Here is a 59330-nt window from a genome sequence, read left to right on the forward strand (position 1 = left end):
TGTGGTTTGTAATGTAAAATATATGCAGTTTTCTTTTAAAAATGTCTCATATAGAGGTCAATACCTCGCAATGAAATCATACGTTATCTAACTCGTTCTTAGGGTTAAGGACGGGTTATGACAGACTACTTCCCATCCTTGGTCTTGTGGAACATAACCGTTATGGCCGTTGATAAGACAGCGTGTTATAACGTCGTCAAAGGGACGAGGGTTACGTAATGTCCAACAGTCTCGTAACAATCTAAAAACCTCATTTCTTACCCCAATTACCGACTCCGTCACTTGTGGGAAAGTTTTTTTTAATAGTTGTAGGCCGATGTTCTTGTTCTCACTTTGGTGAGAAGCGAACATTACTAATCCGTAAGCATAACATGCTTCTTTATGTTGCATGTTAGCCGCTTTTTCTAAATCACGAAGTCCAATATTCGGATATATTGAGTCAAAATAATTTCTTAACCCATTGCATAAAATAGCATTTGGGTTCCCCGCAATATATGCGTCAAAGTAAACACATCGTAACTTATGGATTTCCCAATGTGATATCCCCCATCTTTCGAACGAAAGCCTTTTATAAACCAAGGCATTCTTGGAACGTTCTTCGAATGTCTTACAAACTGATCTCGCCTTAAATAGTTGTGCTGAAGAATTCTGACCGACTCTAGACAAGATTTCATCAATCATGTCTCCGGGTAGGTCTCTTAAAATATTGGGTTGTCTATCCATTTTGTGTTTTTATACTGTAAAATAGACAAGAGTTAGATTCATAAAAAAATACTTATTAATACAAGCAATTTTTACATATATCATAAAGCATAAGCACACTATATTAAATATATTACACCACACAAATACAACTATCTTATTCCGACTTGCTCGTTTCTTCTTGTTCGGTTTTGGTTCGTTTTGCCAAGTTTCTAGGGATATATGATGTTCCCCTAATACGAGCCGTCGTTGTCCACATTGGTTTAGAAAAACCTGGTGGTTTAGAGGTTCCTGGGTCATTGTTACAACTTAAGGACTTCGGGGGTTGACGATACATATAAAGTTCATCGGGGTTGGAATTAGATTTCTCTATTTTTATGCCCTTTCCCTTATTATTTTCTTTTGCCTTTTTAAATTCAGTTGGGGTAATTTCTATAACATCATCGGAATTCTCGTCGGAATCCGATTCATCGGAGAATTGGTAATCCTCCCAATATTTTGCTTCCTTGGCGGAAACACCATTGACCATAATTAACCTTGGTCGGTTGGTTGAGGATTCTCTTTTACTTAACCGTTTTATTATTTCCCCCACCGGTTCTATTTCTTCTTCCGGTTCCGTTTCTTCTTCCGGTTCCGATTCTTCTTCCGGTTCCGACTCTTCTTCCGGTTCCTCTTCGGGAACTTGTGAATCAGTCCACGAATCATTCCAATTTACATTTGACTCTTCATTATTATTAGGTGAGTCAATGGGACTTGTTCTAGAGGTAGACATCTATCACATAATATCAAACACGTTAAGAGATTAATATATCACATAATATTCATATGTTAAAAATATATAGTTTCCAACAAAAATGTTAAGCAATCATTTTTAAAGAAAACACGGTCAAAGTCCAGACTCACTAATGCATCCTAACAAACTCGATAAGACACACTAATTCAAATTTTCTGGTTCTCTAAGACCAACGCTCGGATACCAACTGAAATGTCCCGTTCTTATTGATTAAAAACGTTCCATATTAATTGATTTCGTTGCGAGGTTTTGACCTCTATATGAGACATTTTTCAAAGACTGCATTCATTTTTAAAACAAACCATAACCTTTATTTCATAAATAAAGGTTTAAAAAGCTTTACGTAGATTATCAAATAATGATAATCTAAAATATCCTGTTTACACACGACCATTACATAATGGTTTACAATAAAAATATGTTACATCGAAATCAGTTTCTTGAATGCAGTTTTTACACAGTATCATACAAACATGGACTCCAAATCTTGTCCTTATTTTAGTATGCAACAGCGTAAGCTCTTAGTATTCACCTGAGAATAAACATGCTTTAAACGTCAACAAAAATGTTGGTGAGTTATAGGTTTAACCTATATATATCAAATTGTAACAATAGACCACAAGATTTCATATTTCAATATACATCCCATACATAGAGATAACAATCATTCATATGGTGAACACCTGGTAACCGACATTAACAAGATGCATATATAAGAATATCCCCATCATTCCGGGACACCCTTCGGATATGATATAAATTTCGAAGTACTAAAGCATCCGATACTTTAGATGGGGTTTGTTAGGCCCAATAGATCTATCTTTAGGATTCGCGTCAATTAGGGTGTCTGTTCCCTAATTCTTAGATTACCAGACTTAATAAAAAGGGGCATATTCGATTTCGATAATTCAACCATAGAATGTAGTTTCACGTACTTGTGTCTATTTTGTAAATCATTTATAAAACCTGCATGTATTCTCATCCCAAAAATATTAGATTTTAAAAGTGGGACTATAACTCACTTTCACAGATTTTTACTTCGTCGGGAAGTAGGACTTGGCCACTGGTTGATTGATAATGCTAAAAACGAACATATATTTCATAGCATTATTCCTCAAGAAAGACAAGCTTTTAGTTGCAATTGTTCTATTTACAAGTGATATTCGTTTAAATAATAAAAGGTGAAGACAAAAGACAGATTCGACGAATTGAAGACGCAAACGACCAAAAAGCTCAAAAGTACAAAAGACAATCAAAAAGGTTCCAATTATTGATAAGAAACGTCTCGAAATCACAAGAGTACAAGATTCAAAACGCAAAGTACAAGATATTAAATTGTACGCGAGGACGTTCGAAAATCCGGAACCGGGACTAGAGTCAATTCTTAACGCTCGACGCAACGGACTAAAAATTACAAGTTAACTATATATATAAATATAATATAATATATAATTAATTATATTAATTATATATATATTATATATATATATTTAAAACCGTCGGCAGCAGGAAACTCCAAGGGTGTAAACTGTAAATACCTCTCCGCGACTCGCGGAGTTTTAAGGGTATTTGGCCGCGAGTCGCGGAGCCCCAAAAATCAAGTCTGGCTATAAATCAACCCGAATTCTGATCAAAATCATCATCATTTTTTCTTCTCATTCATACGAAGTAATATATATTTATATTTATAATTTATATTTTAATTTTAATTATAATTCTAATAATAAGGGTATGTTAGCGAATGTTGTAAGGGTGTAAGTCGAAATTCTGCCCGTGTAACGCTACGCTATTTTTAATCATTGTAAGTTATGTTCAACCTTTTTATATTAATGTCTCGTAGCTAAGTTATTATTATGCTTGTTTAAAACGAAGTAATCATGATGTTAGGCTAATTATTAAAATTGGGTAATTGGGCTTTGTACCATAATTGGGGTTTGGACAAAAGAACGACACTTGTGGAAACTAGACTATGGGCTATTAATGGGCTTTATATTTGTTTAACTAAATGAAAGTTTGTTAATGTTAATATAAAGATTTACAATTGGGCGTCCCTATAAATTACCATATACACTCGATCGGACACGATGGGCGGGGTATTTATATGTACGAATAATCGTTCATTTAACCGGACACGGGAATGGATTAATAGCCACTAGAATAATTAAAACAGGGGTGAAATTACATTCAAGGGTAATTGGTGTAATTGTTAACAAAGTAGTAAAACCTTGGTTTACACGCAGTCGATAACCTGGTGTATTCATTAAACAAAGTATTAAAACCTTGTTACAATTCGAATCCCCAATTAGTTGGAATATTTATCTTCGGGTATAATAATAATTTGACAAGGACACTTGCAATTTATATTTATGACTGATGGACTGTTATGGACAAAAACCAGACGGACATATTGAATAATCCAGGACAAAGGACAATTAACCCAAGGGCATAAAACTAAAATCAACACGTCAAACATCATGATTACGGAAGTTTAAATAAGCATAATTCTTTTATTTCATATTTAATTTCCTTTATTTTATATTTAATTGCACTTCTAATTATCGCACTTTTATTTATTGTTATTTTATTTTATCGCACTTTTAATTATCGTACTTTTTAATTATCGCAATTTAATTTTATCGCATTTTTATTATTCGCAATTTCATTATCGTTATTTACTTTACGCTTTAATTTAAAGTCTTGTATTTATTTAATATTTTACATTAGGTTTTAACTGCGACTAAAGTTTTAAAATCGACAAACCGGTCATTAAACGGTAAAAAACCCCCCTTTATAATAATAATATTACTTATATATATATTTGTATTTTTATAAAAGTAAACTAATATAGCGTTGAGCTTTGTTTAAAGATTTCCCTGTGGAACGAACCGGACTTACTAAAAACTACACTACTGTACGATTAGGTACACTGCCTATAAGTGTTGTAGCAAGGTTTAAGTATATCCATTCTATAAATAAATAAATATCTTGTGTAAAATTGTATCGTATTTAATAGTATTTCCTAGTAAAATATAAACTATTTTATATACACCTCGTTCGACATCAAGTATTTTTGGCGCCGCTGCCGGGGAACATCTTAAAAGCCGGAAGCGCAACGCTAATATATAAAAAAAAAAACAAGATTTTTAGTTACTTTTATTAAAAATTTGCTTTTGTAGAAATACGTTTTAATTATTCAAAAATATAAAAAACAAAAATATAAGCATTTTTAAGATTTTGTTAAATATTTAAGTTTTATAAGTTTCTTTATTTTTATTTTAGTTTATAAAAATATAAGTTTTAATTTTAATATCTTTTATTTAAAAAAAAAAAACAGAAAACAAAATAAAAAGAAAAAAAAATAAAAAGAAAAACGCGTAAAAAGACAAAGCTGTCAACTGAATTCCTGAACCCCGCGACTTGCGGGGTTTTCCTCTTTATTTGCCGCGACTCGCGGAGACCCTCTGACACTCGGACAAAAACCCTAATCACGGGTTATTTTTAATTATTATTATTATTAAAACCTAAATATTATTATTATTATTAATTTTAGTTTTATTTTTACTTTTTACTTTATATTTATGTATTTAGTATTAATTAAGTTTTTATTAAATTGTAAAATTAATAGTTTAGTAAAATAAATAATATAAAAATAATATTTTTATAAAAATTGTACTTTTTACAATTTTTTGTATATTTTTATATTTTGTACCTTTTTAATCGTTGTAGCGTAAAATTTGTATTTTTTTTAGCTCATAATTAATTTTAAACTTAGTTTTTGCTATAGTTATTTTTACTCCTATATTTTTAGGCTTTGCCGTAGAATTCCTTAAGTGCTTTTTCTTTAGACTAAGATTTAGGTGCTTTAGAATTTTGCGACGCCTTTTTAAGTTTTAGTTTCTTTTTAAGTTATTTTCTTTCGGGATTTAGTTTTTTCTTGTAAGCTTTAATATTTTTAGACCTTTTACTATGTATCAATTATCATTCCAATTAGTAATTTCAATTTGCGATTATAATTTTAAGTTAGTTGTAGTAATAAGGTTAAATTAATTAAGTATTTTTAAGTTTTTATAAGTTTCTTTTATTTTTCCGTCACCTTTTATTTTTCAACCATTTTTTTCTTTTTCGACCTTTTGCGACGAACTCTTTTTCTCTCTTATTTCTCGCTATTCTAGTTTTAGGACTTAGAATTTTATTCTACTTCTTATCTAAATTTCTAAAAATTACGAAAAATTTATTTTAAGTGGTTAAATTAATAGACATCAAAATTTTCTGGTTCGTAGTAATAGTTGGATTTGTACGTGGACCGGGTTATTGGAGCCAAACAGTCCTCAATTATATTGAGACCAAACGAATCCTGCCCCTCTGCTGCATCTTTTGGCTATTCGAAACGTGGGCAAAATCAGAAAAGTCTATTAATTGGATAACTTATTATAATTTTTCTTTCCTTTTAAAAACTAATAGGATATTCAGTGAATGCACCGAGCAAGACGTTCATCACCTTTTGTACGTTCACCACCTGTAACTCGATCAAGACATCGTTTAACAAATATAACCGCCGTTGATTTTTCTTTAGAATCGTCATCCAGTCGACCAAGTACTTCAGTTCAAAATACCGATAATCCATTTTTTGAACCCGACCTCACAATTGAGAATCCAGAAAATATTCAGGAACGGTTCATAGATCCTGAACCATTAAACTTTCCTCCGGAACCACCAATCATTCAAACAGAGATTGTTGAGGAACGAACTATTAAATCAGAATCATCTAGTGATACCGATTCAACAAATTCAATTATGGAGAATCTGGAACCTTTAAGTATGGAAGACCGAATGAGAGCTAAACGCACTGGCCAAGGTCATGCAATTACTCATCCAGACATTAATGCGCCAGATTATGAAATCAAAGGACAAATTCTACACATGGTGACTAATCAATGCCAATTTAGTGGTGCGCCGAAGGAAGATCCAAATGAACATCTACGTACCTTTAATAGGATCTGCACACTATTTAAAATCCGAGAAGTGGAGGATGAACAGATATATCTCATGTTATTTCCCTGGACTTTAAAGGGAGAAGCCAAAGATTGGTTGGAATCGTTACCTGAAGGGGCGATCGATACATGGGACGTTTTAATTGATAAATTTCTTAAACAATTCTTTCCTGCATCTAAAGCCGTAAGACTTCAAGCAGAAATTGTTACGTTCACACAAAAGCCAAATGAAACTCTATATGAGGCGTGGACAAGATATGGGAAGTTATTAAGAGGATGTCCGCAACATGGTTTAGACACCTGTCAAATAGTACAAATATTCTACCAAGGATGCGACATCACTACAAGAAAAGACATAGATATAGCAGCTGGTGGTTCGATTATGAAGAAAACCGAAACTGATGCTTACAAAATTATTGATAACACTGCTTCCCACTCACATGAGTGGCACCAAGAAAAAGATATCATTAGATCATCTAAAGCAGCTAGAGCCGATTCTAGCCATGACTTAGATTCCATTTCGGCAAAGATAGATGCTTTCGAGAGACGAATGGAAAAGATGACTAAAGATATTCATGCTATACGAATTAGTTGTGAGCAGTGTGGAGGACCACATTTGACAAAAGATTGTCTCAGCATTGAATTAACAATGGAACAAAGAGAGAATATTTCATACATAAACCAAAGGCCTGGAAATAATTATCAGAATAATTATCAACCGCCAAGACCGATTTACAATCAAAACCAGAATTATAACCGAAATATTCCATACAATAACCAACAAGGTCCTAGCAATCAACAAGTATCCAATAATACTTATAATCAGCAAAGACCTAATTTTCAAAACAAACCACCACAACAAACCGATGATAAAAAGCCAAATTTAGAAGATATGATGACGAAGCTAGTTGAAACTCAAACGCAGTTTTTCACATCTCAAAAACAAACAAATGAACAAAATGCTCAAGCATTTAGAAATCAACAAGCTTCTATTCAAAATCTGGAACAAGAAGTAAGTAACCTAGCAAGGTTAATAGGTGAAAGAAAACCGGGAAGTCTACCGAGCGATACAAACGCTAACCCCCGGAATGAAACAGCTAAAGCTATTACCACAAGAAGTGGTACAACACTTAAACCACCTGAAATACCTGTAACTTCTGATGAAACTATTCCTACTCCACAAGAACCACAACCTGATCAAGATAAGGAAAAAGAACCGGTAGTTGAGAAGGTTAATGAAGATAACACAGTTAAGGATAAACCTTATGTTAAACCATACCAACCACCACTTCCTTATCCGAGTAAAATGAAGAAGGAAAAACTTGAAGCCGAGCAATCCAAATTCTTGGATATGTTTAAACAGATAAATGTAAATCTTCCTTTCATTGACGTAATTTCAGGAATGCCAAGGTATGCTAAATTCTTGAAAGATCTAATCACGAATAGAAAGAAAATGGAAGAACTCTCGGCTGTTACTATGAATGCTAATTGTTCAGCAGTGCTGTTGAATAAGATACCAGAAAAACTATCTGATCCAGGAAGTTTTACAATTCCATGTTTTCTGGGTAGTCTTAGTTCAATAGAAGCATTGGCAGACTTAGGTGCTAGTATAAATCTAATGCCGTATTCACTATACGCTAAACTAGACCTTGGAGAATTGAAACCAACCAGAATAAGCATACAACTAGCCGATAGATCAATAAAATATCCTAGAGGGATAATGGAGAACATGCTAGTTAAAGTTGGTACTTTAGTATTTCCAGTAGATTTTGTTGTTTTAGACATGGAAGAAGATTCTCAAGTTCCTCTCATATTAGGAAGACCATTCTTAAACACGGCTAAAGCAATGATAGACGTGTTCGGTAAGAAACTGACCCTAAGTATAGAGGATGAGAGTGTTACCTTTTCAGTTGATAGAGCAATGCAACAACCACAATCTGCAGATGATACATGTTATTATATTCAAACTATAGATGCACATGCAGAATTATTAGAAGAATTTCCAGAATTACAAGGAACAGGAGAATGTTCTTTAGGAGAAGGTAATGAACCAATTGATGAAGCTGAAATGTTAGCTACACTTATAGCTAATGGATATGAACCAACAACAGAAGAAATTTAAATGCTAAAATAAGAAGACAGATATCGATATAAATCATCGATAGAAGAACCTCCGAAATTAGAGTTAAAGCCACTTCCAAACCATTTGGAATACGCTTATTTACATGGTGAATCTGAATTACCTGTAATAATATCGTCTTCTCTTACTGAAAATGAGAAATCACAACTCATTTCTGTGTTGAAAGCTCATAAACCAGCCATTGCATGGAAGATTCATGATATTAAAGGAATAAGTCCTTCGTATTGCACACATAAAATCCTTATGGAAGAAGGTCATAAAACGTATGTGCAACGCCAACGAAGACTAAATCCTAATATGCAAGATGTAGTTAAGAAAGAGATTATTAAGCTGCTAGATGCAGGTTTGATATATCCAATTTCTGATAGTCCATGGGTAAGCCCAGTTCAATGCGTACCTAAGAAGGGTGGTATGACTGTCATTACAAATGAGAAAAATGAGCTTATTCCTACTAGGACTGTAACAGGATGGCGTGTGTGTATTGATTATAGAAAATTAAATGACGCCACCAGAAAAGATCACTTTCCCTTACCTTTCATAGATCAAATGTTGGAAAGATTAGCCGGAAATAGTTACTATTGTTTTCTAGATGGATTTTCCGGATATTTTCAAATTCCAATAGCACCCGAGGACCAAGAGAAAACCACATTCACGTGCCCTTATGGTACTTTTGCTTACAAACGCATGCCATTTGGACTTTGTAACGCCCCTGCAACCTTTCAAAGGTGTATGATGGCGATTTTTCATGACATGATAGAAGAATGCATGGAAGTATTCATGGATGACTTTTCAGTCTTCGGTGATACATTTAAATCATGTCTAGTAAATCTGGAACGAATGCTAATTAGATGCAAAAAATCAAATCTAGTACTTAATTGGGAGAAATGCCATTTCATGGTTAAAGAAGGCATCGTTCTTGGACATAAAATTTCAAAAGAAGGAATCGAAGTGGATAGAGCTAAAGTAGATGTAATTGCTAAACTTCCACATCCCACCAATGTTAGAGGAGTTAGGAGTTTTCTAGGGCATGCCGGTTTTTACCGACGTTTCATAAAAGATTTTTCTAAAATTGCCACTCCTATGAATAAACTCCTAGAAAAGGATGCGCCATTCATCTTTTCAGATGAGTGTATCAAATCTTTTAATATTCTTAAAGAAAAACTCACTAATGCACCAATCATGATAACACCAAATTGGAATCTACCATTTGAACTAATGTGCGATGCAAGTGATTTTGCAATGGGAGCCGTTTTAGGACAAAGGATTGAAAAACGATTTCAACCTATATATTATGCTAGTAAGACATTACAAGGAGCACAAACGAACTATACAACTACTGAAAAAGAACTCCTTGCTATTGTCTTTGCTTTTGACAAATTTCGATCATATCTAGTTCTAGCAAAAACGGTGGTCTATACCGACCATTCTGCTCTTAGATACCTATTTTCAAAACAAGATGCTAAACCAAGATTAATCCGTTAGATCTTACTCTTACAAGAGTTTGATATTGAAATCCGAGATAAAAAAGGAGCAGAAAATCTCGCCGCTAATCATCTTTCTCGTCTTGAAAATCCCGAATTAGAAGTTCTGAATGAATCGGCCATACAAGACAACTTTCCTGATGAATATCTATTGAAGATAGATTATAAAGAAATCCCATGGTTTGCAGACTATGCAAACTACTTAGTTTGTGGATTCCTTGAAAAGGGATTATCATACCAAAGACGAAAGAAATTCTTCAGTGATATAAAACACTATTTTTGGGAAGATCCACATCTGTTTAAAAGTTGTCCCGATGGAATAATACGCCGATGTGTATTTGGAGATGAAGCTAGTAAAATTTTAAACCATTGTCACACAGGACCAACAGGAGGGCATTATGGGCCTCAACTAACAGCAAGAAAAGTTTATGAAGCTGGATTCTATTGGCCTACAATTTACAAAGACGCACACCTTCTTTGCAAATCCTGTGATGCATGTCAAAGGGCCGGAAAAATAAGTCAACGTGATGAAATGCCACAAAATGTCATCCAAGTATGTGAAGTATTTGACATTTGGGGTATTGACTTTATGGGTCCATTTCCAAAATCTCATAACAATCTATATATACTCGTAGCCATTGATTATGTATCTAAATGGGCGGAAGCACAAGCTCTCCCAACTAACGATGCACGAGTTGTAGTCAACTTTTTAAAACGTCTTTTTGCAAGGTTTGGAACACCGAAAGCTTTAATAAGTGATCGGGGTACTCATTTCTGTAATAATCAACTTGAGAAAGTTCTTAAAAGATATGGAGTAACTCATAAAATCTCCACCGCATATCATCCACAAACAAGTGGACAAGTTGAAAATACAAACCGAGCTTTAAAACGTATTCTAGAGAAAACCGTAGGATCAAATCCGAAGGAATGGTCCATTAAATTGGAGGATGCACTCTGGGCTTTTAGAACAGCCTACAAAACTCCAATTGGAACCACACCTTTTAGACTTGTGTATGGAAAAGCATGTCATCTTCCAGTAGAAATTGAACACAAAGCATTTTGGGCTTTGAAGACATGTAACCTTGATTTACATGAAGCTGGACGTCTACGATTAAGTCAACTAAACGAATTAGAAGAATTAAGACATGAAGCATACGAAAATTCGTTAATCTATAAAGAAAGAACGAAGAAATGGCATGATAAAAGAATCAGAAATTCAAAAGAATTTAAAGAAGGAGACAGAGTTCTTCTTTTCAATTCACGATTCAAGCTATTTCCTGGAAAATTGAAATCAAGATGGTCTGGACCATTCATAGTCAAAAGAGTTTTCCCATACGGAACGATAGAATTAATAAATTCAAATGGGATTGAATTTAAAGTTAATGGTCACAGAGTTAAACATTACATACATGGTCCGATGGAAGTCGACAACGAAGTTAATCACAATTTCGACACCACAGCTAACTGAGTGTGGGGAGAATCAAGTCTTTAAAGGATAATATGTATTTCTGTTAGAGTTAGATTGTCTGTTTTCGTGTAGTTCTCGAAAATGGAACACGTATGGTCTTTCCCTAGCAGACCCTAAAGAACTAGTCTTCTCCCCCCATTCTGAATTTTTATTTTTTTTTAGGTTTTTACAAAATGAAGACTGCCTGTGAACTAAACCATGGTCTAATGCTACACGCTTTGATCACTAAACGTAATAATGACATACTCCCGAGTGAATTAGTATCAGTAATCAGAGAAAGAATGGACGGAGTTAGAAAAGGATCCAGATGCGAAGATAATAAGTTACAATTTGGTAAAGGAAAATCAAAATCCGCAGCGAAAAGAAGAGCACGACACCTAGAAAAATGTCACAAATGCGGAAAATGGTCACATGGAGGTAAATGTTCAAATAATCAAACTTATTCAAATACCGAATTTGTTACTTTATGCAGAGACGGACCGTTCATATGTTTAGAAGAAAAGACAATGAATGCTAGAGGTTACGCCTATGCAGCCATGGAAGACCAATTAAACCGACTATCTTATGAATATAATAGATCATATAACTAAGAAATCCATTTCACAGGTATGTCTGTACAGTTTTTATTTTTTTATATTTATTTTTAACCTTTTGATAATAAACGCTAATTTGTTCGCTAAAAAGTATTAAATTGGTATTAAATAAAATTAGGTTTGGCGACCGAAATTATTGATATCATTCAAAAATTTATTACATCACTGCGAAATTTAACGTTTATTCTTAAGGTATAAATATCTTTAATCAATCAACCCAAAATATTTCAAAAATTCGTCATGAGTTAAATTAGGTCTTGGAACCGAAATTACTTTACCGAAAAGAGGGGCGAATATTTTTGATAATATTTGATTGATTAAAGTGGGATAAAAAGACAAAAAGATTTTTAATTTATTTTTTTACCATGTTTTTTAAAATTAATATTTAAATCTTAAATTAATATTGTAAACTTTGTAAAAATAATATATTTAAAATTGTAAATATTTGAAAAATTAATATAAGTGTGGTATGAATTTATGAATTTTTAAATTAAGTTTGGTGTGAATTTTTAATTTTTAAAATATGAAATTTAAATTTTATGCATTTCAAATTTTAAGTTTGGTGTGAATTTTTAATTTTTAATTTTGAATTTTATATTTAAGTTGTGTGAATTTAAAAACAAAAATTTACTTTATCTCATTAAGTTAAAAATATGATTTTTAAAATTCGTCGTAAGTTGAAGACTAGGTCTTTGAACCGAAATTGCTTTACCCGAGGGAGGGACGAGAACTTTTATTATCATTATTTTTAATCTTATTGATTTAAAGTATGCCAAAAACATTAAAAAACCCAAAAATCTTAGCTTTTAAAACAATCGCTACAAAAAGACAAATTTTAAAATTTTGTCGAGGGACGGACTAGGACATCGATCCGAAACGACCTCGTCCTAAATAACAAGGGAAACAAAATTTTAAAATTAATTTCTTAATTGTTTTATAAGTTAAAGATTATAAAAAAAAAAAAAAAAAAAAAAAAAAAAAGGTAAACTCCGCGACTCGCGGAGTTTGCAGTGAAAAACCTCCGCGACTCGCGGAGGGACCAAATTACAAAAAAAAAAATAAAACAGCTGCACACGATCAGTTCACTCCCACCAACACATAAACACCCAAAATACTGCGAAAAAGAACTCGAAAAAACCCGAAAATCACCCCCAAAAATCTCAATTTTTAACCGTTAATCACCAAATTTTTTACTAAAATCATGTTGAGAAGGATGATATCTAGGAACTACTCAAGAAAAACGGTAAATTTCTACACCTAAACACCATTTAATTCGAATTTTAGTGTTCTTGAGCTATTTTTCCCCAATTTGATTTTGATGCTTTTTAGTGTAATTAGACTTAAATTGTTTATGTATTATGCTTGTATAACCTAGATTGATGCTGTTTAACATGATTAGAAGCCTTAAACTTCAAATTTTGAATAATCTAGGGTTTGTGTTCTTGAGCAATTTGGGGCTTTTTGATATAAACAGGTTATGGCCGATTTTTGTCATGAATTGTTGCTAAATTAAGTAGTATAACATGTCTAGGTAGTTAAATGATCCAAACTTTGAGCCTAAACATGATTTTGAGAATTAAAGTGGACTTTTTCAAGTCCAAAATTCATGAACTTGATTTTTGAAAGATAATGCCATTTGAGACTTGTTTATTTGCTAGTAATGATTATTTTGACATGTTATTTGAGTTGAATGCTTATGAACTTGGCGAAAATTTTCGTATATGCTTATTTGAAAAAGTGTAGATTTGATAAAAATGTGAAAATAAGCTTAAGTTTGATATAAATTGATAATGTCATTGTAATTATTTTGATTGATGATTTTGCTGACACTAATGCATATTTGGATGCACAAAATTTGTGTTTGATGTGTTTTGCAGAATGAAAGGGGTGAATCTTCATCCCAAGCCCGCCATGCTCCTGCTGAGAACTTGGAACAACAGGAGGTAGATAACTACTACAAGCAGGATGTACCTCATCCAGTCATGACCTTTTCAGATATGCACTTGGAACAGTTGCACCCGAACCTGAGATTTGACAGACTTTGGATAGATTATCCAAAATATCAACGGGGTTTGCATACTCTTCACTCTAAGGTTGTTGAGGTACCAAGGGTCATAGAATGGGGACCCTTGGAAGCTGTAGAATTGGCCGGGCCAATTAGGGAATTACTGGTACAGAGGTATGGTAATTCTTATTTTAATGACTGGATATGTTTATTCACCATACGCAGACCTGTATATAAAGTATGGTGTGAAGAGTTGTTATGTAGTATAGAGTTGAATGATCGGGTAGCTAGTTTAACCGATCGTTCTTTTATTAGATTTTTGTTAGGCGGTTCGATGCGCCACATGTCTTTACTGGACATGGCTCAGGCTTTACGTATATATACGCCTGAGGAATTAGCGTCTGCCGATTGTAGAGGATTGATACTAAACGGTAGGAAAATAGATGAGAATTTTGATACACACGGTGTGTGGAGTCAAATGACAAGCCACCACCGTTTCAAAGGGGGAAACTACTCTTATTTGGATATAGATAGAGCCGAATTAAGAGTAATACATAGGTTTTTAGCTAATTCGATTACACAAAGGGGTAAAAACAAAGAAAAGGTAAATGAACAAGATTTGTTTTACCATATGTGTATTCGAGACCCACACAGCGCTGTAAGTATACCATATTGTGTGGGTTATTATTTATCAGCTATGGTTCGAGGGATGCGTCCACATAGCATAATAGGAGGTGGTATTTTTATTACTTTGATTGGTGAATATCTCGGTGTGGATATAAGTCGAGGGGGATTATTAGTAGAAGAGCCGGAACCCCGCGACACTATAGGTTTAAATGTATACCATGGTGCGAAAGTGTTGAAGCGGCGAAATAACGCCGCAGTACGATACAATGGTAGACATCCACAGGTAGAGAGAAACCAGGAACAAGGTAATGTAGGAGGGGGGAATGAGATGCAAGAAATGCATAGGTTTATAGCTTCTCAGGAATACGAAAATGCTAGACAGAGAGCATTTGAAGATTGACAAGTTCATCAGAACCAGATCATAGCGCATTGCCAACATATAGGTAGAAACTATATTCCTACTCCGAAACCCGTCTTCCCTCCTTGGTCGATAGAGATGCAGCCACCATATCCTACGTATGACCCTGCCGAAGCATTCTATAGCACTTATGGTTATGCGTGGAACCCCTATTGGTACCAATATCATCCTTAGTTTACTTATTTTGTTTTATTATTTTGTAATTTGTAATTATTGATATGTTTAATACTTTTGTTAATATTGTAATCATTTTTATAATTTCTAACTTTTATTCTTAGATTTTAAAAATTTTTGAATGTGGGGTAATAAACCAAACTTCAAAAATATGTATATATGTTTGCAGTTTATCTTATGTATACAACAGGGTAAAACAACGCATTTTCAAATATTGGCATTAAGTTCAGCAAAAGCAAGTAATTTTGACGACAATGATGCAAAATATATGTGAAATAACAACAAGACGGAATGAACAAATGACGTGCACCATTTATCATTCAGCAAACAAACGCCAATATATTTGGAAACTTTGGTAAAAATTTAATCATTTTCACACAAATCACCCTCAATAATTTAAATTGTTACTGATTTCTTGCAAATGAGGGCATTGCAAGATCTTAAGTGTGGGAAGGGGTTAAATTCTTTCGGATTTTAAAAATTTTTATTAAACACTTGGTTACCATTAAAATACTAGTAAAGCAGTAGTTGTATTAGAATCTAGTGCTCTCTGATAAAAAAGAACAACACTAGTCTTATATACTGACTACCCAATTCTAGTAAAATTTTTCAATTAAATGAATTCAAATCATGTTTATACATATTTATGAACGATAAAACTAGGTTTTAACACCAAAATTATTGTTACCTCGGAAAGGACATAAATTGAGAAACAAACTAAAATGTTAAAATTCATTTAAAATGGAATAGAGGACGATAAAAAGAAAAATAAAAAGCCAAGTGTGGGAAAATTTACCAAGTTATTTTAAACATATGTCACATATATTTGTAACAAATAACTGAAAATACTTTTGCTTTGAACTAAACTAAACTGTTTTACCCGATGAAAGAAAAGAAGAGATGGATCTACACGATGAATCAATTCCATCATTAAAAGGAAGTAAAGTCTTCCGAAAAAGACACGCGCTTCTTGATTTAGGTCATGAAGTTGTCGTTCAGACCAGCTGTAGGTTGACGAAAAATCTAGAAAAGTCATCACTAAAATCAGCAGGAAATCCACGGACCTCAGCATTAAACAGGGTCGCCAAGTGGTCAGATTTATCCTAACCATGAGAAGGATTTATCTCGTACAATGGGGAGGCACCGTGCAAATTAGCTGGATAAGACTAATGAATCAGATCCCCAGAAAGGATAATCTCCTTAAAGATTAAAAATCAGCTTTTAAGACTGATATTACTCAATCCTAGAGATTGACCTTAAAGATTGAGAATTCAAACTCATGGAATTCGATGATATCTAAACTCGAGCTTAAACGAGAAAATATTTTGATCAAAATTATAAACCGATTTGTTTTCTGAAAACCCTATTTTCAATGCGTTCATTACCTTTGAACGTAAAATCCTAGGAATTCACCTGGAATTCATTAGGTCACCTGAACCAAATCGGGTGTCAACCGTAAGAACGGTGGTTGCATAGCATGGTCAAAGACAGGACCTTGTGCCAGACCGACAAATTATAAGGGTGAGCTTTACTATTGCTCCTACCAAGGATAGTAATTGCGTCCGACACGTTATAGACCATAATCAAAAGCATGTCACGGGACATTGCCTTAACAGTTGCTTGTTCAACGCTTTCCTTTACAACCGGATGGTAGTTTGCCGAAAGGTAATATACGGAACAAGTAAACTGGACGTGTTGCTTTCCAAATACAAGGTTAGCAAGTGGGTGACACAAAACCGCAAGTTTTGAGCTAAAATTTTCAAATCTGAAACCCACCAAACCCACAAAAATATTTTGCAAACACCGGTAAAGGGTTATTCCGGAAAACTTATCTAGGGTAAAAACTAGATTTAATTTTCAAAAGATCAAATGTTTTCATAAAGATCCAATTTCCTTAATGGATCTAAATTTTTATAGTCATGTGGGACTGTAAACCATATCGTTACTACCATTGTTTATACCGCCATATAGAAATCACTGATGTACAAAGTGTGAAGAATAAAGAAGTGATTCTAGTATTTCAAGACAATATTGCTTGAGGACAAGCAACGCTCAAGTGTGGGAATATTTGATAATGCTAAAAACGAACATATATTTCATAGCATTATTCCTCAAGAAAGACAAGCTTTTAGTTGCAATTGTTCTATTTACAAGTGATATTCGTTTAAATAATAAAAGGTGAAGACAAAAGACAGATTCGACGAATTGAAGACGCAAACGACCAAAAAGCTCAAAAGTACAAAAGACAATCAAAAAGGTTCCAATTATTGATAAGAAACGTCTCGAAATCACAAGAGTACAAGATTCAAAACGCAAAGTACAAGATATTAAATTGTACGCGAGGACGTTCGAAAATCCGGAACCGGGACTAGAGTCAATTCTTAACGCTCGACGCAACGGACTAAAAATTACAAGTTAACTATATATATAAATATAATATAATATATAATTAATTATATTAATTATATATATATTATATATATATATTTAAAACCGTCGGCAGCAGGAAACTCCAAGGGTGTAAACTGTAAATACCTCTCCGCGACTCGCGGAGTTTTAAGGGTATTTGGCCGCGAGTCGCGGAGCCCCAAAAATCAAGTCTGGCTATAAATCAACCCGAATTCTGATCAAAATCATCATCATTTTTTCTTCTCATTCATACGAAGTAATATATATTTATATTTATAATTTATATTTTAATTTTAATTATAATTCTAATAATAAGGGTATGTTAGCGAATGTTGTAAGGGTGTAAGTCGAAATTCTGCCCGTGTAACGCTACGCTATTTTTAATCATTGTAAGTTATGTTCAACCTTTTTATATTAATGTCTCGTAGCTAAGTTATTATTATGCTTGTTTAAAACGAAGTAATCATGATGTTAGGCTAATTATTAAAATTGGGTAATTGGGCTTTGTACCATAATTGGGGTTTGGACAAAAGAACGACACTTGTGGAAACTAGACTATGGGCTATTAATGGGCTTTATATTTGTTTAACTAAATGAAAGTTTGTTAATGTTAATATAAAGATTTACAATTGGGCGTCCCTATAAATTACCATATACACTCGATCGGACACGATGGGCGGGGTATTTATATGTACGAATAATCGTTCATTTAACCGGACACGGGAATGGATTAATAGCCACTAGAATAATTAAAACAGGGGTGAAATTACATTCAAGGGTAATTGGTGTAATTGTTAACAAAGTAGTAAAACCTTGGTTTACACGCAGTCGATAACCTGGTGTATTCATTAAACAAAGTATTAAAACCTTGTTACAATTCGAATCCCCAATTAGTTGGAATATTTATCTTCGGGTATAATAATAATTTGACAAGGACACTTGCAATTTATATTTATGACTGATGGACTGTTATGGACAAAAACCAGACGGACATATTGAATAATCCAGGACAAAGGACAATTAACCCAAGGGCATAAAACTAAAATCAACACGTCAAACATCATGATTACGGAAGTTTAAATAAGCATAATTCTTTTATTTCATATTTAATTTCCTTTATTTTATATTTAATTGCACTTCTAATTATCGCACTTTTATTTATTGTTATTTTATTTTATCGCACTTTTAATTATCGTACTTTTTAATTATCGCAATTTAATTTTATCGCATTTTTATTATTCGCAATTTCATTATCGTTATTTACTTTACGCTTTAATTTAAAGTCTTGTATTTATTTAATATTTTACATTAGGTTTTAACTGCGACTAAAGTTTTAAAATCGACAAACCGGTCATTAAACGGTAAAAAACCCCCCTTTATAATAATAATATTACTTATATATATATTTGTATTTTTATAAAAGTAAACTAATATAGCGTTGAGCTTTGTTTAAAGATTTCCCTGTGGAACGAACCGGACTTACTAAAAACTACACTACTGTACGATTAGGTACACTGCCTATAAGTGTTGTAGCAAGGTTTAAGTATATCCATTCTATAAATAAATAAATATCTTGTGTAAAATTGTATCGTATTTAATAGTATTTCCTAGTAAAATATAAACTATTTTATATACACCTCGTTCGACATCATTGATTCACGAACCTATAACAATATATACATATATATCAAAGTATGTTTAAAATATATTTACAACACTTTTAATATATTTTGATGTTTTAAGTTTATTAAGTCAGCTGTCCTCGTTAGTAACCTACAACTAGTTGTCCACAGTTAGATGTACAGAAATAAATCGATAAATATTATCTTGAATCAATCCACGACCCAGTGTATACGTATCTCAGTATTGATCACAACTCAAACTATATATATTTTGGAATCAACCTCAACCTTGTATAGCTAACTCCAACATTCACATATAGAGTGTCTATGGTTGTTCCGAAATATATATAGATGTGTCGACATGATAGGTCGAAACATTGTATACGTGTCTATGGTATCTCAAGATTACATAATATACAATACAAGTTGATTAAGTTATGGTTGGAATAGATTTGTTACCAATTTTCACGTAGCTAAAATGAGAAAAATTATCCAATCTTGTTTTACCCATAACTTCTTCATTTTAAATCCGTTTTGAGTGAATCAAATTGCTATGGTTTCATATTGAACTCTATTTTATGAATCTAAACAGAAAAAGTATAGGTTTATGGTCGGAAAAATAAGTTACAAGTCGTTTTTGTAAAGGTAGTCATTTCAGTCGAAAGAACGACGTCTAGATGACCATTTTAGAAAACATACTTCCACTTTGAGTTTAACCATAATTTTTGGATATAGTTTCATGTTCATAATAAAAATCATTTTCTCAGAATAACAACTTTTAAATCAAAGTTTATCATAGTTTTTAATTAACTAACCCAAAACAGCCCGCGGTGTTACTACGACGGCGTAAATCCGGTTTTACGGTGTTTTTCGTGTTTCCAGGTTTTAAATCATTAAGTTAGCATATCATATAGATATAGAACATGTGTGTAGTTAATTTTAAAAGTCAAGTTAGAAGGATTAACTTTTGTTTGCGAACAAGTTAAGAATTAACTAAACTATGTTCTAGTGATTACGAGTTTAAACCTTCGAATAAGATAGTTTTATATATATGAATCGAATGATGTTATGGACATCATTACTACCTCAAGTTTAGTAGGTAAACCTACTGGAAGTGACAAGAAATGATCTAGCTTCAAAGGATCTTGGATGGCTTGAAAGTTCTTGAAGTAGGATCATGACACAAAAACAAGTTCAAGTAAGATTTTTACTCGAATTAAGATAGTTTATAGTTATAGAAATTGAATCAAAGTTTGAATATGAATATTACCTTGAATAAAAAAGATAACCTAATGTATAAAACAAAGGTTTCTTGATCTTAGATGATTACTTGGAATGGATTAGAAAGCTTGGAAGTAAATTAGTAAACTTGAAGGGATTTTTGAAGTGTTCTTGAAGTGTTCTTCCTATGATGATTATAGCTTGATTCTTGAAGTGATTTTTGATGAAGATGATGATTAACTACTGGAAAAATACATTCATAATAGTGTGTGTGTGTTGAGAGAGAATTAGAAAGAGAATTGGAAGTGAAATGGAGTGAATGATGAGTGGTAATTGGTGAGTGGTGAGTGGGGTTAAAAGGAGTTCTAGTTAGTTGACTAGCTCATGGTAGAAGTTAAAATTGATTAGTCATACATGACATAATCAAGAGTGGAATCCCATGCTAGTTCCTATTGGTATATACTCATAGTAAGTACGTTTTGAAGCTGTGTATAATACGGGTAAGAATACTACTAGAATTCTTGATGAAAGAAAATAATGCAAAAGTAACTGTAACCATTTTCGTTAAGTATGAGTGTTTTGATATATGTCTTGAAGTCTTCCAAAAGTATTTTAATACATCTAAATACACTACATGTATATACATTTTAACTGAGTCGTTAAGTCATCGTTAGTCTTTACATGTAAGTGTTGTTTTGAAACCTTTAAGTTAACGATCTCAATTAATGTTGTTAACCCATTATTTATTATATCTAATGAGATGTTAAATTATTATATTATCATGATATTATGATATATTAATATATCTTAATATGATATATATACATTTAAATGTCGTTACAACGATAATCGTTACATATATGTCTCGTTTCGAAATCCTTAAGTTAGTAGTCTTGTTTATATGTATCTAACTCATTGTTAATATACTTATGGAGATACTTACTTATCATAATCTCATGTTAACCATATGTATATCCATATATATATCGTCATGTCATTTTTACAAGTTTTAACGTTCGTGAATCGCCGGTCAACTTGGGTGGTCAGTTGTCTATATGAAACATATTTCAATTAATCAAGTCTTAACAAGTTTGATGCTTAACATGTTGGAAACATTTAATCATGTAAATATCAATCTCAATTAATATATATAAACATGGAAAAGTTCGGGTCACTACAGGGAACACCTTTTCCTGCCATAACTGGAGCAGTAATTGTAGCAATGATGATTGTGTGTTCTTGTTCTAGGTTTTAATATATCGTTTAAAGAAAATCAAAAAAAAATTATATCTTTAACCGCTCTGATACCAGTTGTTGGTCCACGATCAATAACCTAGAATGTTTATATAAGATCAATTGAACAGAATAACAAATAAGTTATAAAGTACGGAATCAATTGAACTTTACAATTGATTTTGACACAGAAAGAATGAAACAATAGAGAAGATAATTGTTATTGAATTGGCGAATTGGAATTAATTACAAGTTCCCTATTTATAGATTTGAGAAACATGCTTCTCAAATCTTATCAAATCTATTCCAAAACAAACGTAGCTAAATAAAAGGAAACTAAATAATTCATATCTCTTCAATGATCTTCTCCTAGAAATCAGAGATATTCGTTTAGATAATATCTCTTTATTCGTATCTTCAATTATTTTACGTGTGTTTGATTTGATATTTATCTCTTTTCAGCACCAGTAGAATCTGTATTTCTTGTTGAGCAGAGTCTGTGTTCTTCAATCTTCCAGACTCTAAATATTATAGACTCTAAATACACAGACTCAAATAATACATACTCAAAATACTTTTCAGCTTAGACTTCTTTGATTCATCAGATTTACAAAATTCCTAACATTTCTCCGATCAAAGAGTATGGTTTTTGAATTGGAACAAATCTTTGTTTAACAGATACAAGAGTTTTGGAAAATCCGCAACATTTTCTTTCCCACATACCTTTCGATTGAATTTCGCAACAGTAATTAGTATTGGCTGAATTTGAATCAACGACATATTGCTCTCCCAAATCTTGAGTCATATCCCAAATCTCTAATAAATTCCTCCCAATTTAGATAGCATTGGCTGAATTTGAATCAACGACATCAAGAGACAAAATGGGCCCCATATTTACTTTTAATCTAAATGTGTCAATTAAGAAGTCGGCTAATAAATATATCATCAAACTTGATAAAGGATCGTATGTTAGAGGTATATTCGGCATTTTCCATTTGGTTAGCTTCCAGACAGCTTGTATGTCCTATCGTAAACAGGCCAAATGTTTTTGATCTCTTGTTTATGTTGTTTGCTTATAATCATTATAGTTTAAGTCTTCTTAACTTAATCTTCTTAATTACTAAATGCAACTTAGTTTAATCAAAATCAATTCCTGAAAATTTCTTGCTTTTGACCACAATCTCTCGTGAAACGAACCTTTCTTACCCTAACTAGTTTAAGGTATTAAGGCTATCTTTGGTCGGTACTTTGACGCCCATCAACAATAGCAATCAGACAAAGAAACTCGGAATATCAAAACAGAACACAAGAATTCCGAATCTTCTTCATAAGCTAATTTTGAAGACCAGATGATATAATGCATCTGGATGTAGAACAAAGGAAAACTTTTTTACTGTGTAATAACCAATTCAATTCTAAAAAATAAAATAGTTAATTAAACGCGTCGACACTCAAATAAAAGGCACGTGGCCCACAAAGTCTTTTAACTCACTAACGAGTTAAACTAAAACTTCAGTCCAATAAAACTTTTATTAACATAAAACGACATCATATAAACGAGAACTGCAAGATCAAAACGACATTAAAACCTCCAAAATTAGCACGGGAAACGACAAAACAACCTTGGTTTGTTATATATTTGTATTTGTATAATGGGCTACATATCCTTTTGGTTTCACTTTTGACTTAAGAAATAGTGTTGGGCCACATGGGTTCTTAAGTCAGGTTTAGAAATTAAAAGTCGGTGGGCTGGGCCTGAGGCTGGCTACCCTTTTTATAGGTGTAATTTATATGGAATAAAAAAGTTGCCCTAAAGAATAGAATCGAAAACGATTAATTGCATCATACGGCTCAATCAATCCTGGGATTGCTCTGCACACGTTGATTGCATCATACAGTTCGACCACTCACTCCTCTTCTTCTACAGTCGATTGCATCATTCACGGTATGTATGTTCAATTTTATAGTTAATGTATAATGATACCATATGGTAATTGTAGAGGCTGCTAATTAAACTGCAAGTTATCTATTGTAGATTTAACATTAGTATTAAATTACTTTCAAGTTAATAAAGTTCAAACAAATTATGAAGAAACGACGGCTATTAAGTTATTTTAAGTGGAGAATAATTAACACTTTTAATGTACTATGTTTGTTTGTCGAATTACATGATAGTCACTTTGTTGAATGGGTGAAGGTTGTAGATGCTTGAATTTTTAGTTTTTATGTAGATTAATTAGACATTTAGCAGAACACATCATTTTGTTGTTGATTTTTTTATTTAGAATTTTCGATGTGGAAAATAATTAACACTTTTAATGTACTATGTCTAGGTATTTAATTTTGGAGAGTTTGGTTTGAAAAATTGATGTATATTTGTGTATGTATTTTTGGGATTAAATAGTTTTATGCATCATCCTTTTCCTTTTTAATTTCAATGTCAGAAACAAACAAAAAGATGAAAATTAAGTTCGGAAGGTTTAAAGAGACAGAAAAATTCTGTCAAATAGAATTACCGCCACCGCCTCGTTTTCCCGTCCCTCCTCCCCGCGGGGGATATAAATGGTTAATCGATCTTCGTGAAAACAATCCGGAGCAGTTCATATTGGAGATGGCTAAAATTAAAGAGGAATTGGCTGAGTTGAACAACAAAAATTGGGATAAGAATTACGAGACCCTAAAAAAGAATGGTTGTAAGTACTCTTATTTTTCAAATCTTCGATTTTATTTATGTTGTAACGGAAATGGAGTCACGAATTATTAAACTCTACATAAGATTATAGCTAATTATTAATTCAAAATATGTGGATTTGCGTATTGTAATTTCATTACATTTAGCAATCCGAAAACCTTTTTTTAACAATTTTTATTTTGCTCAGAAGAGAGATTCTAACATACATACAATACCTACCATATTAAAACTCTTTTTTTTTTTTAATCAACAAACCATAAGACAGATTGACACCTTTATACATCATTTTACTTTTGGATTGTTAGTAAATAATTATTACTATGTAATAAATTATTTTTATTTATTCATGCATCACTACTTCTAGTATTTACTTGTTTTGTTTATTTAATAAGAATAGGGGTGGCAGATCAACGTGACTCAGGTGTAACTGCTGCTATGGCAATTTCAACTTCTGGTAAATATTTCAATCCATTCTTGTATAGAGATTAATTGGTTTTCATAATTACTCCTTTGTTTTATACATATTACATTTGGCTTATTATTATTATTATTATGGTATGTATTGTATTAATATATTATAATTAATATTTCCTTTTTATTTATTAGATGAAGATGCCGTGCAAAGAACGCCAGTGCTCAAGTGACGCCGGACTGAGAAAACAAGCAAATCAAGTGAGTTTTATCGGGGTTGGTTTAACTTTTTAAAGTAATTAATAATTCGTCTAGATGTTAGGAACTTTTTTCAATCAGTTATACTCGATGTTTATCTTTAAATTGAATTTGTAAACCGTATGGGAACATCGGTAATGAAAATATTGTTAAACAAGCAAGTCTGGTAAATGACAGAACAGTTTTGATTAGTGATTTTCTAAAATCTGATAATCAGTCAAAGTCGGTCAATAGGTTGAAATTGGGTTTAGTTGGTCAATTGAATTTAATCGGTCAAAATAGGTCAAAGTCAATATTGGTCAACATTTTAATATGACTCTAAATTAGAGTTATGGAGTTTGTTGTACAAACTGAAATCGAATCTCCTACTTTGTTATAGTATGAATGTTTAATTCATAGGTTGTACTTATTCATGATTATAGTTTTTGAATTATGATCTAGTTCCTGAGAAAATGCAATTTGCATTGATATTTTTGTGCAGAGATGATTGATTTTATGGTAGATGATTTAAGAGAAGATTTGATTGATGATTATGAAGTTTTTGATGTAGTTTTATAGTTCACTTTTTTTATTTTACCACTTTATTTTACTTCACATTAATTTATCTTTTGATTTGGATATAAAGTATTTCTGTTTTAAGTTTATTGATTCCTGATTGATTATATGGTAGTAGATGGTTAAAGAGAAGGTTTGATTGATGATTATGAAGTTTGTGATGTGGTTTTTAAAGTTTATATTTGTTTTACCACTTGATTTTACATCACACTAATCTGTATATAAAGTATATTTTGATTCAAGTGTATTGATTCCCGATGCTATTAATGATGAATTTACCATTTAAAGTGCGTATGTTGCTCTTAAATGCGGAGTATATTATATATTAAATGAAGTTACTATCGAGTGACATTTTTCTCGGTCGGGCCTGAGTAGAACAAAGTGACTTCACGATTTTGCTTTCTTTACATAGCGATTGGTAAGCTCCAAGATGGAATCGTATCAGGTTTAGTTTATATGCAGCTTCTAATGTATACAAAGTGCATATGAAGCTTTTTGATCAAAGAACGATTCGTGCCAGAGTAGAACAAAAGCTATGAGCTTATAGAGATTAATGTCGTACATGTGTTGAAGCCTTAAAGTCAAAGGACTCGAGGTGTGATTTAATCTTGATATAAACTCGTCCTAACAACTCAGATAGTTTCTTTAGCGGGCCCAGATGGACGTGTTTTAGGTGGAGGACTTGCTGGCATACTCTTAGACTTACAAAAAATTACAAAAACATTTAGCAATTTCATAGGAGAAATTCAAATATGTAAATGTTTGAGTCATTTAAATATTATTATTGCCCTAGTTCAAACGAGATATACTCTTAGACTGGTTACAGTCTGATGAAATTGTTGCAACTATCACGGTTAATGGTCTAAGGAATGAAAACACTTTTAAGTACATGAGGTTGGGTCGGGTCGGATCTACCAAGATATAATGTAACTCGTTTCGATGTAAAACTAAATATTCTACAAAGATCTACTCATTTTGTTGTAAAAACAGACTTTTGGTTATATCTATTTTACCCTTTTCGTGTCAATTTGTTTTAGTGGCGTGTTTTAAATTAAATGACAAGGCACGCTACCATGTTTTCTTTTAAATAGGTCAGTATTGCCACCTCTAGAGTAACAATCAGATGAATTATCGCAATTTTGTTGGTCAAATATATATAGTCTTCCTGTTCCTTAAAAAACAAACAGGAATCTTGTTAGAATTGTCCCATTTATTATGAGACAATGTTGAATTGTCCCATTTATTATGAGAAAGTGATAGAACAAACTTCTAACTTAATATTTTTTAATATTCTAATAAATTCTTGAGATTTATAATTACCACATGAGATTAAAAAATTTCTTTACATATATAATTAAGTTGTGATTGACACTTTTGTTCTTGATAATCAACATGAGCAGCAGAAACCCAAAAAGCCAAGATTCGAAAGCATATCATCAGCCATCTGCACTCCTATGTCTCCACAACCAATCGATAAAGAAGATGTCGATGAACCGTATGTAAACTATACTCCATTATCGTCTATGCACGAAGTTAGAAATGTGGATAGCTGATAAGGATCAGGCTATGCTACCCTTCTTATCCATTTATCATTCTCTGTTCTTCATATTAGTATTTCTTTATTCACCATTCATCATCAGTTTATCACCTAGTTTACAGTTAAAATTAGTTTCTGCTGCTATTTTGGTGCTATTATCAATACCGAACTTAACGTATCTTTGCATGGGTTAGTATTTATAGAGTCCCGCTCATCATATAGTCAGGTTTCGAGTTGATCATGTATCATGTATTTCATTCCGGCCTTTCTTATTCATTATTGGTTTTTGATTTGTCGACTGTAGTAAAACAACTAGCTTATTTGCTGTAAATAGAAAGATAAGAAACAATATAGACAATAGATTGAAAACTTGAAGTGTTTTGGAATGAATTTCTTATGGTTACAACACTCCTTTAAATACAAGTTCAAAGTAGAAACAAGATGATTAGCACACACCTACTACACTCATTAAAGCCATAAATCATTGAGACAAAGTGCCCATTAAACAAGAAAAGCAAAAGAAAAGCTAGAAAACCCGGAGTGGGAAAGTTGGTGAGTGACCAACTGGATACAGACATAGATGCGCCGCATCTATAGAGGATGCGCCGCATCCTCTCCTTCTGACACGTATCATCCAAGTGAAGCTCCGCATCTAAAACTGTCGGGACATTTTTGGTGAAGAGATGCGCCGCATCAGTGAAGTGATGCACCGCATTCAGGTGAATCACGCATACCGAAATCTTCAAAATTCGTACAAGACATAGGTTCACTTTTAGTGGCACTTAAATATTGCATTTCACTTTTAGTGACACTTTGCACTAACATTTTAATACTCCCCCTTAGTGCAAAATCCCGATCAACAATTCCCAACGCCATCCGAAATTCCATGAACTTGGTCTTCATTAGAGCTTTAGTAAAGATGTCGGCTACTTGAGCATTAGTCCTTACATTTGCTAGCTCGATCTCCCCGCTAAGAACCTTTTCACGAATAAAATGATATCTCATTTCAATATGCTTAGTACGTGCATGAAAAACTGAATTCGAAGCAAGCTTGATTGCACTTTCGTTGTCACATCTCAGTTTGACAACATAATCTACTTTTTCAAGTATGTCACCAATCAATCTTCTTAACCAAATACATTCTTGAGCCGCCATTGTTGCAGCTATGTATTCCGCTTCCGTGCTAGACAAAGCAACAACATCTTGCTTCTTACTATACCATGAAATAACCGCGGAACCCATGTTAAAACAGTAACCCGAAGTTGAATGGCGATCATTTGCGTCTCCCATCCAATCTGCATCCACGAAACCATTTAACAAAACATTATCACACTTCTTATACCACAAGCCATGACCTATTGATCCTTTCACATAACAAAGGATCCTTTTTGCTGCATCAAGATGAACATTAGTTGGACATTGCATAAATTGTGAAACAATGCCAACCGAGTAAGCAATTTCTGGCCTTGTGATGGTTAGATAGATCAAACTTCCAACCATTTGTCAGAACAACTTCACATCCTTGAGCTCTTTTCCTTGATCATTCTTCATTTTGAGGTTTGGTTCCATTGGAGTAGTCATAGGCTTTGACTCCCCCATGTTGAAACGTTCCAAGAGACTTCTTGCATAACTCCTTTGAGAGATAAAGTACCCGTTTTCTAATTTATCAACTTCCAAGCCAAGAAAACATCCAATCTCCCCCAGATTCTTCATTTCAAAACGAACCAAAAGATCATCACTTAAACGAGAGATTTCTGACTCATTTCCTCCGGTGATAATCATGTCATCAACATATAATAACACCAAAACATGGAAACCTGATTCTTTCTTTACAAACAAACTAGAATTCGCATCAGAAATCTTAAAACCACAAAAGACAAGGTATTGTGCAACCTTACCATACCAAGCTCTCGGAGCTTGTTTCAAGCCATAAAGATCTTTCTTCAACCGGCACACATATTCTGGAAATTGATTTGAAATGAACCCAATAGGTTGTTCCATGAACACCTCACGATCAAGCTCTCCATAGAGAAAAGCATTCTTCACATCAAGTTGTCACAATTTCCACCCTTTGTAAGCCGCTAGTGAGATTATTGTTCTCACCGTTACCATTTTAGCCACGGGGCTAAAAGTTTCCTCATAATCAAGCCCATAACTTTGACAAAAGCCACGAGCCACCAACCGAGCCTTGAACCTGTTAATGGTTCCATCCGAGTTCTTCTTCAAACGGTAGACCCATTTGCAAGTAACCGGTTTACCTGCTTCCAGTTTCTTGACAAGCTCCCAAGTTTCATTCTTTTCCAATGCATCAATCTCCTCTTGCATTGCTTTTCTCCAATCCGGAGAATCTTTAGCTTCTTCATAACATGTTGGTTCTTCTGTTAAGCCACCTGAAAAGAAACAAGTTGTGACCGTGTTCACCTCATAGTCACTTAGATGTTTTGGTTGTCTCTTTTCTCTTGTTGACCTTCTAACTTGAGTTGGTACTTCTTCACTAGGTGCCTCTTCTTAAGTTTGAGAACCACCATCATTCTCACTTTCTTCTTGAGTATCAATACTAGGAAACATAAATTTGTAATCTCTATTTTCTTCACCATTTTTGCTTGATTCAGAAAATTGAGAAGACACTTCATCAAATACCACAACTCTTGAAGTGGTAAACTTCTTTGTTTCTTGATCCATACACCTCCAACCTTTCCTGTGAGAATCATAACCAACAAAAATACACTTTCGAGCTTTTGGGTCAAGTTTGGTTCGGTTAGCTTTAGGAACATGAACATAACAAATAGAACCAAACACCCTAAAATAGCTTACATTTGGCTTTTGACCATAAGCTAGCTCAAAAGATGATTTTTGTGTACCTGGCCAAGATGGTAACCGATTAGACACATGACAAGCACATTGAAGTGCTTCCGCCCATAGCTCTCTAGGCAACCCTTTGTCATGTAACCAAGATAAGCATATTGAAACAAGGTAAGCAATCTTTCTTTCCGCAACACCATTTTGTTGAGGGGTGTCCAGACAAGTCATTTGGCGAGAAATACGATTAGCTTTACAATAAGTAAAGAAATCATTTGACATGAATTCTCTACCGTTATCACTCCTAAGAGCTTTTACCTTTCTTCCAAATTCGGATTCGACCGCTTCTTTGAACTCTATGAACTTTGATAAGGCTTCACTCTTCTCCTTTAAAAACTTCACCCAAGTGAACCGAGAATAGTCATCGATTAACACCATGACATTGCAATGACCGCTATAACTTGGTGTTCTTGTTGGCCCCATCAAATCCGTATGAATCAAGTTAAGTAAACCTTGTTTTCAGTTTGTTGACTTCTTATATAGAAGCCGGTGCGACTTTCCATATTGACATCCTTGGCATATCACCTCTTCACGAACATTCTTGAGTTTAGGAATTCCATCAACTAGCTTATGTGAGAATATCTTGCAACATTTGATATCCCACATGGCCTAGTCTTGCATGCCAAATAGCTCCGTTGTCGGTTTGGCTTGTTTTCTTCACATAAGCTTCACCTGCGGACAACACAAACAAAGAACCTTTCTTTTCTCCCGTGAAAAGAACATCACCCACAATCTCCTTGACATTCTCAAGGACTTTCACATCCGTTGGACCAAAAAGAACATACTTCCCGGATTCGGTAATTTGAGGTACCGAAACTAAGTTCTTGGTCAATTTAGGAACAAGATAAACATCTTCCAAAGTAAATGTAACATCATTAACATCAATAATAGCATTACCTTCCTTTTTCACCGGATGAAGAAGAGTTCCATCACCTGTCACATGATGAGAGAAACCCGAATCAACAATCCATTGATTCTTCTTGACAACCGTATCAACGGTAAAACATTGCTCCCATTTGACATCATCATCATCGTTATTTGAACAAGCCACGTTTGCTTTTGTGACTTTGGAACGACAATATCTCTTGATGTGAACAACCTTCCCACACTTGTAACATGTAGGAGGTTTCTTCTCATAGTTATCTTTGTAACTAGTTTGCTCTTCTTCCTTTTCTTTGTTTGAAAAACCTTTCTTGTGATTCTTTCCCTTTGAAAACAAAACTGCGTCATTTTCAAATCCTTTAGCCATTTGCTTAACCAAAGCTTCTTGATTAGAGAGTAAATTCTCCAATTCTTCAACCGAAGGTTGAGTAGCCCACCCCTGAATAGAGGTTATGAACGGGACATACTCTTTCTTCAAACCACGAATTAGATATCTTCGCAAAAGAGCTTCACTAATTTTCTCTTTGTCATCAATCTCTGAAATTTCAGAACATAGATTTTTGACCCGTAAGAAATATTCGGAAACACTCATACCTTCTTGTCTTGAGATTGCTAACTCGTTTTCCAAGAATTGCAATCTTGCAGTATTTTTCTTAGAAAAGAGTTTCTCAAGAGTATCACATACTTCTTTTGGAGAAGTAATATCACGAATGTGTTCAATGAACTCTTTGCTAATTGAAGTTCTCAATGCAAAGAGAGCCTTTCCACATCGTACCTTCCATTTTCTTCTTGACTCTACATTCTCTAGAGTTTCTATGGGAATTATGGCTTCACCTCCGAACACAAGTTCCCATAGATCATGACCTTGAAGAAAAGCCTCCATACACATCTTCCAATACTTGTAGTTGTTGCCTACAAGTTTCTCCATTCCATTGACCATACCACCATTGTTTCCATTTGAGGCTTCCATTTTTGATAGCAAGATAACTAGTTAGGAACTTTGAGTAAACTTTGAGTATTTGCACACAATAGTTTATCTTAGAACCAAGCTCTAGATACCATAAAACAACTAGCTTATTTGCTGTAAATAGAAAGATAAGAAACAATATAGACAATAGATTGAAAACTTGAAGTGTTTTGGAATGAATTTCTTATGGTTACAACACTCCTTTAAATACAAGTTCAAAGTAGAAACAAGATGATTAGCACATACCTACTACACTCATTAAAGCCATAAATCATTGAGACAAAGTGCCCATTAAACAAGAAAAGCAAAAGAAAAGCTAGAAAACCCGGAGTGGGAAAGTTGGTGAGTGACCAACTGGATACAGACATAGATGCGCCGCATCTATAGAGGATGCGCCGCATCCTCTCCTTCTGACACGCAGCATCCAAGTGAAGCTCCGCATCTAAAACTGTCGGGGCATTTTTGGTGAAGAGATGCGTCGCATCAGTGAAGTGATGCGCCGCATTCAGGCGAATCACGCATACCGAAATCTTCAAAATTCGTACAAGACATAGGTTCACTTTTAGTGGCACTTAAATATTGCATTTCACTTTTAGTGACACTTTGCACTAACATTTTAATATGCAGATCGTTAGGATAAGATTTAACTCATAAAGCTGTTGTTGTGAAATGATAGATGTATGATATAATGTGATTTTGAGGTCAAGATCTCATTGTATAATTATTATTAGTGTTTATATTTGAAATTTTCCATTCATATTGATTATAAAAGTTCCATATTAATTGTTTTTGTTGCGAGGTTTTGACCTCTATATGAGACGTTTTTCAAAGACTGCATTCGATTTTTAAAACAACCATACCTTTATTTTATCAATAAAGGTTTAAAATATTACGACAATTATCAAATAATGATAATCAAAATATAGCGTTCTCACACGACAATTACATATTGGTTTACAATAATATTACACAACAATATATATCTTCGAATGCAGTTTTCAAACAATATTATACAAGCATGGACTCCAAATCTTGTCCTTAGTTTAGTATGCAACAGCAGAAGCTCTTAACAATTACCTGAGAATAAACATGCTTAAAACGTCAACAAAAATGTTGGTGAGTTATAGGTTTAACCTATATATTTATCAATCGTAATAATAGACCACAAGATTTCATATTTTCATTTTTCGTAAACATACGTCCCATGCATAGAGACAAAAATAATCATTTTATGGATTGAACACCTGGTAACCGACATTAACAAGATGCATATAAGAATAGCAATCAGGACAAAGAAACTCGGAATATCAAAACAGAAGACAAGAATTCCGAATCTTCTTCAGAAGCTAATTTGAAGACCGGATGATATAATGCATCTGGATGTAGAACAAAGGATAACTTTTTTACTGTGTAATAACCAATTCAATTTTAAACAATTAAATAGTTAATTAAACACGTAGACACTCAAATAAAAGGCATGTGTCCCATAGAGTCTCTTAAGTCACTAACGAGTTAAACTAAAACTTCAGTCCAATAAAACTTTTATTAACATAAAATGACATCATATAAATGAGAACTGCAAGATCAAAACGACATTAAAACCTACAAAATTAGCACGGGAATCGACAGAACAACCTTGGTTTGTTATATATATTTGTATTTGTATAATATGCTACATATCCTTTTGGTTTCACGTTTGACTTAAGAAATAGTGTTGGGCCACATGGGTTCTTAAGTCAGATTTAGAAATTAAAAGTCGGTGGGCTGGGCCTGAGGCTGGCTACCCTTTTTATAGGTGTAATTTATATGGATTAAAAAAGTTGCCCAATAGAATAGAATCGAAAACGATTAATTGCATCATACGGCTCAATCAATCCTGGGATTGCTCTGCACACGTTGATTGCATCATACAGTTCGACCACTCACTCCTCTTCTTCCACAGTCGATTGCATCATTCACGGTATGTATGTACAATTTTATAGTTAAGTTAATGTATAATGATACCATATGGTAATTGTAGAGGCTGCTAATTAAACCGCAAGTTATCTATTGTAGATTTAACATCAGTATTATATTACTTTCAAGTTAATAAAGTTCAAACAAATTATGAAGAAACGACTTAACGACGGCTATTAAGTTATTTTAAGTGGAGAATAATTAACACTTTTAATGTACTATGTTTGTTTGTCGAATTACATGATAGTTTAGTCACTTTGTTGAATGAGTGAAGGTTGTAGATGCTTGAAGTTTTTAGTTTTTATGTAGATTAATTAGGCATTTAGCATAACACATTATTTTGTTGTTGATTTTTTTATTTAGAATTTTCTATATGGAGGGGAAGAATTCTATCATATTATATTATTATATTATATTATATTATATTATATTATGCATTATAAGATATGAAAAATCATTTGGCACTGGATTCACAACTGTGTTTGGTGTAACAATCATCTGCATGTTTTTTTTTTTTTTTTTATTCTTATTGCTGTTATCTGATTTGGATGGTATTTACGCACTTGGATTCATAATTTTTTTAGTGATTATAATCATTAGGACTAGTGATGAGTGATGATGTAATTTTATTGCTATGTTTTATTAAATTCAGATGATAATATTTAACTATTTTTCTAATGTCTATTTTACTTATTTTTAACACCAGCTACTTTGCAAACAATTAAATACATCAAAAAAGTCCAAGCTACTAGCTACCAACTAACAACTAACAGCAAGTTTTGTGAAACATACCCATCCAAGCTCAAAGCAATTTCTACAGGTATTTTTTTTTACATATATTCTTTCATTGAAATTGATGTATTATTATTGTTGTTGAATAATTCATCTTGTCTTTCGGATTTAGGTATTGGTCGAGAATACTGTATATATATTCTCTAAATTTGTTTTATGTCTAGGTATTTAATTTTGGAGAGTTTGGTTTGAAAAATTGATGTATATTTGTGTATGTATTTTTGGGATTAAATAGTTTTATGCATCATCCTTTTCCTTTTTAATTTCAATGTCAGAAACAAACAAAAAGATGAAAATTAAGTTCGGAAGGTTTAAAGAGACAGAAAAATTCTGTCAAATAGAATTACCGCCACCGCCTCGTTTTCCCGTCCCTCCTCCCCGCGGGGGATATAAATGGTTAATCGATCTTCGTGAAAACAATCCGGAGCAGTTCATATTGGAGATGGCTAAAATTAAAGAGGAATTGGCTGAGTTGAACAACAAAAATTGGGATAAGAATTACGAGACCCTAAAAAAGAATGGTTGTAAGTACTCTTATTTTTCAAATCTTTGATTTTATTTATGTTGTAACGGAAATGGAGTCACGAATTATTAAACTCTACGTAAGATTATAGCTAATTATTAATTCAAAATATGTGGATTTGCGTATTGTAATTTCATTACATTTAGCAATCCGAAAACCTTTTTTTAACAATTTTTATTTTGCTCAGAAGAGAGATTCTAACATACATACAATACCTACCATATTAAAACTCTTTTTTTTTTTTTTAATCAACAAACCATAAGACAGATTGACACCTTTATACATCATTTTACTTTTGGATTGTTAAGTAAATAATTATTACTATGTAATAAATTATTTTTATTTATTCATGCATCACTACTTCTAGTATTTACTTGTTTTGTTTATTTAATAAGAATAGGGGTGGCAGATCAACGTGACTCAGGTGTAACTGCTGCTATGGCAACTTCAACTTCTGGTAAATATTTCAATCCATTCTTGTATAGAGATTAATTGGTTTTCATAATTACTCCTTTTTTTTATACATATTACATTTGGCTTATTATTATTATTATTATGGTATGTATTGTTGATCAAGCATATTTCCGCCTAGGGCTAGAAACATACTTGAGAGCATTAGAGGGGGGGTTTTTTGGATCAACCGTTCTAACCTCCGGTCCCGTTACCGTGATAACCCTAGCCGAGATGATGATCTCGGGAGGGTGGTTATGGCTGACCGCCGGCCGATGGAGGGCGCCGATTGGCGGCGAAGGGGAAAACCCTACGAGGAGTCGTAGGTAAAACCTTAGTGAGAATTGTGTACCCTAAATGATTAGATTACCCCTCTATTTATAAAATAGAGAATTAGGGTTTAGGAGGAAGACTTGACCGCGGCCCATGGACCAAGCCCAATTACTCGGTCCGATGGGCTCCGCACATCATCAAGTCCCCCAAGTTCGGTGTGACATATTAATGTCATATCGAAGTTACAAATATGCCACCGCAAATAACTCATCACATAACCCGCACCGACTACGAAGTCAAATGCATAACGAATCCACATAGTAATGTGATGATGCGATGTAATAATTCCGCATGTCATGCAGTCATGAGGCGAGCGGGGATCCGTAGGGTGGAACCCTGCACAGTACGGCCTACACATCATAACTATGCACGACACAGCCCCGCGTATTGCAATCATGCGTGATACGACCAAATGTGATGCATGTATGTTAACCACACTACTCGCGATGCATCCTTGCGCTTAACGCAATTTAGCGATGTGAGCATGCTAACTTCCACTACCATCCACAATGCACAAAGCAGCAATGTAGCAAAAACAAAACTGAAGGGATACTGATAGTATACCATCACTCCCCCCAGTTCGGTATGAAATGTGAAAGCATGTCATGGCGAACTATAATTAAGACCACGTTAAAGTGACATCATGTAACAAGTAGCTGATCAGAACTCGTAGTTGTATACAAGGCATTTCAAACTCACGGAGTCCGATCTCAGAGTCATATTGAGTCATCCCTACCACATATTTGTGAGGGGTAGCAAGTAACCATGCACTTACGCAGCGTAATCATGGACATTTGTGCATTTCACTGTAATTGCCTATGATCGCGAATTAAGACAATTCACACAATGTGCGCATAAGTTAACCAAAACTTATGCACAAGTTCGGGCGGTGCGTAAAATAAACCAATATTTCAACAAAAAGCCCTTATGCGAGTCCGCACGAAAAAAGTTTATACTCATAAGTTACAGCATCATTTGCTCTGTCACGTACTAGGGGTGCACTTAGTTGTGTGGTAAGGCAATGCTAACTAAAAACAAACCAATGTTTTTATACTTAAGAGTTTCCCCAAGTAAACCAATACTAAGGATAATTTAATATGCACAAGCAAACCAATGCTCGTATTTTAAGTCGACTTGGCAGCCTTCTAGTCTGCGTGGCGCTTGGCTAGGGGAAACCCAATTCCCTTCACCTACCGTTATATTCTAGCCTTGTAACCAAACAGGCTTCTGCCACGCGGGGGCTACAGGACACCCCTTAAGTAGGCAGGAACCGTACAATAAACTGATAAAATATGTGCTAGAGATTTATTGGCATATGAAAGTTTTTATTTCCGCAACGCGTTTAATCTTGCCATGAACAATAGAATTTTGAGGACAACAAATTCCACTCTTCGGTTCGTAAACCGTAGACAATCCTAGCGGGATTGCGAGTAATGTGGGGTTTAAGGATCTTAGAATTTAACTCTCCGGTCCGGATACCGTGAATAACCCAGATCGATATGATGATATCGATGGGGTGGTTAAATGTTAAGTCCACCATCGATAACGTTCGTTGATCGATGGACTCGTGAAGGTCGTAGGTTACCGTCGTGAGAGACTGACCTGTTAACCTTAACCACAAATGAATGAATGGTTTATGTAGCTACTCTATCGATTCGATAAAGTATAATCTACGTAATGTTGTGTCCTCCCGTCGAATGATCGTAATCATGTGACGAACCGGGAAAAATCCGTATATTTAATCATACGGTTAAAACCCAAAAATCAACCCTAAAAATGGTTTTAGGCAAGTAGGCAGGAAGCTGCACGAAGAAGAGGTGTATTATGCCTAAGCTAATAATTTTGGGTGATCAAGTCCAACTAGCTAAATATTACATCTCTTTAAAATCATCGCATGCCAAATGAGGTGCGGCCATGGGTTTATGCGGAGCCACCATGGTCTTACGCAATGTGCGAAATGCACAAATGAAGTGCCGTCGTAGGCTTATACAGAGCCGACATGGCGAAAAGCAAAGTGTGCAACACATATGCAAAGTGTTGCATGTTGTACGTCGCATGAAAATCCTGCGGCCATGGGCTTATGCGGAGCTCCTATGGCGCAATGCAAAATGCATAAAAGTGTTTTCGGCTTAGGGTCGTCGCCAAAGGAAACAAATCATCCCTATCAGTTAAAGCCGTATATCCTGGTAGCCTCCATTTCAATACTACTAAGTATTTAGTGGTGTTAAAATCCAACATTAAGTTGACACCACCTTTAAAGTGCGCGCAACACATGCAAAGTGTTGCGAACCGCACAAAAATTCTTGCAACCATGGCCTTACGCGAAGCCGCCATGGTGCAAAGGAAAAGTGCGCGCAACACATGCAAAGTGTTGCGAACCGCACAAAAATTGTTGCAACCATGGCCTTACGCGAAGCCGCCATGGTGCAAAGGAAAAGTGAGCGCAACACATGCAAAGTGTTGCGCACCGCACAAATAATCTTGCAACCATGGCCTTACGCGAAGCCGCCATGGTGCAAAGGAAAAGTGCGCGCAACACACGCAAAGTGTTGCGAACCGCACAAATAATCTTGCAACCATGGCCTTACGCGGAGCCGCCATGGTGCAAAGGAAAAGTGCGCGCAACACATGCAAAGTGTTGCGAACCGCACAAAAAATCTTGCAACCATGGCCTTACGCGGAGCCACCATGGTGCAAAGGAAAAGTGCGCGCAACACATGCAAAGTGTTGCGGACCGCACAAAAATTATTGCAACTATGGCCTTACGCGAAGCCACCATGGTGCAAAGGAAAAGTGCGCGCAACACATGCAAAGTGTTGCGGACCGCACAAAAATTGTTGCAACCATGGCCTTACGCAGAGCTGTCATGGTGCAAAGGAAAAGTGCGCGCAACACATGCAAAGTGTTGCGGACCGCACAAAAAATCATCTTGCAACCATGGCCTTACGCAGAGCCGCCATGGTGCAAAGGAAAAATGCGCGCAACACATATGCCTTGTGTTGCGTACCGCACATAAACTGCAACCATGGGCTTACGCAGAGCCGCCATGGTCTTAGACAAAGTGCGCGCAATACATAGGCGATATGTTGCTCATCGCACGTAAAATGCAGCCGTGGGCTTACGCAGAGCCGCCATGGACTAAGGCAAAGTGCGCGAAGCATGAATAAACTGAAATGCACAAATGAATCACGAGAAGTGGGGATGGTACTACTCGGAATTAACGCCCCTAATGGCGTCCGAAGCACAAAGGAACTACGGAAAGATATCGTGTATTGCTGAAGTGTGCTACGGAATATTTTACATCACATATCTATGCCTTCACCGTAAAACAGGGTAATGAAGTGCGTCTGCTCTTCTGACAAACTAGTATACAGTCAATGACGACACCACGGAGCATGAACCGGGAGCGACCCCGGGCTGTCCAGAGGCATAATGACGCTCCTCAAAAGGGAGATATTCTGAGAACGCATATTGTACAAACGGGCCCACCAAATATAGGTTATATGGCCGCACATGAAAATTTAACACGTCTTTCCAATTGATAACGTAGTACCATGCTAGGCCCCATTTCAATACTTCGAAAGTATTTTGTGGTGTTGAAATCCAACATTAAGTTGACACCACCTTTAAAGTGAGCGCAACACATGCAAAGTGTTGCGAACCGCACAAAAATTCTTGCAACCATGGCCTTACGCGGAGCCGCCATGGTGCAAAGGAAAAGTGCGCGCAACACATACAAAGTGTTGCGAACCGCACAAAAAATCTTGCAACCATGGCCTTACGCAGAGCCGCCATGGTGCAATGTGCATATCACAAATTATCTGCGGATAAGGTAACTGGAGATGCTTCACGATTAACGCCACACAGTGGCACCGTGAAAAGACATTGTGTAATTGTACCGCAAAAGCGGGTTGGCATCGCAGTTCTACCCAATACATTGGCCATGCGTGAATTAATCCTCGTGATTAAAGATTTGCGAAATATCATCGCATAAAAAGCTTCACGAGATAAAAATAAATGGTGATAAATTTGACCCTGTAATAGAAATTATGTACATACTCCACAATCTGTTAATAATAAGTCAAATAAATGCCCGATACTCATGGTGATTCTTTTAGTGGATAATGCCCGACTAATATTTGAAACAAATATCTCTTTTAGAGATTACGTGTACACATTATTTTGGTCAATATCAACCATCTATTTTAGTATTAGATCTGTAGTAGATATTCATTTTTTAAATAGATTCTTAAAGCCGAAGTAAAAACGATATGGGATGACATAGTTGTATTATTCCCAACTTAATCACATCGTTTCCAAAATAATCCGAATCAAGTTCCGTTTCCTTTGGAGTGAATATCTCATCTAAATCAGAAACTTTGTTCATTTGTTAAAAAACATATTCGTCTGTGCGTAAACATGTATATACGAGTAATTGTTATCAACTAATATGAATATGAAAACTTACGAAACGAGTTAGATTTAACTCGTCCACGAACAATTCGTAAAGTGTGCGAAGGCTAATGATCCCGTGCCGGTCCGTTTGTTTGTTGTACCAAGGCTTGTACGCTTGTACTTTTCCCAATCCTTGTTAGTAATCAACAAAAGAAAAGACAAAAACAAATATCCGACGTATATACAGTCGAGGAAAGCACCGACTCAGATTTATTAATTGCAATATAAGAAAGAATATAATATCGAGATATTATAACATATATTTGGTCCGGTTTTCAAAGATCACAATTTGATTACTTATAAACATAAACAAGATTCTTTAAATCACATAAAATAATAAACAATCCCTTATCACGATTTTTGGTGCCAGTTGAATTGTATGACACAGTAATTGATGTATGCTTATGCATGCCAACCATCATGAATGATACTAAGAAGTTAACCAATATATAATCAACAAAAGTATCGAATTATCAGGAGACTTCCTTTATCGATGAATTTATTAAACGAATATATATTTAATGTTATACCAGCACATGTTGGGTATGATTATATATATTTTTTATCTAACCATGAACATAAACTTTTGTCGTTGATTTCTGTGCAAATGCATATACATCAGTTTGTATTATTCAATTTAATGAATTTAAAGGAGAACTTACAGATGCGGATCAGATATGATCGGTTGATTCTTTTGATGATAGGAACACAGAGACTGTTTGTAGCATCTCTCAATGAAAGCACCACTTGATCAAGCATATTTCCGCCTAGGGCTAGAAACATACTTGAGAGCATTAGAGGGAGGGTTTTTTGGATCAACCGTTCTAACCTCCGGTCCGGTTGCCGTGATAACCCTAGCCGAGATGATGATCTCGGGAGGGTGGTTATGGCTGACCGCCGGCCGATGGAGGGCGCCGATCGGCGGCGAAGGGGAAAACCCTACGAGGAGTCGTAGGTAAAACCTTAGTGAGAATTGTGTACCCTAAATGATTAGATTACCCCTCTATTTATAAGAGAGAATTAGGGTTTAGGAGGAAGACTTGACCGCGGCCCATGGACCAAGCCCAATTACTCGGGCCGATGGGCTCCGCACATCATCAATTGTATTAATATATTATAATTAAATAATTAATATTTCCTTTTTATTTATTAGATGAAGATGACGTGCAAAGAACGCCAGTGCTCAAGTGACGCCGGACTGAGAAAACAAGCAAATCAAGTGAGTTTTATCAGGGTTGGTTTAACTTTTTAAAGTAATTAATAATTCGTCTAGATGTTAGGAACGTTTTTTCAATCAGTTATACTCGATGTTTATCTTTAAATTGATTTTGTAAACCGTATGGGAACATCGGTAATGAAAATGTTGTTAAACAAGCAAATCTGGTAAATGACAGAAAAGTTTTGATTAGTGATTTTCTAAAATCTGATAATCAGTCAAAGTCGGTCAATAGGTTGAAATTGGGTTTAGTTGGTCAATTGAATTTAATCGGTTAAAATAGGTCAAAGTCAATATTGGTCAACATTTTAATATGACTCTAAATTAGAGTTATGGAGTTTGTTGTACAAACTGAAATCGAATCTCCTACTTTGTTATAGTATGAATGTTTAATTCATAGGTTGTACTTATTCATGATTATAGTTTTTGAATTATGATCTAGTTCCTGAGAAAATGCAATTTGCATTGATATTTTTGTGCAGAGATGATTGACTTTATGGTAGATGATTTAAGAGAAGATTTGATTGATGATTATGAAGTTTTTGATGTAGTTTTATAGTTCACTTTTTTTATTTTACCACTTTATTTTACTTCACATTAATTTATCTTTTGATTTGGATATAAAGTATTTCTGTTTTAAGTTTATTGATTCCTGATTGATTATATGGTAGTAGATGGTTAAAGAGAAGGTTTGATTGATGATTATGAAGTTTGTGATGTGGTTTTTAAAGTTTATATTTGTTTTACCACTTGATTTTACATCACACTAATCTGTATATAAAGTATATTTTGATTCAAGTGTATTGATTCCAGATGCTATTAATGATGAATTTACCATTTAAAGTGCGTATGTTGCTCTTAAATGCGGAGTATATTATATATTAAATGAAGTTACTATCGAGTGACATTTTTCTCGGTCGGGCCTGAGTAGAACAAAGTGACTTCACGATTTTGCTTTCTTTACATAGCGATTGGTAAGCTCCAAGATGGAATCGTATCAGGTTTAGTTTATATGCAGCTTCTAATGTATACAAAGTGCATATGAAGCTTTTTGATCAAAGAACGATTCGTGCCAGAGTAGAACAAAAGCTATGAGCTTATAGAGATTAATGTCGTACATGTGTTGAAGCCTTAAAGTCAAAGGACTCGAGGTGTGATTTAATCTTGATATAAACTCGTCCTAACAACTCAGATAGTTTCTTTAGCGGGCCCAGATGGACGTGTTTTAGGTGGAGGACTTGCTGGCATACTCTTAGACTTACAAAAAATTACAAAAACATTTAGCAATTTCATAGGAGAAATTCAAATATGTAAATGTTTGAGTCATTTAAATATTATTATTGCCCTAGTTCAAACGAGATATACTCTTAGACTGGTTACAGTCTGATGAAATTGTTGCAACTATCACGGTTAATGGTCTAAGGAATGAAAACACTTTTAAGTACATGAGGTTGGGTCGGGTCGGATCTACCAAGATATAATGTAACTCGTTTCGATGTAAAACTAAATATTCTACAAAGATCTACTCATTTTGTTGTAAAAACAGACTTTTGGTTATATCTATTTTACCCTTTTCGTGTCAATTTGTTTTAGTGGCGTGTTTTAAATTAAATGACAAGGCACGCTACCATGTTTTCTTTTAAATAGGTCAGTATTGCCACCTCTAGAGTAACAATCAGATGAATTATCGCAATTTTGTTGGTCAAATATATATAGTCTTCCTGTTCCTTAAAAAACAAACAGGAATCTTGTTAGAATTGTCCCATTTATTATGAGACAATGTTGAATTGTCCCATTTATTATGAGAAAGTGATAGAACAAACTTCTAACTTAATATTTTTTAATATTCTAATAAATTCTTGAGATTTATAATTACCACATGAGATTAAAAAATTTCTTTACATATATAATTAAGTTGTGATTGACACTTTTGTTCTTGATAATCAACATGAGCAGCAGAAACCCAAAAAGCCAAGATTCGAAAGCATATCATCAGCCATCTGCACTCCTATGTCTCCACAACCAATCGATAAAGAAGATGTCGATGAACCGTATGTAAACTATACTCCATTATCGTCTATGCACGAAGTTAGAAATGTGGGTAGCTGATAAGAATCAGGCTATGCTACCCTTCTTATCCATTTATCATTCTCTGTTCTTCATATTATTATTTCTTTATTCACCATTCATCATCAGTTTATCACCTAGTTTACAGTTAAAATTAGTTTCTGCTGCTATTTTGGTGCTATTATCAATACCGAACTTAACGTATCTTTGCATGGGTTAGTATTTATAGAGTCTCGCTCATCATATAGTCAGGTTTCGAGTTGATCATGTATCATGTATTTCATTCCGGCCTTTCTTATTCATTATTGGTTTTTGATTTGTCGACTGCAGATCGTTAGGATAAGATTTAACTCATAAAGCTGTTGCTATGAAATGATAGATGTATGATATAATGTGATTTTGATGTCAAGATCTCATTGTATAACTATTATTAGGGTTTATATTCTATGGATTTGGAGTTACATTATACCACCATTAATGGCGTCAGATTTGTCCGTCAGATGAGGTGGAATGGGCTTTGACGCCCCTGACGCCATTAACGGGGCGTCAAAGTTTTACACAAAGGGACTAATGCAGGTGCAACTTATGGGCACTATGGTCAGGTTTACGGGAGAAGGAATAAGCAGCTGCAGAATGGGTTGATAGTTGGGCTGCAAATTGATCATGGGCTCAATGGTTTCTGATCCAGTTTAATTGGCAAAGGAGGGAGCTAAAAAGTCATGGCTGGAAAGTGGAAGACCTAGAGTCCTAGTTATTGTATGATTGTTTAATTAATAAGGACCTTTTCAGCTAGTATAAAAAGAATACAAAGGCCAAGTTTTTCATGTATCAATTTTCATTCAGTTCAATAAAATAAGCAGTGAGCTTTTGTGTTTACAGTAAATTTCATTCCATTCTTCTAATTATTCTCTTTATGTTCAATTAAACCATCAGGTCCTGCACTAGGGACGTTAGTCGAATATTTGACGGGTGCTTGACATTTTCACTACCCAATCAGAAAATAGTATTAAATATATTTATTAATTTAATTTATTTTTTCCACCCCGTTTTCAATTAGATTTTACCACATCACCTTACCAATATTTGACCAAAAACTTGACCTTAGGGTTAACGAAGGTCAAATACTAACCTTGCCACATCACCAAAAGTACACCATTTGCCTCTAACGCAATGGCGTCTTTGAACATAGGCAAGATAGGCGATCGCCTAGGGCCCAAGATTTTTGAAGGGCCCAAAATTTTATATATATATATATATATATATATATATATATATATATATATATATATATATATATATATATATATATATATATATATATATATATATAAGTAAATAAAAATAATGTGGTTAATAAATTTAATTTAAAAAAAATAGTAAGTTAACTTATGAGTATTAGTCTATATAATTGTAGGGCCTCTTTTTTTTCCCTCTTTTCAAGCCTAGTTCTCAAGCCACACATATTTACTCATGTTTATGGGATTTTCGTGTACAAGGGTCCATTTTTATTTTCGTCTTGGGCCTTCGAATTGTTGAGACGGCCCTGCTCTATCGTCACGGTCAGGGTTAATGGTTGTCTTAGTGGATTGCTAGGATCTTGTTTCTCTACCCTTTACTTGTGTTCAACAATTGAATAATTGTGTTATTTAAATCCTAGATAAATAATTCAAGTGTTGTTAGCACATCAGACCATGTGATATGACACATGGCTACATGCTCATTATGTATTCGATGAGAATGCTGGTTCATATTTTTGAAGAGGAACCGGATCAATCTAATTCTTAGTTTATGTTGGAAAAATAATCTGATGAGTCAAAAACATTTTCAGGTTTTTAGAGTCTGAAGTTGTAGAGTCTGAAGTTGCAGACTCTGATGTTTGGTGAAGTCAACGTTTTGGTTTTCTTGGTGGCTAAGATAAGGAGGATTTTGGAGATATGTTTAAAAATTTAGAAGATACGTTTTGATTCTGCCTTTTCTCCAGAAGATAAACTTTTGAAGTGATTTGAATATTTGTTAAGTTTAGAGTTTATCTTTTCCTTAATATTAGTGAAGTTGTTTAGGAAACCAAATCTTCAGATTTGGTGTTAAAACTGTATAAATAGAGGCTACAGTTTAGCCTTGTGATCTATCTTTGCACGATTATTATTATCTTTCATATTTCTTCATATCGTGTTCTCTCAATTATTGTTCTTATAATTCATATTTATTATTCAATTGAGAGTCTGTTGTTCATAGATCAAATACTGTGAACTATTAACTGGTATCAGAGCGGGAAAGGTGTAAATCCTATCTCGGTGATCTTTAAAACGATCCATATTTTTCTTATCAGTACTATTACTATTCCAGATATGGCTGTAATTGAAAGGGATGGTGGTTCTAGCAAGTTTGAAGAAGATCTGAAAGCTGTTGAGATGATGGATAAGGACTCTACTTGCAATAAAGCTTCTGCCTATAGGGTACAAAACTTTGTGAATTATCTTGATAATGAAAAAGTGAGAATGTTTCAGTACTTGTTGCTTGACTTTAAGTGGTGTTTAGAACATATTGATAGGTTAAGAACACAAATTTTTGATCTTAAAAATGTCATCAAAGACAAAGATGCTGAAATTAAAGACTTAAAAAAATGTGAGGTTGAACTTGACACCTATAAAATAGCATACACAGAAGAAACTAAAAGATTAAATATTGAATTAGGAAGATCAATTAAAAGGTCAAAACATTATGAATCAATTTGTAAATCCTGGTGTGTATCTTCCAAAAAGAATTCTGATGCTATTGCCAAACAAATTCCAAATGATGTCAAAGCTATACTAGGTGAAAACTACATATTAAATAATAATGTGGAAGTTGATCCAAGTGTATTTAAACCTGACATTTTACCAAACACATTTGTAAAATTTGATGGTGACAAAAAGATTTTAACTAATGCTTTTGTAAGATCTTTAGATCCTGTTGAACCTTCTGAGACTATAATACTTGAAAGCAGAAATCCACTAGAGTCTGAACTTTTGAAACCTTCAGACTCTAATAGTTTAGTCTCTCAAAATAATAGTGTATGTTCTGACCTAGAGTCTGACACCCAAGAGTCAAGTTGCAAGAGCAATTCTGAATCATCCTCAGTCACTGACACTTGTCCAGATCCAAAAAGGTTAACTAAAAGAAGGTCAAAGTCAAAACAAGCTAAGACTATTCAAAAACTCAAAAGGAAAATTTTAAAACTCAATGAAAAAATCAAGAGTCAAGAAAAACCTTCAGTTAAGAGAACATTTTGTTTTCCTAAGAAAATTGAGAAAGAATGGAAAACCAAAGTTTGTGAAAATAAAAGTGTCTTAAAATCTGTTAAGGGCAAGTTGATTTGGATTGGAAACAAAGCTTTTGTTTGGAGAGTGAAGAGCACTCCAACTGAACCCACTGAAAAGTGGGTTCCCCTTAAAAACTAACCATTTTCTTTTGCTTTATGTCTTGTGTAACAGGGTAACATGTGGTATTTGGATAGTGGTTGCTCAAGACACATGACTGGATGCAAAGAGCATCTTGTAGGGTTTGTTGAAGAAAAAGGTCTTTCTGTAAGATATGGTGATAATTCTGTTGCAAGGACTATTGGTTATGGTACTGTTAAAGCTGGAAGTGTTTCATTTAAGAAAGTTGCTTTAGTTGAAGGGTTGAAGCATAATCTGCTAAGTGTGAGTCAAATTGCTGATGAAGATTGTGAGATCAGATTAAGAAAGAAAGCTGGTATTATTTATGATCCTAAAGGAAGACCAACACTTGTAGCCTGGAGATTTCAAAATGTGTATATGCTGGATTTAGATTCTGTTGATGCTGGAATAGAAACATGTTTGTACTCTCAGACTGTTCCTGAACTTAATTGGCTTTGGCACAAAAGACTTTCTCATCTTAATTTCAAAAACATTAATGAGCTTTCCAAAAAGAAGCTTGTAAGAGGTTTTCCACAACAACCTTTTAAGAAAGATAAACCTTGTTCTGCATGTATTATGGGTAAACAGACCAAAGCAAAGTTTTTCTCAAAAACCCTAGCTACTATAAGTGATCCACTTCACATGCTTCACATGAATCTATTTGGTCCAATGAACACTAGTAGTTTGGGTGGAAAAAGATATACTCTGGTGATTGTTGATGAGTATTCTAGATTTACATGGATTATTTTCTTAGCTGCAAAAAGCGATGCTCCTGAAGAAATCATCAATTTGATCAAGAGAGAGCAGGTGAAAAAGGGTGTTCTTGTTAAACAGTTGAGAAGTGATCATGGTACTGAGTTCAAAAATGTTACATTAATTGACTTTTGTGAAGAGTCTGGAATTGGTCAAAATTTCTCTGCTGTTAGAACTCCACAACAAAATGGAGTTACTGAAAGAAGAAATAGAACCCTTATTGAAGCAGCCAGAACCATGTTATGTCAATCAAATGTTGCTCTAAGGTTCTGGGCAGAGGCAGTTAATACAGCATGTTATACTCAAAATAGGTCCTTGATTGTGAAGAAACATGGCAAAACTCCCTATGAGTTATACCAGAAAAAGGTGCCTACTATTCATTACTTTCATGTATTTGGGTGTAAATGCTATATTTTAAATCAAAGAGATCAGCTTGAAAAGATGAGGCCAAAATCTGATGAAGGTATGTTCATGGGATATTCTTCTGTATCTAAAGCTTATAGAGTATATAATCAGAGGAGAATGAAGATTGAAGAATCCATTAATGTTTCTTTTGATGAAAGTTCTATAGAAATGGATCAGTCATCCAGCACTGAGCAATCTGCACTTGGTGAATTGTCAAATTTAATTTCTGGAAACAGTGTTCAGACTCTGGTTTCAGAGTCTGAGTCAGATGAACCTAATTTGTCCGGGTTGAAAAATGATTCTGCAGATAATTCTCATACAGAAGAAGTTCCACAAGAAGATGAGTCTGTTGTTATTCAAGAGGGTGATCAGTCATCAAATACCACCTTGGATCCTGCTGTTCCTACTAGAAAATCATCTAGAAATATAGTTCCTCCAAATCATCTTGAGGATTATGTTGTGGATCCTACTGGTTTGCCTAAACCTAGCTCTTCTTCTCAGACACCTGTGTCTGACTTTGCTATTGCAAACTACTGCTTCTTTTCTTGTTTTCTTTCACTAATTGAGCCTAAAGATGTATATGAAACATTGTCTGACAATGATTGGGTTGAGGCTATGACTGAAGAGTTGACAGAATTTGAAAGGAATGATGTATGGGAGTTGGTTCCAAAACCTGATGGTAAAACTGCAATTGGCACTAAATGCGTTTACAGAAACAAGGTTGAAAAAGATGGTATTGTGATTAGAAATAAAGCAGGGTTAGTGGCTCAAGGGTATAGATAAGAAGAAGGAATAGATTATGATGAGACTTTTGCTCCTGTTGCTAGAATTGAAGCTATTAGACTGTTTCTGGCATATGCTGCTGATATTGCTCAATAACATTATATATATCTATCGCAATATCGTGTAAAATACTCTCGAATCAAGGATGCTGAAAGCGTTTCTACAAGTGATAGGCCAAGATATGCAAATTTGTATCGGAGAGTGATTTATAAAGATTTTTGATGATTTATGACCGTGGTTGATCCCGATACAAGTTAAGGTCAAATTAGTGCTCTAAAATAGTAAAACAAGGTTTCAAATGATTGGGACTTCGTGCATTTGAAGAAAGAATGCAAAAAAACGAGACAGTAAAACTCAGTACAACGGGACGCCGTCTAAACACGTGGGACGCCGTCCAGCTTTTCAAACTGGGACGCCGTCCAAATAGTTGGGACGATGTCCAAGCCTTAATAATGGGACACCGTACAAAAGCCAGGACGCCGTCCAGAAGTAGGTTTCAGCCTACTTTTGACTTTCTGACCTACTTTCTCCACTTTAAAAAGCTACTGATTGAAAACCAGTTGAGCAGTTACGAACGAGAGAGTACAGAGACAAATTTTGGGAGCAATATTGGAGAACTCCAAGCTCTTGGAAGAGGCTCAACATCAAGGCATCAAAGATCAAAACCTTCTTCATCCAAGAACTCATTGTTCTTGTATGTTATTTCTTGTTCTAAAGCAATGATTTCCATTGATAATCTGATTGTTATTTGTGTAGTTTGTTATTTTGTGCAGCATGGTTGAACTTCAAAGATTGGCATTAAGTTCAGCAACATTTGATATTATGATGTATGTATGTTGATAATCGAGGAATGGACGATGCTCTTATGCTGGCAGTAAGTTCAGCGGCATTCGTCTACATGTTCCACGATTTACAGGTCAAAATTTTGAAAATTTCTAAAAACACCCTATCACTTTGCCCTCTAAATTTAATCATTTTTCTGATTTCATGCAATGAGGGCCTTGCATGATCTTAAGTGTGGGGTGGGAGATAGAAATTTATCAGGAATTCATTTTACAAAAATTTAAGGCGTTTATGATCAAAAATTTTAATTTTTCAGGTAGCCTTAGAAACGAAAATTGTCCAAAACCATTCTACATACATTGAATTCTAAATCTAGAAAAGAAATGTTGAGTTATGTTTTAAATTATTAATAGTCTTTGAAGTTGTACTATCATTCAATTATTTGAATGAAAATCCTACTAGTTTAGTAAAGCTAACTTGTAGGTTACTTGTACCAAAACGAGTGTAAACCGTGAGAGAGCAGTGATTGCATAGCATGGTCGGAAAGCGGACCCTGCGCCAGATCGAAAACTAAAACAGGACGATCCTCATTGTTTCTCCTAACAAGGACAATGTTGCGTCCGACCACTTTATTATTACCCATAGGATGTATCCATTCCATCCTCAAGGAAGTAAAGTCTTCCGAACGACACACTTGCTGATTTGTTTCAGAAGTTGTAGTCCAGACCAGTTGTAGGGTGACGAAAAATCTTGAAAAGTCATTGCTAAAATCGACTGGAAATCTACCAGGCCTCAACATCAAACAGGGAAACTGGTAGTTAAAGCTTTTCTCAATGAGGGAGAATTGCTGGCCAAATGGGAAGCGCACCATGATACACAAAATGTCAGTGAATTGATCAGATTCCCAGTGGATACCCTCCGGAAAGGTAAGATATCAGCTTTTAAGCCTGATGAACCTCAATCTTTACGGTTGACTTAACGGATTAGATGATTACCTCATGATTATCGATGATATCTGGACATAATGTGTATCCTCCTAAACGCATTATTTTCTTACCAACATCTAACGATGTTAGGTACTGTGGGAGGGATTGGCTTGACCAATAGCGGGAAACCCGCACTCATTTTTCAAAATTCAGAAAATCCGACTAAAATCGGAAAACGTGCCTAGTATTAAAACTAGCATGATATTTTCAAAACCGTAAAACGTTTTCATCAAGGTCCTGATTTCCCTAGGATCAAATTTTTCGGATACTTGGCTCTAATCTCCCAAAAATGTGTGTGTGTGTGTGTTTTCATTATGTATATAGCGTGAGTGTGATTACAATATATGTGTGTGTTATACTTAAAGCGTGTGTTAATATAGCGTGAGTTTGCATTTCATATAAACGTGTGTGTTTCATGTGTTTCGCGTGACTTGTGTGATGTGTGTAATCTATATTGTGTAAATGTGTTTGATAGTTTTCTACTTTGTAAGAATGAATTGCTTGAGGACAAGCAAGGTTTAAGTGTGGGGTGTTTTGATATTGCTCAATAACATTATATATATCTATCGCAATATCGTGTAAAATACTCTCGAATCAAGGATGCTGAAAGCGTTTCTACAAGTGATAGGCCAAGATATGCAAATTTGTATCGGAGAGTGATTTATAAAGAGTTTTGATGATTTATGACCGTGGTTGATCCCGATACAAGTTAAGGTCAAATTAGCGCTCTAAAATGGTAAAACAAGGTTTCAAATGATTGGGACTTCGTGCATTTGAAGAAAGATTGCAAGAAAACGAGACAGTAAAACTCAGTACAACGGGATGTCATCCAAACACGTGGGACGCCGTCCAGCTTTTAAAACTGGGACGCCGTCCAAGCCTTAACAATGGGACGCCGTCCAAAAGTCATGACGCCGTCCAGGAGTAGGTTTCAGCCTACTTTTGACTTTCTGACCTACTTTCTCCACTTTAAAAAGCTACTGATTGAAGACCAGTTTAGCAGTTACAAACGAGAGAGTACAGAGACGAATTTTGGGAGCAATATTGGAGAACTCCAAGCTCTTGGAAGAGGCTCAACATCAAGGCATCAAAGATCAAAACCTTCTTCATCCAAGAACTCATTGTTCTTGTAGGTTATTTCTTGTTCTAAAGTAATGATTTCCATTGATAATCTGATTGTTATGTTGTCTGTTACCATGATTGTTGGCTAGTTTCTATAATGTTTGTCTAGATTAATAACCGAGGTATTGGATGTAATCTTATTGATTGTATGTACTATGTGTGAAAGATTGAAGCTTGAATTAAAGAACCATGCTTATTGATGTTAAATCATTTGTATCTAGTTAATTGATATGTTGTTGATAAAGAGAACTCTTGTTGATGTATCATATTGATTTACAATCAACTTGTCTTATATTTATTGTTTACTAAACCGGACCAAGGGGGTAAACTAGATCAATACGATTAAACGATATAGGAATGAATTGTGTAGAGCGAACGCAAAGACAATTGTTATTTAAGTCTTTGATCTTGCTAATCAACTAGTCACAAACGAAAAGGTCTAGGTAATATGGAACCCTCACTTAGTACTTCTAGTTTGAGTACTCGCTAAAGAGAACTCTTGGCGGGTCGATTTAGGTGATTAGCATATTTCATAGTTATTTGATTACAAACACGAGAACTTTAGAGAAAAGGGAACCCTTGATCTTGTAATTGTGTTTGCGTGTTTATTTAAGAGAACTCTTAGTAAACCTATTAGATAACTTACACACATAATCATTCAATCGGGCCTTAATAGCAAAACTTACATCCAATACCGATGGTAAAATATCTAGATGAACATTTCATCTCTTTGATCCAAATCAAACTATCTTACTTGCTTTCTTTGCACTTATTTTCATTATATAAACTTAAAAGACCAAAAATATTGTTTTTACTTTTTAACCTTCTCTGATTTGGCTAAATCGTTAAATAGCCACAAAAACATAATATCTTGTACCTTTAAGTTTCATTTACTTAGTCAATCATAATATAGTTTCTAATTCTAGTTTGGCTAATACAACTGTCCTTGGAACGATACACGGAACTAAACCATTATTTATACTACTACACGATCGGGTACACTGCCCGTTAGTGTGTAACAGTCTTTTTAACCGGTATTTTTCCATACAATAATTTATATACCTGATTTCGCACATCAGCTGCACACAAAGATTTTAAGGTGTTTCAAATGGATGTGAAGAGTGCTTTTCTGAATGGTAAATTGCAAGAAGAAGTGTATGTGAAACAACCTCCTGGTTTTGTAAGTAAGAAATTTCCTAAGCATGTTTACATATTGAAGAAAGCATTGTATGGTCTGAAGCAAGCTCCCAGAGCCTGGTATGATACCTTGTCAACATTTCTTCTAGAAAAGAATTTTTTCAGAGGAGCCATTGACAAGACTTTATTTATCAAAAAGGAGAAAGGTGATGTGTTACTTGTTCAAATCTATGTTGATGACATTATTTTTGGGTCTACTAATCCACACTTAAGAAAATGGTTTTCTGACATTATGTCTGAAGAGTATAGAATGAGCAATTTATGTACTTTAAACTATTTTCTTGGGTTGCAAATTAAACAGAGTTCTGAAGGCATTTTTATTAACCAAAGTAACTACATTTCTGACATGTTAACTAGATTTGGTTTTAAAAATTGTTCTACTTTAAGAACTCCAATGAGTGTTTCTGAAAAGCTTGATAAAGATGAATCTGGAAAACTCACTTGTCAATCAACCTATAGAGGTATGATTGGATCTTTGCTATACTTAACTGCTAGTAGACCTGATATAATGTTTGCTACATGTCTTTGTGCACGTTACCAATCAGATCCTAGGGAGTCTCATTTTAAAGCTGTGAAAAGAATTTTTAGGTACTTGAAAGGTACCCCTAACCTGGGTCTTTGGTATGCTAAAGACTCAAGATTTGATCTAATTGGTTACACAGATGCAGACTATGCAGGTTGTAAGTTAGACAAAAAAAGCACTTCTGGTGGATGTCAATTGCTAGGTGGAAATTTGGTCAGCTGGACTAGTAAAAAGCAAAACTTTGTGGCCACTTCCACAGCAGAAGCTGAATATGTTGCTGCAGGAAGTTGTTGTGCTCAGTTACTTTGGATGCAACATCAACTTTTGGATTTTGGGTTATCATTGACCAAAACTCCAATAATGTGTGATAATGAAAGTGCAATTGCTATTACTGAGAATCCAGTGTTTCACTCCAGAACCAAGCATATTGAAATCAGGCATCATTTTATAAGGGATTGTGTTGAAAAGGGCAAAGTGTTTTTAAAGCATATTGGCACTAAGGATCAATTGGCAGATATTTTCACTAAAGCACTTCCTGAGGAAAGGCATTTCTATCTTCTTGGATAACTTGGAATGTTAAATCCATCTATTGAAATGTTGTCCAGTGATGATATTTCTTGAGTTTAAATTATTTTCTTAGAGTCTGGGTGACGTAATATTGTTCAGAGTCTGGGAATGTTTACTCAAGTGTATTTTTGTGCATAAATTTGTTTCCTTCTTTAGTCAAATAAAGTTTTTTTTTAAATTTCGTTTTTAGGTTAAAAATTTTTTTTCCTTTATTCTATTTCCTAAAATAAAAGGGTCAAATTTGGTATTAATGAAGGGAGTTAATTGTAACTTTTTGAAAATTTTTGTCAGGAGTATTAATTTGATAATGATTGTGTCAATCTTTTTGATAAATTTTTGCTATAATGCATTGGATCAATCTTGGCCGTGCAGACCAACCTGCAGATTCTGAGCAATCGAAGTCTGAGTTGTTACCCCAGAATTGAATTGAATTGATTGTACAAATTGCCATTCTCGAGTATCTTTTCCGCCCTACACCGACACCGGGTTTAGTTGGCTCGGTAATTTTACTCGACGTGTGGTTGTTTCGAAACAGGGAACAACTTTGAATACACAAGCTTGTAACCCGCGGATGAACCGCACACTAGAGCCTTAATGGGGCTAAAACCAGTAACGAGAGCCTTTTTTGGTGATGTTCCACAAATAGAGCAGGCTGAAGACATGGGTGAGGAAATCCCACCTCACTCTAACCCATCTTCACCCATTGCTGCTGAGCAAATTATCCACTCAACCAACCTTATAAACTCACCAGTTAGAGAATACCACCATACTTAAAACCCTAGATGTTACAGCACTTGTGAATTCACCTCAAAAATTCACTAGGCAAGGTGCTTCTAGTACTACTTCATCACCTCTGCTAGAGGTTGGTGAAGGCAGTGCTTTGACCCAACCTAAACCTGATAGGATAGTAAACTTGGATACCCTCATTACAGTCACTGAAGAAACCCACTCAGTTGACTTATTTGAAGAAGTCTCAATCATGGACTCAAATAACCAAATCCAAAAACCAGCTGCAATGACCAAGCCAACTGCTACCCCAGACTTAAGTCTGCCACTACTCACTCTAAATATTCCATCCTTACACTTACTTGCACAGGCTGCCAATATCACACTCATGTTACAGGGTGAGATACAGGCCTCAAAATCTTCTATGTCTAAGGATCAACTTTCTTTACAACAGGAAGGCTGTGAGGACATACCAACCCTACCCTTATCTTCTGGCACTACTTCTCAGACTGAGGCACCAGCCACCATGGTTGGCCTACATCAGGCTTTGACCAAGTTGACTAAGGAGTTTGATGACAAGCTCTCTGGTGTGCAGTCTAAGATTAATAATCTTAACTTTAATTATAATTTTGTATCAAAAGATGAGCTGTTGGAGGTAAGGAGGTTGGTTGGGAATATGCAGGGGTTGACTAGTGCAGGTGGTTCATGGTCTGTTACAGAAATTAATCACAGGTTGGCTGAGCTGGAAAAACGAATGGTTGGTGTTGATGAATTGAGACAATGCTTTACTGGGTTTGCTTCTGATATTTGTTCCCTCAAAAATCAACAGACTAAAATTTGGTAGGTCATATCATCTCTGCCTTTAGATGATGTCAAAAAGGGGGAGAAAAGAAAAAGATTGAATGTTGAAGGCATTGAGGGGGAGCAATCTAAGAGAGCTCAAATTGAGGGGGAGCATCAGGTTGAGGGGGAGCTCAAATTGAAGTGATGCGCCGCATTCAGGTGAATCACACATACCGAAATCTTCAAAATTCGTACAAGACATAGGTTCACTTTTAGTGGCACTTAAATATTGCATTTCACTTTTAGTGACACTTTGCACTAACATTTTAATACTCCCCCTTAGTGTAAAATCCCGATCAACAATTCCCAATGCCATCCGAAATTCCATGAACTTGGCCTTCATTAGAGCTTTAGTAAAGATGTCGGCTACTTGAGCATTAGTCCTTACATTTGCTAGCTCGATCTCCCCGCTAAGAACCTTTTCACGAATAAAATGATATCTCATTTCAATATTCTTAGTACGTGCATGAAAAACTAGATTCGAAGCAAGCTTGATTGCACTTTCGTTGTCACATCTCAGTTTGACAACATAATCTACTTTTTCAAGTATGTCACCAATCAATCTTCTTAACCAAATACATTCTTGAGCCGCCATTGTTGCAGCTATGTATTCCGCTTCGTGCTAGACAAAGCAACAACATCTTGCTTCTTACTACACCATGAAATAACCGCGGAACCCATGTTAAAACAGTAACCCGAAGTTGAATGGCGATCATTTGCGTCTCCCATCCAATCTGCATCCACGAAACCATTTAACAAAACATTATCACACTTCTTATACCACAAGCCATGACCTATTGATCCTTTCACATAATGAAGGATCCTTTTTGTTGCATCAAGATGAACATTAGTTGGATATTGCATAAATTGTGAAACAATGCCAACCGAGTAAGCAATTTCTGGCCTTGTGATGGTTAGATAGATCAAACTTCCAACCATTTGTCGGAACAACTTCACATCCTTGAGCTCTTTTGAAAGGACCCGTCCTAATCCACCTGGACGAAGTCATCAACATTTGGTCCCATTACGATGATCGGCTCCAAGTAATGTCCTTATATTGAGCAAATGCACAGCGGAAGACTTAATTCGTACCTGAGAATAAACATGCTTTAAAGTGTCAACCAAAAGGTTGGTGAGTTCATAGGTTTATCATAACAATCATTTCAATATGTTAATAGACCACAAGATTTCATAATCATAAACATAATACACTCGCAAGTGTATGTAAAGCATTCTAAGTGGTTGAGCACTTGGTAACCATACTTAACATTTAATCAACGTCGCATATTCCCTTTATTATGAAATCTCACTACACCGTACCAAGTGTAGTCACCAAAACGAAGTACTGTGCAACCGTTGAATACTGGTCGTCCAGTCCGGTTGGGGTTGTCAGGCCCGATAGATCTATCAACAGGATTCGCGTTTACAATACCCATGTAAATAATAGTTACCAAGCTACAGGGAAATATGCCAGTGGTACAACTCAACGTAGAATATATTTTTAAGTACTTGTGTCTATTTTGTAAACATTTATAAAAGCAGCGCATGTATTCTCAGCCCAAAAATATATATTGCAAAAGCAATTAAAAAGGGAGCAAATGAAACTCACTTTTGCCTTGAAGGTATTTAATTTGACTTGGTCTCCGATAGATTTCACGAACTTAACCATATATATAATATATCAACATATTTTCTTTTTAAGTAATTGTTACATATATATATATATATATATATATATATATATATATATATATATATATATATATATATATATATATATATATATATATATATATATATATATATACTTTTAATACTTTTAATACTTTTAATATTTTCTTAGTCCGTAGTTAGCAGTCCGATATTAGTGGTCCACAATTAGTTGCTTAAATAAAATAAATAAAGACCCCATCGTATTCGTATTGATCAGAATTAATCTCGACCCATGGTACCATGTTGTCAAATGACGTGTTGCGTACAATCATGAGGTCTTATGATTAATCTTCTCGTGTTGTTTACGGGTGGTCCTGAAATATATAAAATCAAATTATAAGTAATTATATATAAAATATCATATTAATTAGAAAAGATATGATTAATTTACTTTTTCTCCAAATATTTTCATAGCTAAACTAGCTTCGGATACCCAATCTTGTTTTAGTCGTAGTTTCTTCATTACAACTCCGTTTTTGTTGGTTCAACTTGCCACTTCCTTGGATTGAGTCAAATTTTAAGAATATGAACTGAAAATACCTTAGTTTGTATTCGAAATCATAGGTTATAGGTCAAACTTTGGTGAAACTTATGAAAGTGATCATTTTCCATCATAAAAACAATATTTAATGATCATTTTTCTAAAAATACTTACACTTTGAGTTAAACCATGAAATTTTTATGTGTTAACATATTCATAAGAAATATCATTTTTCCAGAACATGAACTTCCAATTCAAAGTACAAGATGGTTTTTAATTATCCAACCCAAAACAGCCCCCGGTTACACTCCGACGACGTAGATTCAGTTTCTAAGATGTTCTTTGTAAAACCAAGTTATATCTTGTTAAGTTAGCATATCATTATGATATATTACAGGTCTTGAAGTGTTTTAAAAGTCAAGTTAGAAGGATCTATTTAGTTTGCGAACAAGTTTGAAATCATTCAAACTTTGTTCTTGTTGTTAAAATTTTATACCACAAAATAAGATAGCTATATGAATATGAATTTGTAGCGACCCGACCAAATCATGTTTGACGGCGCCGTCTATTTAGGTCCCGTTACGTGGTCATAAGTCTTTAAGACAAAGTTTGACCAAAATATGTCGCCTTCATTTCAAAATAAAGATTGTTCCCAAAGTTTACAAGAATTGTTCAACCAATAGTTAAGTTACAACGTTATAATACGAATGAAATCTAGGCGACACGGTTTAAAGTAAAGTCAAAAGACGCTCTATGAAATGCACATATACTCGACATCCAATGCAAGTATCAAATAATGAGCGGAAGCATGTATCGTGTATCGTTCAAGGACCTGAGAAAAACATAGAAATCTGTCAACGAAAACGTTGGTGAAATCATAGGTTTAAGTAAGTAAGTACAAGTGAACCACAAGATTTGCATCAATGAAATAATAGTAATACATTCCAAAAGTTTGTTTCACGAGCACCCAATTATCAATGCTTAACATTTCCTTCCATTGAACCCCATCACTTAGTGCTAGAACATACACTGTTTCTCGAAAATATATTTCATTCGTAAACGGTAGCGAACCGTTTGAATGAGGGTTTGTCAAACCCATATGGATCCATACAACATAAGTTCTCGCTTACACCCGGCAAGTGTAACTAATGATAATCGAATTGAGGATTTTGTTCTAAACTCGTATGTAGAATGTTTGT

The 59330-nt window shown here is 34.5% G+C and overlaps 1 long non-coding RNA gene across 1 annotated transcript; it reads left to right on the forward strand.

Annotated features, from left to right (window-relative positions):
* Positions 1 to 33879: 33879 nt before the first annotated feature.
* On the forward strand, positions 33880 to 42360 carry LOC139862072 (uncharacterized). The gene is made up of 3 exons (XR_011764036.1): positions 33880 to 33998; positions 41701 to 41766; positions 42246 to 42360. It is a non-coding gene; the product is annotated as an uncharacterized lncRNA (long non-coding RNA).
* Positions 42361 to 59330: the final 16970 nt, after the last annotated feature.

This window comes from Rutidosis leptorrhynchoides, chromosome 8 (assembly GCF_046630445.1).
Source record: "Rutidosis leptorrhynchoides isolate AG116_Rl617_1_P2 chromosome 8, CSIRO_AGI_Rlap_v1, whole genome shotgun sequence".
NCBI classification, from domain to species: Eukaryota; Viridiplantae; Streptophyta; class Magnoliopsida; order Asterales; family Asteraceae; genus Rutidosis; species Rutidosis leptorrhynchoides.